Source organism: Nilaparvata lugens, chromosome 1, assembly GCF_014356525.2.
Source record: "Nilaparvata lugens isolate BPH chromosome 1, ASM1435652v1, whole genome shotgun sequence".
In the NCBI taxonomy this organism is placed as follows: domain Eukaryota; kingdom Metazoa; phylum Arthropoda; class Insecta; order Hemiptera; family Delphacidae; genus Nilaparvata; species Nilaparvata lugens.
The window spans coordinates 66285897-66357985 of NC_052504.1; the positions used below are offsets into that span (position 1 = coordinate 66285897).

Consider the following 72089-nt stretch of genomic DNA (forward strand, 5'->3'; position numbering starts at 1 on the left):
TGTCAGATGGCGGAATTGGAAATATCTGGAACTCAAAATAACGGTGTCAAAGTGGGAGTACTAGTAATGTGTTTGTGATTGAGAAATGGTTAAAGTCTGACTTATTTTCTGGAATGATATGGACTAATTAGCTGACTTAGCATAATATTCATAGCTCATTATATATTGCTTTTGGACGGAAATATTGGACTTGAACTTTAAACAGTAAAAACAACTTGGTTGTATATTGGTTTATAAAATAATTATCATGTACATATTATGCAAGTTTTCAAAACTCTGTTATCTGTTTCAAACAAGACTGATGACTGTTGATGAATTTATTTTAGGTTAACTATATAGAATCTTCATATTTGTTTTGCGATAAATTTGTTTCATCACACATTTACACAGTCTCGCTAATAACGATCGATATTGTGAGTTCGATATATTTTCAATTCCACATACTTCCAATTCCACCAGCTGACAAGATATTTTGAGTTCCGCCGGCCTGCACGATATTCGGAGTTCCGCCTGTCAACATATTCGAAGTTCCATATATTTTCAATTCCGGCTAGCTGCAAGATATTTTGAGTTCCAGATACTCCCAATTCATGCGACCCGTCTCAGATACAGAGTAACGGCCAGCAACGGTCACAGTTATCACATAGTTATTCAAAAGTATTCTTTGAGTATTCATAGTGAGGTCCACGTTATAATGGCGGTGCCATTGCAATGGTGTTGCTATCCTTGTGTATTATTCAACAAAGCAGATGGCGCTATCTCTTTCACGCATTGCAAGGTTGCCACAATCAGAAATGTAGAAATTCAACTAATTGACAAAATAGGGTTAAGGGTTAGGTTTTATTCAGATTATATTTAATAATGTTTCATAAGGATAGGTTAGGTTTTTGCTTTGAAATTGCAATATGCTAGAAGGGGCTAGGGTCCAGGTAGAGTTATGTTTTTGTTGTTTCAAGGGTGAAAGGTTAGGTTAGGGGGTTAGGATTTTGCTTTGAAATCCAAAGTATTGAATGTGAAAGGGTTGGGGGTTAGGTTATTCATGCGACCCGTACACACTGGGTATGGTATTGGAGCTTAGTGTATACTGGAGGAACAAACTAGTTTCACAAAGTAGAAGGAATTCTTCTCTGTGCTAGTTTCTTTTCTGGGAGTGTATTCGAGCTTATAACCTCAAAGGATGATCACAATAACTCTGACTGGCGGGAGCATTTAAACACTGTGTGGTAATCAAGTATATTGAAAATTAGTTTAATCTTTTATAAAATAAGAAATATGTTGGAAATAATATAGTATGCTCATTCATTTTCAAAATACTGATTAGTAAATAACACTGAATAATACTGATCAAGTAGTTTCTATTATAATAAGGAATAATTTTCACTTATAATTTATCAAGTTATACTAACACTAATATTGTGAGGTATAATCTTCCTAACTTTCCCAGCATAGAATTTCTTAACACACTACAGTTTAAAAAATGTAGACATACAGAGTTATTGGGAATCATGGAAAGAGCTTAACATTGGTTCTTTTACAAGGGTAATTTGAAATAAATGAGCACATTGAAAATCTGAATAAAATATCAAATTCTACCATTTAAAGTATTAACAAACACTAAACTTATAGTGACATCTACTTATATATTTAAAACTATTAAAAGAGAAGTCTGATCTGTGAAATTTCTAATGTACCCTACCTACTCATTTATTTTATTTTTGTATAATTGATCTTCCTTCTATTTCTATTTTCCATCTTTCCATGGATTAATAAATTTATAGGTATTCATTATTGCTTGCAGACCCAGAGTATTGAACTCTCGGCAAGTATTATTCATTAATCCTAATTCATGGATTAGTCCTGATAATAGATAGCAATATATTCCAAGTTTTTGTCAAAAATTATTGTTCAGTAATTAATTATTAGCCTACTCAAAAATTGTTAATTTATTATTTTCATCTTGTTGAGCAGTGTGAAGTTGTTATCTTCTTGCTTATAATTTGTAAATATTGTGAATTGTATTGAAACTGAATTTGAATTTTGTTGCCTTTACGCTACACTACGCTACGCTACGCTTTCTTTTTGTTTTCGAATATGCTACGCTACTATACGTTAATAAAAAAATAAATATCTAATGGGTGATTCTCATAGAACATTATCTCATGAACTCATGAAAATCATAAAAATATGTATGTGATCAAAGCAGCTGCTACTATTGTTTTTGCAGATATGAATCCAAACTGATAAGAAAGCTATTAACAGCAGGTCGGAGATGGATAAGAGCCAACAATTTGTACATCCTGATATCGAAATTCAGACAGATTGTGTTTGTAAAGTCAATTGTGATATCTATTCTACTGAATATCGTTATTTATGGGAATACTTAGGCCAAGTTGACATGGAATTCCAACACCACCAAAAAGTGGCACAGACATTAATAATCCAGTGCCTCAGCCATTGCTTGAAGCTGCCAGTTGTCCAAATATTCTAATGCGTCAAAAGTGTTTATGTATATGAAGTACATACAGAGCTGCAGGTGAGTATTTTACAACGAGTTTACTATCATCATAAAGTAGAAGGAACTTACTTACTCTTACTTCTCATCTGTGCTATTATATAATGCCAGTTAAATTATAATGATCGACAATTTGCATAGTGTGTCTTTTTTTTGCTGAGGGTGATGTCCACATGAGCTCCAGGCTTGTACATGGGTAATGAGGTGGATGATGATGAGAGATCAATGGACCTACAGATTCAGGTGGGTTCCAAACCACTAGTAGAACAGTAAACAGTAGACCTAGGCTAAAACACTGTCTCCTATAATAAAATGCTAACGTTAATTAGTAGTAGTCCATCACTATCAACTGGACAGCCTGAGTTGAAAGTTGCTTTGAGTTATTATGTTATTAAGTGCATTAATCCGATCATAGGGTACCTTTCAATTCAGTTTACCTTTCTTTTAGCTAAATGAGCCCAATACTTTTTGTTATATAATGTTTCAAAAGTGAAAGGAAAGGTTGTGAGGTTGGGTTTTTGCTTTTAAATGGTAAAAATAATATTCAAAATGTTCTGATAATTTCAGATGTCTCAAAAAACAAGAACATTGACCAAACAGCTAATTCAAGATGGAATGTTCTTTTATTATCATAAACTTGTTCATAATAAATTCATTCAATTCTGTTTCACTGTTTCCAGCAGCTTGTATAGCCACAAAATAGATACAGAATGGAAACTATCAATCAAACGCCTATCCAGCCAATGCTTTTTACATGGCACAAATACTATAGTGAAGTCCACGTTATAATGACAGTATTTTTTGAACTTTGGTTTTGCTATCCTTGTCTATCATTCGACAAAGCCGGTGATACTATCCTTTTCTAGGTCCTCAACGATGACAATTATGTTTTTGACAGTGTAGAAATATAATTAATTAATGGAGAGAATCGGCATCGCTATTCTCCTATCTTTATCCACTGCCATAATAAAGTGGACCTCACTATAGACACGTTACATGACTGCGCCATCATGTTAGAAAGTTCCAATCCTGGTATTCTGATTGGCTCGCGGTAGAGAACGAGATAAATTGATCCGGATCAGTAAAGTGATCCGAACCTCCCAAAGTGATCGGTACCACGTTCCGGTTAACATTTGCGCATGCGCGGCTACCGTTATTTACATGTGCATTGGTGGTTTTTGGTCACATGTCTATGATTTCAAAGTAATCTTTCGTTTTGATCATGAATTTTGCATCCTTCCAGGATATGAAAAAATATAATAGTGGAAAAATTCAATTTTAATTGTCTTTTTCACGATTCAAAATTATTGGGCGAAATTGTAGATTGGGTGAAAAATTAATTGGGTCTGTTGGTAGGCCCCCGTTTATTTTTTCTACAATCAGCTGTTTACCGGCTCAAATTCCATGGATGTAAAAACCTTAGACCAGTTATAGAATAGACACGTTAGGAAGTCTAGCCTCTGAAGCCAACATTCACTGCCAAATCCACCCATCTTGACGTCACAACAGTGACGTCATGCATCATATGGAATGTTATAATGTGTTTTGAAAATAATAAGTTACAGTAGCCTACAAAACTAATTTATTGTCATGCTGCAATGAGTTCACTTACATCATAACCAAGGATAATATTACAGTTACAACTTACAATATTTATGTGTATAAATTTCAGCTTACGCATGAAAAGATATTCCACTTTTTTCCAGAAAATTTCAGTGCAATTATATGCTGCGCAGGAGATTACCATTTTCATAAATAATAATTACATAAATAAATGACAATCTGCTATGGAAAACAAGCTATGTTTAACAACAATGCATTGTTTAACAACAATGTACGGTAAGTTAAACACCACAAACACTTACACAACAAACTCAAGAAAGTTTTCTATAATTTCTATACGATGCGTTATGTCACTGTTGTGACGTCAATATGGGTGGATTTGGCAGTAGATGTTGGCTTCATCGACTTTCAGTATGAATATACAATGGGCCGTGTCTATTCTATAACTGGTACAAGGAAAAACAGCTAAAATTGAATGACTGGTGTACACATGTACGTTTGCCTCGGGTGAGCAAACGTGTATGGGTGAACGTGTATGGGCTTGCATTCGCACGTCTGGACACTGTTCGCTGAGGCATGTGGGCGAACCGAAACCCTGTCGGTATTTTGGCGTGCTCAAAGGCGCCTCGGGCGAGCATTGAATGTACGTGTGGACGCGATTTTGCCATACGGGTGAGGCAAAACGTAAACATTGAAGGCGTCATAACCTAATTCCAATGAATTAGGTTAATGGATGATAAATCAAATTGTGATCCAATAACTAATTGTAAATTGTAGGATTTTTGTAATTTTGTAGGATATGTGAAATTTTAAATATTTAAATAGGAACATGCATGGAGTATATAATTTGTATCATGATTAACAAATTTAGAACTGCATAGTTTAAGTGAAAAAAGCTTCTCTACAGGGTTCCTACAAGAAAGTATAGCTCAAATATTATTTTACTGTGGCTATCAAATCATCTTGTGTTTGTTTCATGTTATCAATCAGAGTTATTTATTAAAATTGTAATCTTTAATATGATATTATACATTTTAGATAGCTAGGCTATCTATAGAGATTTATTCAAACTTTGAACTAGTATTCCCTTAAAGGTAAATCTTGAAGCTAATCTTTTGAAGAATCTTGTTTTGTCATGTGTATGAGCAGAGTTAGTTTAAAATGGGCAGTAATTTAGTATTTGATTCAATTTATGGCTAATTTCCTTAAAGAAGACTGTCAATTTTGTGAGACAGTGTTAAGTGCTTTGATTAGGTCATCAAAACTTCTGGAATTATTGTAGAAATTCTCTTTCTTTGAGATTCGGAATAGATATTGGAGACCAACAGAGGCATAATGCCAAGAATCTCAAAGTTAGAGCCAATCGTTCTTGTGGAGATATTGCTTCCCTCATGATGATATCATTTGTTTAGATAACTAGTTGAATTAGATTCAGTATATTAACAAGATAATGTTTTGACAACCTAATAAAGTTTGAATTGTCAATCTTATGTCATGTAGCAATTTATTTCCTTACTTCAACCTACAATCGTTCAACCAACCAACATCGTTTGTCAAGTTTTATTTTTGATTTTATTATATAAGTCATTGAAATAAAATGATACTGCTGCAATTTGTGATAACTATCTTCAATGATTGAATGACGCCATTGTTGTCATGTTGTGGAAAATCTACATCTACCATTACTTGTTACTTGTCACTTGTATTTGTCCTCCTGACAGTCTGAAGGCTGGGGAGTCATCATTATTTTTCACGGCAGGTGATTTCCTCCATGAGCATGTCATATATGTTGAAATGTATGCTCTTCAACATACTCTGATACTGCATAGTAGGGTCGGGCCAATAGGTATGACTTCAGGCCTCTGGCAAATGCTGCCTCATCATCCATATCCTTCAGGTCACGCGGCAGTAAATTGAAAAAGTATGATCCTGCATATGTTGGTGAGCAGCTGTATTTCTTCAGTCTATGTTGTGGCAAGTCAAGATTCTTGTTGTTTCGAAGGTCATAGCAGTGTTTTTCCTGTCTTGTGGTAAGGCCTTTCCTCTTAACCAGATTTATTGTTTCGAGCAGGTACAATGAGACTACTGTGAGTATTTTACTCTCCACAAATAATGGTTTACAGTGCTCCATCATGTTTTTCTCCAATATCGTCCTCAAGGCCCACTTTTGTATTCTCAGGACTCTGTCAAGGTGTGTCTGGGATGCCGATCCCCAGGCAACAATACCGTACCTTAAATGTGAGGCAAAGAGTGAGTGTTATGCTATGAATGATGTACTTTTCTCTGATATGTTTCTGATTCTTCGTATAACATACACGGCAGATGCTAACCTCTTGCATAACAGCTCTATATGTTTTCTCCATATTAAGTGACAGTCAATTGTTATCCCCAGGAATCTTGTACAGTCTGTCAGCATTGAGTCATCATTTGTTTGTCTCTCATCCGGGTTGCTTCTGACTGGAGCGAATCTGATGTGGACTGTCTTCTTCCTATTAATGGTCAACTTCAGTCTATTGCATGTATCTGTGGCCTCTTCCAGTGCTGTCTCAACAATTTTTTGTGGGTCTTGAAGCTTCTGCGATGGTATCAAGATAGTGGTATCATCGGCAAACAATATGCAGCTGTTTCTGTTGTCAATTTCCTTGGGAAAGTCATTGATGTAGACAAGGAACAGCAGTGGCCCAAGGATGGATCCCTGGGGCACACCCTGGGACACTGCTCTGAGTGAGGATTTGTAGTTTATAAGAGCAGTTTTCTTGTGCTGCACTATTTCCACATACTGCTTTCTGTTGGTGAGGTAGTCCTCTATCCACTCCAATGCTCTTCCCTCTATTTTCAATTCTCTCAATTTCAGAGTTAGGATGTTCCAGTCTAGTGTGTCGAAGGCCTTTTGAAGATCTATAAACAGTCCCATAACAGTATTTTTCTCCTCCCAAAGTTGGTTTATATTGTCACACGATTCAGATATTGCAGTTGTAGTGCCTAGACGTTTTCTAAATCCATGCTGTTGTGCTTTTATGAGTTTCTTGCTCTCCAGATGCAGGATAAGCTGGTCATATACTGCTCGTTTGATAATTTTTGAGGTTATAGGTAGGTTTGCTATGGGCCTATAGTTCTTGTGATCCATTTTATCTCCTCCTTTGAATTTTGGAAAAATCTTAGAGATCTTAAGAGCCTGTGGGAATACAGCTTGCTTTAGGGAAGAATTTACTATTTCCAGTAGAGGCTTTGTTAGTTCTTCTTTGGAACTTTTGAATATTTTTCCAGTGATGTCATCATGCCCAGCAGAGTTGTTCGATTTTAGTTTGTCTATGAGATGGTGGAGTTGTGCTGTATTTATCATCTGAAATTCACTCAATGCTTTGATGCCTGTCAGCTTGGCCATACGTCTTAGAGGAGGGTCAAATCCTGTTGTTGTTGCTGGCTGTGTAAAGGCTTCATTTAGGATGTTGCTAGTGAGAAAAGGATCAGTGATCTTCTGGCCCTCTATTTCCAAACAGAGGTTTTCCTGCCTGTTAAGATTACTTCTGTTCCGTTCATCATTGATCATTTTCCATAGGGTCTTGGTTCTGTTGTCTGATTCCATGATCCTACTCTTGACATGTATCTTTTTTTGTGTTTCACATCATGGTCATATAGATTTTTTAGTTCTTTGTATTGCTGCCTATGGTCCTCTGATGCAATTGAGATGGATTTCTCTCTAGCTAGTTGCATTCTGTGTTTCAGAAGAGTAGTTTTTTCCTCCCAGAACTTGTACCCCTTTGCTGTAGTGATCTTCCTTGGTCCTCTTGGCATTGTTTCATCCATTTTCTGTCGCATTTTTGTGGCAAAAATATTGTATTTTTCATCGACAGCGTGCGTCTCAATCACTGGTGACCAGTTGGAATCCTGTAATTTTGATTTTAACTCTTGAATGTTTCCTTTTGAATAGCTTCTTGCATACCTGTATGTCGGCAGTTCTGGGTTGTATTTGTATTTTATATTGCACAAAACAGCATGGTGGTCTGAGAAATGGCTCGGGTAGACTGTGGCTTCGACATCGACATCTGAAAGTGACAGGTTATGATAACATCCATCAAGGATTGTGGCTGAGTTTGGAGTCACTCTGATAGGAGGCATATAATGGATTTGGCAGCCATTTCGAGTCAACATATTTTTTAGGTCTTTGAAGTTCTGCTCAGATGTCTTGTGAGTGTCAATGTTTGTGTCACCCAGGATCACTATTTTGTGATGCTTTGCTGAGAAATTATGCAACAGGCCTCCAAGTTTAGTGAGGAATTCCTTTATATTACCTGGGTCAGGTGATCTATAGGTTCCAATCAAAATCAGGGTTTGTCTTCTTTGTTTGAATATTTAAGCCCACTGTTTCAAATTCTTTTTCAGTTGGTTCGTATGGCTCTTCCAGCTTTATTTCTGTTGTGTTGGATACCATGTCTTCGTGTCGTCTGCAAATCAGATAGCTTTTTGAATGCCGAGGCATATGTGGATCGCGTCCACAAGGACGTACAGTGAATGTTGAGGCATGTGTACATACGATTGTTCGCGCGAATCTGTACGGATGTGTGTACAAGGCTTTAACTTAATGAACATCTTTCTCACTTGAATTTTCTGATTCTTTCCCATAATTTATTAAAGAATTTGATTTCCCAATAAATAGAGAATTCAGAGTAAATTTGATATTTTAGACCTATATTTAAATCAAAATTTAAAATGAAAAATCATATGAAAAATCGGTATGGAATAATCGATGCTACGATTAATCGAACCTATCCGACATCGATTAAAATATAATCGATTACACTACAAAAACATTGATTGGTTCGATTAATCGATACCCATCCTTCCCTAGCATGCTTTGCTTTTTGTGTTTTTAAAGATTAGAGTGGAGTCTCTGTTCATGATTAATTTATTAATTATTTATCAAATGTTACTCTTAGTAAGTAAGTGGAATCTGATCTGTAATAAATAATGTACAATATTTCAAGATTACGAAGTTTTAGATACTACTGTCATAACTTTGTTCCAAAGACTTATAGTACCTCATTTTTGAGGTCATGCACACTCTGCAAATGTATAACCTCAAAAGTGTTTTCCACTGTCTTAGGTAAGTTTAAAGCTTTGTTTATTTTTATATGCTTTAGAGACGTGTTTTTCTATTTCATTATTCACTTTCCTACTCTATAATAAAACTGAGTGCTATTCATTGAACTTTTCTAAATATTAACCTTAAAAAGCATCCAATTATATACTTTTCAACTTTTTTATGTAAGGCATAGTGTGTTATTCATCCCATGTGCAAGTATTTCAACTTATCTTTATTAAATAAAGATACGTATCATGATAAACACAAATTTTGTGTTCAATATCTGAAGAAAGTGAGCCTCTGGCTGGCTAAAAATGAGGCAAAAGTCTAGCCGGTGAGCTACCCCTTTTATCTCCGCTATTATTGATGATATATCCACTCATTTTTTTATGAAAGAGGAAGAAGAATAAAGCGCGCTAGCCTATTTTGATTCAATTTTAATATTATAAATAGCTGTTTCAAAACTAACCTTTAGTAACGGCGGCTTTCAATAATTTCAATTCCAATTCTTTCACTCGAAAAACTTTTGAATAGTATTAATACATCAATACTGTATAATTCATGCGATATTGAATGCTATGATTCCATGAAGAAATTAATTTCCTTTATTATAATAATGATTTAGAAGATTGAAGTTACAATCATTGCAACAATCTGATAAAACCATCTTGACATTATAGGCCTGCAGCATCGTATTGCGAAGGTGCTTCATTGAAAATAAAGTTCTTTGTTATCACGGATACTAATCACAGTGGTTGGTCATTTTGATTAATATTAACATAATGCCATTTAATAGCAAAAACCTAACCTAACATTTCCTTTTACCTTGTAAGTGATAAATGATAAATGATTTTATTGCCTTTAAGCCATCAAATACAGCAATTCGTCAAAGTTTACAAGGTACTAAAATTGGTTTTTAATAAATATAGAGTTCAGTCTATCAAAATACAGAAATATCACAGTAAGATTCAGGTACTTTTGTAAAACACATTGATAGTCCTTTCAGGAACACTGAAAAACTCATTCATTTCATACATAGGAGTTTGTATCAGAAAATTATAAGTGCCCCGGAGAAACTCCTTGGTTGGTAGAGACCTAGCTGCTGCCGGAAGCCTGTTGAAAAGTCTGGCATTTAGGTTGCTAGGGCTATTCCTCACTCTGCTCAGCCTTGTGAATGGAATGTCGACCTGGTACCTGCCCCTGGTGTCAAAGTTGTGGATTTCACTACGCAGTCGCATACTCTCCACAGAAATCTTGAATTTTTTCAGTGATACGAAAATGTAGAGGCATATCACTGTCATGATGGATTCGGCACAGAAGAGAGGACGACAGTGGTCAATAATTCCTGAGCCAGTAATAATTCGTATGGCCTTCTTTTGAAGCAGAAGAATTCTATTACTTCACTAGCTGCACCCCAATGTTCAAGGCCATACAACATGATTCCTTGGAAGAATGAGAATTAGGCTGTCTTGACATAGTCCTTTGGCACACTGAGCATAAGCTGCCTTAATAAGAAAATCACCCGTGATAGTTTCTTGCAGATGACTTTAATGTGGGGTTCCAGGTTAATTTTGGATCAAGGTGAAAACCAAGAAGTTGTACACTTCTCTCCTGATCCACAATATTCCTCAAACTGAAAATTATTCTTTGGGTTTTCTCCTCATTTAGCTTGAGGAAGTTTGACTTGAACCACACCGATGCAGCATCAAAGGACTCACTCATCCTCTCCGACTCACTCATCAGATCTGTTGAAGAGCTGCTAACATCAAAAATGGTGTTATCATCTGCATAGGCTGCCAACCTATTACCTAGTGCACAAGGTAGATCATTTGTCATTATTATGAAGAGCAGGGGGCTGAGTATGGACCCTTGTGGGACCCCATGTGGAATAACCTTCATTGCAGAAACCCTACCATTCACCTGGACCACCTGGCGACGACCTGATAGGTAAGATTTCAGGAGTCCTAATGAGACATCAGTGACCCCATAAAACTCCAACTTGGACAGCAGAATCTGGTGGTCCACTGTGTCAAAAGCACGGCTCAAATCACACAATGTCAAACCTGTGAAACCCCTGCTCTCAAAGCTCTCAAGCACGACCTTCAAAAGACTTTCCACTGCCTGGGTTGTTGTTCTTCCAGCCCTAAACCCGTACTGAGCATCCACCAACAGTCCAGCACTCTCAAAATACAAGCATAACTGTTTCTTCTCAAAGATTTTGGAGAACACAGGTAAGATTGCAATAGGCCTGAAGTTACCCGGTAGATCAGTTGAACCCTTCTTGTAAATGGGTACAGTCTTAGCAATCTTTAGTAGAGCAGGAAAAACACCCTCCACAATGCATGAGTTCAAGCAGAAAGTTAGAGGTACATGGATAGGAATGATGACTCTTTTTATGAGATTCACTGACAAATCACAGAAGTCCTTACTTTCAGAATTTTTCAGCTTACTCACAACATCCAACACTTCTTCACAAGATACTGGGCAGAGCACAAATTTGGTTTCTGGCCTGGGCATAGCATTTAGGAACTACATGGCCGAAATATAAGGGGTGTCAATAGAAGCACGAACTGTAGCAACTGAATCCACAAAGAAGGAATTGAAGATATCAGGCTCTATACGTGTGGTCCTCTGCTGAGAACTCATTTCTCTCTTGATCACCTTCCATGCTGCAGAGCACTTATTTTGCGAGGAGTTTATCTGCTGGGCATTCATTTCTTTTTCGGCTCTCAAGAGTTTCTCCTTTTCCAGTGACATATATAACTGTTTAGAATCAGCTGTCCTTAGATTCTTGTGGTGCTCATAAGCAAGAATGACCCAATTCTTGAGGACAGTTAATTCTTGACTCATCCAATGCGGCCTTGTCCTGTTCTTGGTCCACTTTTTTGCAGTCTGTAGCCTTTCTGGAAAGACACTGTCAAACAGGTACTTGAAGTGGCTGAAGAATTTATTAAAGCTATCTTCTGGAAGACCCGGTGTCATAATTTCGTTCCAATCCACCAGATACAGCAGATGTTTGAAATAGTTTATCTGACTTTCAGTAACTGGACGCACAAGTACCCTCTTAGGGGAACTACTGGAGATGTCAGAATAGGTGTCAGACATATAGCTTCATGGTCACTCAAAGCATAATTTTTTATAGAAACACTGTACAAACTCTCTGGTAAGTTGGTCACCACATTGTCCAGACATGCATCCATCCTAGTAGGCTCACTCACAGTGCAGTACAGGTTCAATGACCTCATTAGATTGACAAAGCTGATTGTATTAGTAGCTGAAGCATCAAGGAAATTGAAATTGAAATCCCCGCCCAAAACAATGTTGTGGTTGGACATTCTATTGAAGATGTAGAGAATGACAAATTCCAGATGTTCCAGGAAGTAATTTGGGTCACCATTGGGTGAACGGTATACACTTATAATTGTTAGCTTGGGCTCCAGCAAAGTGACACAAGCCAATTCAAAATGAAGCTCCTTACAGTGGTGATAAATATCCAGGTTAAAGTGTTTTGCTTTGTTATGGTCCAGTAAATCCTTTGACACAAAGATTGCAACTCCTCCATGTTTATGTGTGGTTCGACTAAAAGAGCTAACTAGTAGATAATCTTCGAAGAATACCATCTTCAGCTGGTCCTCACATAGCCAGTGCTCAACAAGGCATAATACTTTATAACTCTCCTTACAAATTGCCAATTCAATATCTAGTCTTTTAGCTAAATTAAGACACTGAACATTGCTAAACAGGACATTGAAACCCGGGTCAGAAACTTTAACACCGTTAGGCCCAGATTCAGAACTATACTGAGTCTCAAGAAAATTATTGGATCCAGAAGCTAAGTATTTTCCCCTTTTTGTAAAGCCTTCAAGTTTAAATTGCTGTTATTGCTACTTTGCTTTCTTGTAAAGTATTTTGCTACATAAGTATTTTTTGGCCAGAAATCTGCCTTATACACAATATCAAACTCACTATCCAGAACACCCACCTTGAATGAAGCATAAGAATCTGGGTGATTCGAGACAAGTTTCTCAACAGTAGAATTACTAATTCTTTGATTCTTAAGAAATTCTGAAAGAATTTGTTGTGGTCCCTAATCGATAGATTCTCTACACCAATCAAACTACCAGTAATAAAGTTCTTGTTTTTCCTGGTATTAGCATTACCAGTTGATTTCGGAGTAACAGAAATTTTAGTGTTCAATGCAGTTTCTTTCGGCAGTTGCAGATTTTCTTTTCTAAGTTTGCGTCCTTTCTTCCTAACCACTGTAGACCAGTTGTTGTCAATGGGATCTCCAGCATTATTTTTTACTGGATTGTCAGACGAATCTAAGGGCGGGGTGGATAAGGAATAACTTTTATCAAGGTTCTCAGAAACACTCGTCGATTGTTTTGTATAGCTGCGTACACATATACGCACTTCCAACCCGCACCGAGCACACTCCGCCTTCGTACCGCCCTCGTTCCTCCATCATACCACAGTCGCTCCGCCCGCGCACCCATCATGAACGTTACGGAAGATGTTAGATCTTCTCGCGTTCCCCGGTCGAACCACTGTTGCTCCCCGGTCGATCATCAATCGCTCTGCTGGAATGACATTCGGTTGCAGAGCAGAGCGAAAGTCTGTACGCACCTTTAGATGAGAGTTTAGATTCAAAACACTCCCGCCAACGTCAGAGTTCGATTGTTTGTGTAAATCGATGACAAGTCTACTAGCACCCGTCATCGATAATTCATTGTCAACAATATCGATCTTGACCATTGATCTTCTACGATTTGATGTTGATGACATAACCTGCAATAATTTAGGTTGTTGTTGACTTGTTGTTGCTGATGGTGCTGGCTGTTTTGCTGTTCGACAGGCCCGTTCATGCATCTTTCAACACGTTGCGAATGCACAGGCATATTATTAAGTTTTTTGTCCAATAAATTTTCTACTTTCGTAAGGAGAGAATCCTTCAACGAATCAATTTTTACATTCAATTGACATACCTCAATTGATAGCGCCAGAATATGGTCGGCACCAATTCTACGAAGCTCGCCTAACCTTGCTTCGCAGGTTTTACAATGCCACTGTACAATTTTGCAATAGAGTTTCCAAAAGATATCCCTCTATAGTTCTCTACATCCGATAAATCACATTTTTTGAATATAGGGAAAATTACTGATTCACTAAAACAACTAGGTATGTCTGCGCTCTTAATTATGTGATTAAATAGCAACAGAACAGTATTCAATAATTCATCGGGGGCTTTCTTAAAAAATTCTATCGGTATTCCATCTGTGCCCGGTGCTTTCCCATCCTTACATCTGCGGAGCGCTTCTTTTAACTCATCCTTTCCTATAGTCGTATCCAGAATTTCACTCCTATTGACAGGGCCCACCAGTACATCAATAACTCCCAGAGCCTCTGCTGTAAACTGTCGCTCAAAAAATCTATTCCACTGTTCCGATGTTATAGCATTACTTGTTAATCTTCTTGATGATTTAAATAACCTCACCGTCTCCCAAAAGTTTTTAGAATCTCTTACGTTAGCCAATTTTACTGCCGCATCGTGATAATATTTTTTCTTTTTATTCTTGCACAATATTTTATAGTTATATTTCAAATCTGTATAAGTAAGCCTAGTGACCTCAGAATTGCTTCTCCTGAATAAATTCAACATTTTGAAGCACCTCAGTTCTCTCTCTTTCACACTCCCAGTCAAACCACACCTGTTCAAATTTTCCATTTACCGGTACTCTATTATTCACTCGCTGTCTATTCATACTCTCCTTGATTATTGCAAGAATGCTATTCGTGGCGCGTTCAACATCAGTAACATCATCCAAATCTGATTCGTTTAATTGATTTCTTACACGCTCCTGATACTGTCGCTCTACATTTCCTTTCCAACCATACCTCGGCAGCGGCAACAGATAATCTTCATTTACTCGCAATTCACTTACTTTTACTGCTACTTCAACGGGGAAATGATCAGAAAATATTTCTTGCTTCACCTTAAAATCATTTATATCCTTGAGCAAACCTCTAGACACACAACACAAATCTATCCTCTAGAACGCTAGAAGCACCTTAACCTCTAATGAACGTAAATTCTCCCAATTCATCACTCGTTGTTCTCCCATTTAATATTACTAGATCATATCTCTCACAGAGGTCCAAAATTATTTTACCTCTACGATTCAATACCATGTCTTTCGATCTTCGATCCCATTTAACTCTAAATTCTGGATCTAATAATTCCTCCGGTATGACCTGGCTATTTCCTACTCTACAATTAAAATATCCCAATAAAATAATATTTCTACTGTTATAATTATTTTCTAAAATCTCTAATCTTTGCCACAAATTTAATAAGTCCCCATCCCACCTATCCTCAGCACAATTCAGACTGGTATTATAACGGCACTTGTGTTAGGGAAATCAATTTCTAAACCTTCGAAATCATTAAATACTTTAAACCCAGCTTTTCCCTTCAACTTTCTTTTATTATACCCATAAATCAAACCCCCACTTGCCCTTCCAAATAAACTACTTCTTACTGCAGCAACAAAACGCAAATCAAACTCCTGAAAATCTCTTTCAAATAAAATATTATCGGCCTGTTCTAAAAACGTTTCACATACACAGAATACTTCATACGATTTGATGAAATTAATGAAATTTAGATCCTTCATGTTACCTTTTATTCCAGCTACGTTATACCCAAGAACTTTTATATCCTGACAATTGGTATTTACAGAAGAACTATTTACACTAATTATACTCGACTCGTGACAGACATCAATCACTTCCTTATCCAGCCACATGTTCGTCCTCATTCTCGTCGGCTACTTCATCCGCGTTTGCCTTGTTCCGATCTCATGCTATGATGTTCTGGAAACTGTCTTTTAAATCCACGCGAAACATTTCCCTCAGCTTTCCTATACCATCTAGACTTCCCGCTTTCAGTCCATCTTTTCCTGAATACGTGAAAACTTGTTTTTCCACATACAATCGATCCACGTTCAGATGAATGTTCGTATCAGCACCAACCGCCCGAATGATTTCTCTTCTCAAAGCTAGTAACACCGCACGTTTCTTTCTCGTTTCATGGCTGAAGTCTCGATGCACTATAAACGGTGTGTTTTTGAGTCTTTTAGTATTTTTTAGAATGCCCTCGAGGTCACCATCAGCTGGAAGGTGAGCGATAATCGGCGCCCCTACTCCTCTTGATCCTAAAGGATGCGCTCGATTTATATTAATTTGCTTTCCACATTTCAAGACGTCGGCACAAAAACTCTTTATAACTTCTCTACAGTCATCTTCCCTACCATACTTCAACCCTTTGAAAATCAGATTATTTCTTCTAGATCTGTCTTCCTAATTTATGAGCCTACTCTTAAGTTGAAAGTTCTCGTCCCTTATAACTTGAAGCTCATGATTTAGTTTTTCATTTTCCACGCACATATTTCCTATACTCATCTTCAGATCATCGATATCACTCTTGGAAGCTACCATCTTCAGTTTTTGATCTAATAACCTACTCAAAATTTTCTCGATATTCTGAGAATCTGCTCCCGTAGACGAATCACCAGTCATTGCAGTTGTAGTTTTTTAGGTTGCTGCTTTCTACTTTCGTCTGGTGAACTCAACGGTCTCTTACCTTCTCGCCTTCCACTCGTAGATTCGAAATACTTGTCAACTGTATTGCTCATTTAATCAAGCGAAAATAAATTAGACACTTCACAAGTTCGAACACAGTCGACACAATTTCGAGGTTAAACGAGATAAGAGAGTTCGACAACAATCCAACCGTTTACTTCGGCAGCTGATAGCCGACTCTATTTTGCATTATTTCATTAAAATAATAATTAAATTAACGTAAATTGCAATGATAATAAGATTTGAAGAAATCAATATAATTTAGAAGCGTCGTTTCTTCAAAATAATGTTACTTTCGAACAGCTATTTCTAATATTAAAATTGAATTAAATTATATCAAAATAGGATAGCGTGCTTTATTTTTTCCTCCTTTTTTATTTATAAAAAAAATTAGTTGATATCTTCAATAATAACTGAGATAACAGTGGTAGCTCGCCGGCAATTTGATTCCAAATTGTAGATAAATTCATCCTCTATGAGTTCAGTTGCCTAAAATCCATATTGATTCATTTTTCCCTATCATATAACTGCCAAAACCGTCAATATGAGAAAAATATTGACAATTTCCGGATTTTTTTCAACAATCAAATCTCACTTTATAAACTTATTTTTTCATGAATCGTTTACAGCACATGAAAGAGAAAATTCTATTGTACAATTCAAGATCAAATAATGATTTTTATAATAAGGGGTTACAGAGATACATTGCTTTGAATATAGAAATTGGCCATTTTTGTGTATTGGAATATGGGCTTGAGTACACTCAATAAATTTTCCATTTTTCGACCGAATTTGATTTATGATGCATGATTTTGGATCGCCTTGACGAGCCGAGAAGAATGAAGTGTAGTACGATTAAATCTGAGCATTGTTTCAAAAGTTATAAGTGCTTGAAATTTTGATCCTTGAGGTGTCCTTAAGCGCGCCTCTCCACTAGGAAATACTGAAATGAAGTGCATCTAACGGGTGATTCTCATAGAACATAATCTCATGAACTTATTTCATTGTGCGAAATATCAATGTGAGGAGAATGTAGTTGGTGATGATGGTTGAAGCTGAAAATTAGGTGTTTTTCACAATACAAGGAGCATTGTTGTCAGGTGTACCTGGAAATCTATATGAGATAGAGCGCTCTACCTGATCTCAGAATGTAGAGCACAAAAATACGCCCAGAGGGATATTGAATTATACATCCAAATGGTAACAATCGGAAGATATTGTTGATCAAAAACTAAAATTAATCAAAATTGATTTTTTTCTTCAAATTTCACTCATTTTTGAAAAATCATAACTCAGTTCTCATTGAAGATAGAGAGTTCCCAATGATCTCATTCTATTCAAAATTTTATAATCTAGAAAAAGGCGAGAGCAAATTTTTCTGTCCGATTACGATATTTGGCAGAAATAGCTGAAAACTGGAAAATGAGCCGAAAATACGAGGTTTTTGGGCCACTCTGTATCTAGCACAAGGAAATTTTGCATGAAGAAATTGGTTCTGGACTTTTCTTATGTACCCAAATAATATATTAAAAAATCAGAACTACAATATAAATTGCTTGCACCAATGTATACAGGGTGATTCATAATTATGGTAAAATAATTTTTAATACGTGATAGTAGAGGTAAAAATAAGAAAAAAGGTTCTAATAAACATACATACATAAACGCTTCATTAGCGAGCTATGCATGATGAAAGATTTCGCCCGGAATTCAGTTCCTCTGGTGAAATACACCGATGCTGAATTGTTTGGGGACTAATACAAATTGTAGAGAATTTAATTCTGAAAAGAATTATGTAAGCAGTGTAAACTAAATTTTAATAAAAGTTGGATAAAATGTATTCTTATGTAGTACATTACACCACAAAAATTTGCTGTTTTATGATGAGAGAACTAATAACTCATAGGTTGTAACTGATTGCAAATAAAACATGGATTTCAATAACAGCTGTTCCAAAACAGCTGATTTATTTTGTTTTGAATAAGAAAATATTTAAAAGAAATTATCAGCTGAAAATTATTTTCAGAAATATTTTAGCTCACTGTTGAACAAAACAACAAACTGTAAGTTAGGCGTACTGTAACCGCACTGTGTTTTTAATCTATTAACCAGTTATTTGTTACCATTTCACTTTGCTTCTGTGTTAAGTGTTAACTTTTTAAAAAATGGCAGGTAATTCTAGACATTATTTATACTCCGAATTAGCTGACATGCATTTAATGTATGGAATGGGACACTACTGTAATAGTACTGAAGCAAGACGTTTGTATCAAGAGAACTTTCCTAACCGAGTATGACCAAGTTCAAGGTTTTTTGCCACTATTCATTAACGTCTGTCTGAAACAGGTTCTTTGATATCCAAAGAGCACATTTATGCAGGCAGACCCCGATCTACTATGACTGTTGAGTTAGAAGAACAAGCTCTTAATGAAATTTATGAACATCCAGAAAAGAACACGAGAGAATATTGTCAGTGCAGTTTAATGTCAATCAATCTATTATTTGGAGTATACTAAAAGAGCAACAATTACATCCATACCACCTCCAGAAAGTTCATACTCTATTGCCACGAGACTGTATTCCCCGTGCTGGTATTTGCCGATGGTTTTTAGTAAAACTTGTTAAACCAAACTTTTTAACAACCGTTTTATTTACCGACGAGGCACACTTCACAAGAACAGCTATCGTTAACGTCCACAACCAACATATTTGGGCAGATGAATCCAGCATAAGTTTTTCAACAACTAGTCCCCAAACAATTCAGCATCGGTGTATTTCACCAGAGGAACTGAATTCCGGGCGAAAACTTTCACCCTGTATAGCTCGCTAATGAAGCTTTTATGGATATATGTTTATAAGATTTATTTTCTTATTTTTACCTCTACTATCACGTATTAAATTATTTTACCATAATTAAGAATCACCCTGTATAGTGACTGGACTAATGCATGATCATGAACAAACAAGATCATCTGAAAAACATTGTAAAATCAGCTGCAGGGCCATATGGAGCTATACCGAGTTTTAAAGCTTTATCTCAAATACAATTGGAATAAAAAATGTAATACTGATGTTTAAATTGTGAAAAGTGGTCATGCATGCAATACAAAAATAATTAATTTCTCTTGTCATTCTCTGACCAATCTTCACGGTTTTCGTGAAATTTACAATCAAAAATTTAAAATGGCCGCCATTTTGAAAATTCACATCGAAAAGTTTTTTTTTATTTTTTAAAGTTGAGTCTGCATAGCATAAATATTCATGCCAAATTTCAGATCAATACATCACTTCGTTCTTGAGATGAAAATTCCTAAGTGAAAAAAAAGACAGCTATAAGGATAACCGCTGAGTTTTGGACATTTGTAGTCTCCTATCATCCAGGAACAATACCCTGAAATATTCGACACTACTTCTGAAACACTCTGTATATCTAATTATTTCCGCTATTAAATTTATTCGTTATTGACTAGAAAATACCTAACTTAATCCTCTATAAAAGAAATTTCAGAAAACCTAGTCTAGCCAGTAGAAATTTAGGATATTGATATTCCAAAATATAGTCTATTGAATTTGTACTAACTTTCAGGGCTAGAAGTTATACTGAAAAAATTTTGTTCGAATCTGAAATCGGAATTTTTACATTCATGTAGAATTCTATTTCTATACCTAACTTACTCTCAATACTATATGCTGCAAAAGTTTATTTGTTCAATATTCTCATTATACTTTCAGATTCTATAAATATTCAGGTACAAAGTGTAAGACACCATTCCACAAGCTACAACTTGGCATCGATCACTAGTGAATTGAATAAACGTAGACGATTCAGACAACAAAAGAAGAAGTATGCAGAACTGCTTGAAGGTAAGTAACCTAGCATCTAGATTCATAGCCAACAGATTGTGTTGTTTATAGCAAATTTATAGTTTTATTATTTTTGGGGCTCTTTCATTTTTATTGTAAATAAATAATATGTTCATATTTATATTTAACTTAGTTGGTAAGAAATTATTCAATAATTGCAAAACTAGTTTGAACTGAGAAAGTTTGATGTTCCAAGGAATGAATCCTGAAGGTATTTTGCGATTTCCTTGTTTGTCCCAGACAAGTTCAATTTCAGTGTAGATTAAGCACATTTCTAAGTTATGAACAGATTAATCAAGGCAGTTGTTTACGATTGGTACAACCCAGCAAATCGCGTCTAGTGACTTCGGTTGAGATCCAACCTATCTGTTTTGCAAAAATATTATATTGCAATAACCTACGATTACAAACATAGTAGAGTTCTGACACAACTGTGAGTAGTCGTTCGCTGTCGAGTTGTCAGTAATCGTTCTTCGCCGTTTTTTCTGATTGTTCAAATTGATAATTTTGTGGACCTGGCAGCCAATTTGGATTACTTAATATAGAATACATTTCTATTAACACACGGAATATGTGTGAGACGAGGATTATGAAGTATTCCAAATTACGAGTAATTTATTTTACTAGAATGTATACTCTGGTAATAAAATCTATAACAATTTCATTGAAATAATGAAGCTCATGTATGTACGTTATTCATTCAAAGCAAGCATTTAAAAGTTTTCATTTAAAAACAGTTGGCCAGATCATACATTATAGTAGTCAACATGAAAAATCAATGATTATTGGTAAATAATGAATATCACTAGTAAGTTACCAGTATTGATATAACCTAAATCCATTGGTATAGATCCTATCTATGGAACATTCTATGCCAAAAGGTCTTATCAACTGGTTTGGACCTACTTTGAGCAACACTAAAATTCTAATATCAACTTATTCTCAAATAAATGAAACTAAATGAAAAGTTGGAGAAGGCGTACCGGTACTCTTTAACGTATCTTACAAACGATAATAATTTTGTTAATTAAGCCTTCCTATTATCCAGATCTTAAATATCATTGTAATTTACGTAGAACGTTTGTATTACCTACTATGAAACATTTTTGAAAGATTGCATTATCAGCTTATAGAAACCAATAACTGTTTTGAACTTCCTGGGAATTTAAAAATTAGTTAATTATGCTTGTTTAAAAATGTTCATTATCTATCATTGTTGCTCAATTGAGAGTTAACGAACTTTTCAATGATAAGAAAAAGCTGTCTAATAAAAGCATTAATTACTATTCTTTGCATAATATAAATTATCTTTAGTATTTATCTTTCCAATAAATACAGTATGACAATTTAAATCAATGTAATCCTATCTCCAAGTTCCTTGGTTATCTTTTCTATTTGTTTTTATATCTTATCATCTTGGTATAAATATAGGGTAAAAATTGGAATTATATCATTTGAAAATTATATAAAAGTATTATTGATATTGTCGATATCTGTTTTCGGTATTTTATTTGCTGCTACGATTTTCTTCTATTATTGGGTCACTGTATTTTTAAAATGGAAATACAACGCTTAAATTGGAACAATTAAGTACCAATTAACATTTTTTTGTTAAACTCTCTTTAGTTTGAATTGACGTAATAAAATTTATCAATTTTTGAATGCAAGCTAATTTGCATTTATTTACAGTACCTGCACATTGCATTTGCGTGTTTTGTACTTTTTGCTTGTTTAGTTGAAACTATTGAAAGTAATTAATAGCCCACTCAAAAACGTTTGCGGCATCCTAATGCAAAGGAAAAGAGTACACTCTTTCTATCTTTGTGGGAACTTGTCCATCTGAAAATGTTATCTTTGAACTGCATTAAATTTTCCTTCCTAAAACCTCACGATTAAAACTTTAATTTTAAATTTTAAAATCAATTTTATGACAATGAGATATATTTTGAAAAAGGTAATATTTTTTTAATTTTCAGTCTTGAGTAGTGGAAGTCATAGCGAGACAAAAGCGAGAGTGAAAAATCTGAAAGCCAAAGATGTTTCACTGCTAGCTGAAAATCCAAATATAACATTGGAGCAGTTGCACGAGCTGAAGAAGGGTAGCGGTGCAGGCAAAGATGCGCACTTGGCAGAAGAGCGTTTCCCAGCGATCATCGAGAATGACATTGTTGCCGAGGAGCATGAGTTTGGAGAGACCGTCGCCGAAAACGAAATGGAAAAGACTCTGCTGTCAGCCGACGATCCCGAGCCTGAACCCATTCTGCCACAAGTCGATACTTGTGCCAACAAAGAGAAGAAACGATCGAAAAAGAAACAGAAGTGAGTAGATGGCTGGAGTTATTCTTGAATAGCACACTTGCACTTTCAGATATTGGAGTAAAATGACCAAAAAATTATTAAGTAGCAACTTGGCTGTGATTAAAATCAACAGAAAACTGTCGTTTCAATAGCTCTATTAATTCTGGAAAGAATTCACTTAAAATATAGTTAAATCATTTATTAAATATAAGACGTTACATTCTTTCGCAAAATGAGTTCCTCCATAGGGTAGCCTATTTATAGGGATCAAAACTGAAAAATAGTTTGGTTGTTTTCATTTATTTCATAAATGTGTAATTTATTCCAATAATATTCCACAGTTCAAAGTATTTAAGCATGAAACTTCGTTTAGTGGCGTCCTGTCATGTCGATTGATCAACTGTAAATTCGGCACATGAAAGTGTTAGTTGGTATAGTTCATGTTAATATTTTCAAAAACAGTAGTTATTACAAAACAAACTATTTAGGGAAATTTAATGACGACCTGTCTTTGATAAATTAGAGATAATAATATCATCGAGTGACCTAGCTGGCTCAGGTCTGGTGTCAGAGTTTTCAGGTCGCACCTGATCAATTTCAGTTCCTCTGACATGACATAACGACTGTTTTTAGGCAGGAACCGACTGCTTAACGTGCTCATTCGAAACAGTTTTCCACAAAAAATATCTTACCCGGGGCGGGATTAGAACCCGGGCTTCTAAATTATAATGTCAACATCTAATCCTCTCCTCTAAACCTGACTGACAGATACTTTAGGGTCAGGCATGAAAGTTCATATTCTGATTTGAAAGAAATTAAAGCAGGAGTTCCTCAAGGCAGCAGTATTCTAGGACCAGTTCTTTATCTACTCTACACCAGCGATATTCCCAGCCTTGATGAGAATACTACAGCAACATTTGCGGACGATACAGCCATATTATCGGTAGACAGTAATATTCATATTGCAACAGAGAAACTACAGAGATCCATCAACAAAATCCAAGATTGGACTAGAAAGTGGAGAATGAAATTAAATGAAGCAAAGTCGATTCACATCAATTTCACCAATAAGAAGGACCATGCCCATAACTATCAACAACCAAGTTGTACCATATGCCAGTTGCAACCAGTTGCTAATGATGCCAAGTATCTAGGTATGACCTTGGACGCAAAGATTCGCCACTGGAAGGCCCATGTCAAGGAGAAGAGAGAAGAGCTTGGACTCAAATATAAGAAGCTGTATTGGCTGATCGGAAGAAACTACATCCTTTCAATCTGAAACAAAGTACTTCTGTACAAACAGTTATTAAAGCCAGTATGGACGTATAGTATACAACTTTGGGAGTGTACCAAAGAGAGCAACATCAATGTCATACAACGTTTCCAAAACAAGGTGCTGAGGAACATTGTGGATGCTCCTTGGTATGTCAGGAACAGTGATCTTCATAGAGACCTGGTGTCCACGTTGACCTGGTGTCCACCGATATTCAGAGGCATGCGGAGAGGCACGGGGCGACTCCACCAACATGACAACGTCGAGGCGGTCCAGCTGCTAGACAGTGGAGGGGGTAGTGAGGTGGCTCAAAAGGAGGAAACCGTTTGAACTAGTGTAGTGCTTGTTCAAGTAGTGTCCAGTGAAAGAGCTGAGCAGTGATTGATTGAATGTAGCTTCTATAGTGCAGTAGATAGGTGAACATATTAATTAATCAATAGCAAAAGAGTTTCTTATGAGAAATTCACTGTTAAATTTTTCATGTAGTATTTTAGGATAGAAAAAATTAGCTCATTAGTCTTTTAGACTAGATGGCTATAGTATTGCCCAATAGAAATAAAATCTGGTGTGGTACACTCACACAACTTTCCTTGCTCATTGAACTATTTAAAATTTTACATCTATTTTCGCTTAAAAACCTTTCCCCTTATTTTGATCAAATATTTCTCTTGTAAAAAAAACATCCACGGAACAAAGTGCCCTTTTTATAACCCTACCTTAAAATTTCCAATATAGTTCGCTAAATAAACTTAAGCCTCAATATCAAACGAGAATAATTTGGGAGAAAAACATAATGACGATTGACGGCAACATATTTGCAACTACGATCAGACTACTGTATATGTGTATATACAATTGTTTTCAGAGTACTTTTTCCTTTATGTAAATATTGTGAAATTCGATGTTTTTTTTTTGAAATTCGTCAAAACAGCTGTTCTACAGATGAAATATCTTAACTATGACTGTGTTCTTTTTATAAACTGCTCTACCTACCCACGGTATATGGAAGAAGAAAAAGTAAAAACCGTGTTCCTACCTACCTCATGCACGAGAAGGAGGTTACAAAGTCCATTTCTCAAGGATTGGGTGGACCCCCCCATTAGTACCCCAGGAAAAAGACTCATGTCAGTTGATAAAGCTAATAAATAACTATACAGGGTATGGATTTGAAAAAAATCGTTAGAGCCGTTTTTGAGAAAATCGTGAAAAACATGGTTTTTTAGTAACTGTCATTTTTCTCAAGAATATTACGGAGCTCCTGCAATTTTCACAGAAATGAGACTCATGTCAGTTGATAGGGCTTATAAATAGCTATCCATGGTATAAATTTGAAGAAAATCGTTAGAGCCGTTTTCGAGAAAACCGTGAAAGACATGGCTTTTTAGTCATTATCCGTCATTTTTCTCAAGAATATTACGGAGCTCCTGAAATTTTCCCAGAAATGAGACTCATGCCAGTTGATAGGGCTTATAAATAGCTATCCATGGTATAAATTTGAAGAAAATCGTTGGAGCCGTTTTCGAGAAAACCGTGAAAAACATGGTTTTTTAGTCATTATCCGCCATTTTTCTCAATAATATTACGGAGCTCCTGAAATTTTTCCTGAAATGAGACTTATTTCAGTTGATAGGGCTTATAAATAGCTATCCATGGTATAAATTTGAAGAAAATCGTTAGAGCCATTTTCGAGAAAAACGTGAAAAACATGGTTTTTTAGTAATTATCCGCCATTTTTTCCACCATCTTGAATTGAATTTTATTGAATTTCTTATTGTCGGGTCCTCATGGTATAAGGACCTTAAGTTTAAAATTTCAAGTCAATCGGTTAATTAGGAATGGAGTTATCGTGTTCACAGACATACACACACACACACACACACACACACACACACACACACCACACACACACACACACACACACACCACACACACACACACACACACACACACAATACCCAAAAATCATCTTTTTGGACTCAGGGGACCTTGAAACGTATAGAAAACTTGAAATTGGGGTACCTTAATTTTTTTTGGAAAGCAATACTTTCCTTACCTATGGTAGTAGGGCAAGGAAAGTAAAAAATTTAATCCTCTAGACTAACTGGAGATCATTAATGTCAATATTTCCAAAAGAATGTACCTAAAAACTTAATCAACCTTTCTTTTCTATCTAGAAAATGTTTTACCTTCGCATGAGAAAAGTAAACTAAAATGTGCCGTATTGATAACTTTAAGAGTATTGATTCTGAAGATTATAAAGGATTTCTTCAGGTTTTTGATTAGAATTATTCATATTTATGTCGCTGTGCTGAAGACTTGATAAGATCAGGTCATCTATTTGCCATTTAGCTTGAGTTAAATAAATAGAGTTTTTAAAAAAAACTTCTACTCTAGATTATAGAGATATAAAGCAATGTACTAAGTGCATAATGTAGTATTTATTGTGATTTTGTCGTGGCTCAGTTTTGTCTTGATTAATGTCACCTTTTCTCAATTATGTTACAGAGAAACTGTAAGAGAGGATCTTGCAAAGATAAAGCTAAATGAGCTCAAAAAATCTGGCAAACTCGAAAGCTTGAATTCAGTGCTCTTGGCCTACATAGATGCTTGTGTAAGATACTTTTTGCTCTTTAAAGTAATTTTATTTTAACAAAAAGAAAAACATAAACCTAATATATATCTGAAACTGGAGGCATTTTCTCCTAATGAAAACATGCTGGAACTCTTCATTTCCTTTATATCTCATAGTGCACACTTATTATTTCTTTATTTCCAAATATTTTTCAGTGAGAAGTAGGTTATCTTTTATGCATAATTTCAAAAATCTGTAGACACTGTAGAAATTTTTAATTGATTGATGCTATTTTGCAAAATTCTGTTGGTTTGGAGAGTCAAAATCTTGACATTGATATTGAACAACTACTCCACTCTTTGCATGTCCTTAATGTTTGAGCAAACATCGTTGAAATTCAGAAAACAATATTAAATTTAAATAATAGATTTGGAAATACAAATCTCAGTACCCTTTTGAATGTCCGAAACATGTTGTGATAAAATAATTGGAAAACGGTACTGAGTTGTATTTCCATTTATATTACAAGTAGCCCTAAACAGAAAAGATACAATATTATTATATGTCTATTAGTTGTTGAATTATGTATGCTCTGTTTTCAGGTAAGTTGCGGCTTTTTGAATCGTGCGTTGGCCACTTTGAATTTCTATGTCAAGCGCGGAGGACTTCATTCTGTGAAACCAACTGACGTCAGAATAACTGACACCCTTCTCGCCGGCTTCGCATCAAAGGTGAACTCAATTCATGAAAAACAGATAAATTATAAAGTGTCGAACCATGCACTAACATTTAAAAAACAGTATTCTTGTGGAAAGAAAACCTCCAGTAATGTACTGTGTTAATATGTTTACATTTTGAACAAGAAAACATCTTGTTCTCTTATATTTGTTTAAAAACGTTTGGGCTTAGACCACTACTCAATAATATATTGGCGATAACTTTCTGTGGCTAGATTGTTACATGAACTATCATTCTTGATCGACAGATATGATATGGTTTCTCGATCCATTCCGAACTAGGATGTATTAAAACATAATTTTGTCACTTCAACACCAAAATGCAGCCATTTTTATAGTACTTGAAATACTGCATGTCGATGTTGAAGTTACAAAATTATGATTTATAATATATTATTCCAAGTAAAGAATTGGTCCAAATTATCCTCTTACTTGAGACTTACGGTATCATTTTGTGTTGCGAATTCCTTTGGAACAATTTCAAAACCCCACGATAGTTCTTAGAAAGTAAACCAACCTTATTTGGACTTCATATATCTTTTTAACGAGATTCAGATGATCTAATTCTGTTGATTTGTCCAACCATTGTATTGGGGTTATGTACGTACAATAAATTAAATTAAATATTGCTTATGTAATTGCTGATAGTACACAATCTTATTCTTATAGTAACGTATCTTATTCGTTTAGAGTTTTGTTTCAAGGAATTGAATGACTTAGGTACTCACTCACTATTTTACGCCCACACTATTTAATGGTTGCATTAATTTAACTTTAATTTCTTTGTTGTCTCACATATTCTATTAATTTTCCAGGGCAAAATAGAGAAATTTGAAGAGGTGTGGGGAATAGCCAGAGGACTCAATATCACTCCATCGTACAACTCTTTCACTGCGAGATTGGAGTGTCTGATTCGGTCCAAACCAAGAAATCTAGAGATGGATATTAATAATACAATTTATGATATGGAAAATCTTGTGAGTTTACCAGGCAAATATCTATGCATTCAAAGTGGATCAATATCGTTATTGGTCAATCTTCAAAGTTTATAGAGTAGCTAAGTATAAAAATCTTAGACTGTTTTTGGTAACCTACATTGATTTACTTTTTGTGTAGTTGAGAAGTTGATATTGTGGTAATTATTCATATTGAATTAAAAAAACCACAGATTTATTAATACTTAGAAAGACCGGTTTCGGTTATTACACCATTGTCAATCTCTGATAAACTAAAACTAAATACAAGAGCAGCAGAATTTATACTAGTAGGCGAGTACTGCTATTGGTCAAGGGCATGAACGCCTGCCATTGGCCCAGCTAGACAGTCTCCTCCTGCATGCAGAAACTCAAGATTCTCCTCAACTGTGAACTTGTGATTATTTGTTATCAAATGTTCTGCAAAGTTAGATTCCCCATTTTGTTTATTCCTAAAAACTGGGTCAAACTGGTAGAAGTTTCAAAAGTAGAATTAAAGAACACATCAGAGATTGAAATAAACAAAATGGGGAATCTAACTTTGCAGAACATTTGATAACAAATAATCACAAGTTCACAGTTGAGGAGGATGTTGAGTTTCTGCATGTTAATAACAAAGGCAGATCTTTGAATATTCTTGAAGCTTTAGAAATAAAAAGAGTAATAAAGGAAAATTCCCAGTATAGTTTAAATGACCAGATTCATTTCAACCAATACAACACTACGAATTTAGTTTTATCATAAAATATTGTAAGCATACATTAGTCAATAGTTACATATTTGTCCATTTACATATTTGTTTATTATCTTTCACCCTTGTTTTCTTGGTTCTTATTCTGTACTGAAAGTAAATTTTGTTATCATGGCGATTCTGTTGCTTAAGCCGCCATGTTGTCACACCGTTGAGTGGGAGAAGACTGTCTAGCTGGGCCAATGGCAGGCGTTCATGCCCTTGACCAATAGCAGTACTCGCCTACTAGTATAAATTCTGCTGCTCTTGTATTTAGTTTTAGTTTATCAGAGATTGACAATGGTGTAATAACCGAAACCGGTCTTTCTAAGTATCAATAAATCTGTGGTTTTTTGTCAATTTCTTAGTCTTTCTCATTCAATACATTGATTTAATTTTTTATGGATTTCTGATGTGTGTGCAGGAATCTTCAGTCTAGATGCTTATGCATTTAATTCCTCCATGCCTTTTAATTTTTATGCTAGTGCTTTTCATAAAGAAACTTTTAACAGGTGAATTATGTGTAGCGAATTTAATTATCCTGAGAAAAAAAATTGCTGTAGAGAGGAACTCGTTACATAGAAGTGAAATCCAGTGAATATTTACAAGTATGTGACAATTCCAGTGAACATTTAAAAGTATGTGTCACGACAGTATTCACATAGATGATTTCAATATTAAGATGAGACTTTAAGGTTTAGTGGTAGAGAGGACTACAAGTCCAAACTCCACCAAATAAAGAGTGAAAGTTCAACTGTAATATTAGATTAATAATTATATTGGTAATTTTTAACTTGTCTTATGTATTTTCTCTTGGTGATAATGCATTGATTCAATTGAATAATGAATTTGAACTTATGTTACAGAATTATAGTTTGGATGGCCTATTTGAAAACAGTACATTCCTTGGTGATCAACGAAATCTAGTCTTAGAAGCGATTAATCTTGTGGACCCAAACTACAAGCCAACAGTATTACCAACAGACATATGTTACACTTGTGAATTATTGAAGCATTTGAATGAGGTATTCTGAAATACTATCTTATTGATTTATCACGAACTTGAAAGATTTACCTTAAATTCAATATCTGTATTTTTATTATCAACCTTATTGTAGTTATATTCATCCGTTTTATCACGTACTCTAGGTACTGAAACTCCAGTCCATAACAAATCTTGTAGCTTTTGAGCTATGAACAAATTACTAGGATTTGTATAATATGATACCGTCTTTCGGAGGAGACGATAAGCCGTCGTTCCCGACTACCTAAAAAGTAGTCATCTCTCATCATCATCCCTCCCTCTCATTACCCACTCACAAGCCTAAGAGTTTATGTGGGCATCACCCTCAGTATCATTATGATAATGGAATCGTGAGGGTCTAAGTTCGTCAAGTTGGCAAGTCATCAAGTACCCATTTTGACCATTTATTGAGATACTGGAACAAATGGAAGTTGAGCCATCTACTTCGTCAAGTTTCTCGGCATCAAGTTTTCGTTGCTGGCTGATACACAGTCAGTTTAAGCTGTGCACAATAGTCAAGGATTAGCGAGAATGGGTTAGGTTAGGGTTCTCCCTTCTGTTAGTTTAAGGCTATGTTAGGGTGATAGTTTAGCTTTTAAATGACAATATGCTGGGATAATTCAGAATATTTTGATAATTTTATAATGAAAATATATGATACTGTATTCATTGGACTATCTGAAAGCAACATCAACTTGACAGTCTTGACGTATGATACTCTAGTTGTCTACCGGGACTGATTCTTGATAAACTGAGATGTTGATAAAGTGAATGTTATCCATGGAATCTTTGATTCAGTTGGAAATGACCTTCTAATAGTAATCTGATGCAATGATAAATTACGTAAATTAACATTTACGTATTCTTTAAAAGGAATATGGTAAAACTTATATTTTGCTATTCTATTATTTTTTATTATTATCATCTCATCTTTTCTCGTTATTGGTCGTAAAACATTCTTGAAGAAAAGACTTGATCAGCTCGAAGTACTATCAACTGCAGTGAGATGCACGTTATAATGTCAGTGAAAATTATAGGGTGGTAGAGTTGCCAACTTTTCTGGTACTACCGCCTTCTTCAGTAGTTGGTTATTCCTCTTTTGAGAGTATCTTTCGCTTGATATTCATCTAAACTTGAAAATCACAAACTTAGTTTCAAAAAACTATATTTATTCCAGTCAGCTGCCCAATATCATAACCACTACTGCTGAAGATTTTTTTATCGGTTAATGAAATGTGTAATTTCAGAAAAATTCATCGAATCTTGTGTCTGCGACTGAAGGAATAATGAATGCTGAAATAATAAAAGAACTTGTCGATGAGCAACTTGAAAATGAAATGAAAGGCACAGTTGTGGTGAAGTCAGTGGAGAAACGCGCTCAGCCGACAACTCTTGTCTTAGCCTATGTAAGTAACTTATATTTGTGCTATATTCTGATTGACTAATATTAGTCTATTTTGTCGCAAATGAATCTATTTGAATCAAACATCAAAAAATGTAAAAGAAAATTTATAAAATCGTTAGGAAAAATAAATGTTAGCATGTTGGCTCCCAACATTTATGTTTGGCGTCTCATCTTTGTTTGAATGTTTACTAATCTTCACGACCCATTATAAGAGATACGCCAATTTTGGGTGAATTATTGGGATTTGGATTCTTTCAGCTAAACGTTCCCAAAAAATTGACATATATTTGTTTTGTCTTAGAATTGAGTTTGTAGAAGTCTACTTGAACTGCTTTCGTTGACAAAAATAAGCTATTTATGTACTTATTTAGGGCCGGTTTCCGAGCTCGGGATTTAGCTAAGTTATAGACTTTAAACTTGAACTAGTCAGAAAATTAACTTTCCGAAACGGGGCGTAGTCGCAGTCTACGTTTGAATTAAATTTCGGAAAACTTGAAAATTGAACACAAATAAAATAAAGAAAAAATAGTGTAATGTTTCAGCTATCTTGAATTGTTTCATTTTGTCAAGGAAAAACGTTTCCAATTATAGAAATGATAAAATAAAGATCATCATAAGAACTGCGACTATGCCCCGTTTCGGAAAGCCTATTTTCTGACTCCACCTGTTTAAAGTCTAGAACTTGGCCAGATCCCGAGCTCGGAAACCGGCCCTTATACATAATAAAAAACTGTCGATTTTCAATTCCTTGAAAAAACATGAAAATGATTATATTCTCACCTTTTACTAATCTATACAATGAAAATTACCTTGCATATATTTATAAGAGATACAATAAAAATGAAGAAAGAAAAACTGACATGTACCATCAAAATGAAATGATGTACGTTATTAAATAATGTTCCAATTCCCAGAGATATGGAAACAACCAAAGTAGTCTGATTTGGAATGATTTAATTTCATTAAATTAGTAGGCAATAAAGCATAACTTACAAATTGTACTATGAAAAATAAAAAAATACGAGGATCATTTAATAAGCAATGATATAAATATTACTACTCTCCAAAAACTGCTGAATTGATCCACATGAAACTCTTAGGACATGAAGTTGGCAACCTTACGATGACACCTGAGTAGTTGTTCAATTATATTTTGTGTGGATAACTGGTTTGTAAATTTATTCGGTTTATGATAATGTGTCCGCTTGGGAATCGCACCGCGGAACAGATGTTCAGTCGTGGAAGGTGAGAAAATTCATAAAAGGATGTAAAAAATGTAGAGACAGTTGTTTGAATCGTTTGATTGTTTAAAAATGAGTAGAACAGTTGCAAAGTAACCGTTGTAAGTTTCTAATGAAACGCTACGGGCTCTTGACTGAAATCATGATCCATATTTTTGCACTCCTTAAGGACGGTCTAAAACTGAAACATTTTCAATCCAATGAAGAAGATATAAATCATGAGCAAAAGTGGCTTTGAGATTTCTCCAAAAATACTCTGAGGCCAAAGTTATTACAAATTAGCAAAAAGTGTTGTCTAGGACTGTTTTTCGAAGTAACTGAAGTTGTTGTTTCATAGTGCAGTTCTTGAGCGGACTTGCCATCGTTAACTGAGTTAATTTGTGGCTATCCTTACAAAATATGATTGAACAGCTATTCTGATGTTATCTTAAGGCTGCTGAAAACGTCCTGTCCTGGAAGTTTCATGTGGATCAATTCAGCCGTTTTTAGTAGTATTTTTTTTTATTGCTCATTGAAAGTCCATCGTGAATGAATAGCTACTGATCCAGGTAAAAAACTAAGCTTCTTTCAAGAGTCTTACAGGAAGATCTAATTTAAAACCTTCCAGATTTTTTTTGTCAATTCTTGTGTCATTTTATTAAACAATTTGGGTTCGGAAAATATAATCTTTCAATACTAATTCTCCTTGATTACTTCATCGTCAATTTATTTCATTGAAGTTATTAATTTTTTTCAAGTATTAATGTTCAAGTCTTCTCATCGTTCTTACCTGTCAAGTTGTTGATGTCCTCGAACTTGAATCGATAACATGAAAAATACTTTTTTAGTGTGCATCTATATTGTTTTCACAGTTCTAGCTGGCAACCGACCAGCTTGTAAATGTGCAACTTGACTTATTGTTTGCTTTCTGTTTCAGCGAAAAAAACTAGACACTATGAAAAAATTGTGGGAAAGGTCTATATTACAGGGTATGGAAAGAGATATCAGTGCCTTGAACTCTGCTCAAACTAATATGAAAACCAATAAATATGCTACTTTATTTCCGTACTTGAAATTATTAGACCCAGAGGAGTATAAAGATATAATCATGCAAGTAAGTTTCTTTCTGTTTTTCTATATTTTAATTCGTGTCTAAGCCTGTCAATATGCCTTAGGCTATATCTACAGTACATATTACCAATTTTCTATTTGAATATTACTGAATCAGATGTTTTTTCAGTGAATAAAAATATATATAAAATATACAGCATTACAACAAAGCAAATGGCAAGATAGCATACGATAAATTTGTAAGATAATCTTGAGTTAATTCAATAAAATTGTTGTCAGTATAGAGTATTGATGAAAGCAAAAATTTGTGAGCTATACATTCAAGTCATTACAACATTGAAGTGATAGTAAATTTTGATCTTTTCCATTTTTAATTTGTGTATCTACTTTTATTCAAATTTCAGTGTTGATTAATGAGGCTCTAAATTGATTACAGTAAATTTATTTACGATTGGTTTGAATTTTTATTCCCAACTAGCTGGCCCGGCGAACTTCGTACCGCCAAATAGTTAATGCATATCATGACAAACTTTAGCTGGATGCACACCTGAGCAGGCGCGATGCGGCATTTTGCATCCAGTTGCTTCTTGCTTATTGGTTTGAATGGAAGCACTCACACACACTTCGTCAATGGTAGGGACATTGAAAGGTTTTGGGTGTTGTCCGGCAGGTGTCTTATCAGCTCTTATGACAATTGTGTGGCTATCAGATGGCATGCAGTCTAATGCAGGCTTGAATAATGCAATCAATGCATTGTGTTGGAAAAATATTTGCACTGCTGGTTGGTTACACACCCAGTCATTTTGTTTTTAGTCAGGGCGTTTAGAATAAAATACATGGGCGGTTATGGAGCAGCACACAAACTTGTCTACTATCTACCGACAGCTGTTGGATGACGCAATGATTATAACAGCTGATTTTTATTGCTGTGTGTGGCTAGCTCACAAATCTTCTCCCATAAGGATTGCATGTAAATTTTGTAGGACCGTAGGAAAGAGTCCTGAAGTCGGATTATAAATTTGATAGGCCATATACCTGGTCCTGAACATAACGAACACAACTAAAGAAAAATCATCAAATTCGGTGCACACATAAAAAAGTTATTGAACGTCAAAATTTGAGGCTCGATTTTTATTTATATAGATATAGATAATAAAATAATAAATAACATAAAATAAAAATACAATATTATTTAACGCATACTTCAATGTCGAACATAAACGTATGTAATGTAGAATAATTCAAATGAATTCACATTGTCAATAAAAACACCACATTTATATCAAGCATGGGCTGAAGAACGTGTTTGCCATCAATTGAAAAAATTGTCATCTATAACAATAGTTCATTAGCTCTGATTGAATTGTATATGTAATTCATACTAAATTTGAGATTTCTTTGTGTTTTTTGTAACAGGAAATTATCAAGCTTGCTGAAGGATCAGAGTCGTTCAGTCCAACAACGGTACAGCTTTATCGAGATTTAGGCAAAAAAGTAAGATCAAGGTAAGAGCAAACACAATCCAACCTTTTTCTCATTATTAATCATTATTAATTTGAATACTCAATATTCCAATGTACTATCATCGAAAGATTCAAATTATACTCCTATCATTTCGGGGAATGGAACGAAATATTGTTCGCTCGAATGCTTTTGGCCTTCTGTTGGATTTCCTTCAAGAATCATCATAATGTATCATCCTAATCATAACTTTTCAATATTGATATTGTCATACATGACATCAGAACCTATTCAATTTTTGAAATATTATTTTGTGAATTGGAAATCTGGTCGCGGATTTAATTATTAAATATAATTAAAGCGAGAGGATCTCCAATGTACAAAGATGAAACGTGTGTTTTATCACGTTTCGTGAAGGCAATATTATGGGTTTTAGCTCCATGCTATGCAAACAAGAGTGAGTTGACTTTTGGTCTGTGAATCAAGGCTGCATGTGTTTTTCACATAAAATAGATTTGGAATTTTTTTTCGAGGCCCGTATATTTGAACCGTTTGTGAAGTGAGTTGTTGAGTTAAGGCATTGGTTACCTGAAGGATTCTGTCTTGAGAATTCAATTATAGGCTGTCGCAGTAGGTGCAGTTTAAACCTACATAATTGTATTTTTCAGGATTTGAATCTTGTAGGGAAAGCTGGTGTTTTTGATTCATCAACTGGCAGAGTTTTTTTTATATTTTTTTATTTCAATTTCGGGAGTGTTTTAACTGGACCTTTGAAGAACAGGCCAAAGGATTTTGTTAAGGTAAAGTAAGATCCATAATTCTAAATAGTAATTTTAGTTTTTTATTGTTATTATTATCATAAACTGAACGACCACAGATCAGCACAGCGAGTAGCCCCTGAAATATTCATCTGATTATTATTATTTCATAATTTCTAATTATAATTATAATTTTTGTCAATAAATAATTTATTGATTTGTTTAAAATATCAAAAACCTGTACGATCCTTTCTTGTTTCTCTTTTTCCCACCCTTACATATTTGGTGAAGAAAAATCGTTGCTTACAATATTATTTCGCTGAATCATTAATTAACCGAGCTTGGTGAAGTCTAAGTTCTAACTTGACTGGATTTGCCTTTGTGTGTAGATATGTTTGTATGTGACGCATTCTCGGCCGAACGCATCAATAGATTCTCATGAGATTTGGCAGGAATGTTCCTTTTTGAATTGCTCGTCGACGTATGTGTAAGTTTTTTTTTGAAATGTTGTGTTTTAAGGATAGTATAAAAGAAAAGGAATTTCTTCTTTCCTCCAATAAAATAGATTTGGTTGAAGTTACGCTGAAACATATCTTCATCTTTGCTAAATTTCATCTTTTTTCTTCTCAGGTATCTGGTCAAATTTAAGCAACAGCAAGGTTTATTGGAAAAATCGCAGTTGATATACCGCAACTACTGTGATTGGTATGCGAATCCAAATTGCAGAGAATATTTGAGTAACAATTCAAGACAAGAGTGGCAGCAGCAAGTTCATATGAATCAGGAAGGTGCATCTGTGGTAAGTTTCTTCATCCTCCTTTTTTCTTTTTCCTCTAACTTCTTTCTTTATTCAATTGGTGTGTTTTCAACAATTTTACCAGTGACATTTTCTTTCATTTACATACTATAATCCAACTTCAATTAAAACTTTGCATACTCAAGCTTACTAAATAATTATTGTTGAAAAATATCTGCATCATTCCGAGTCAACAACCAATCATTGCTGTCAAATAAAAAACAGATTTAATTATTTCAATAATACATTCATATTATATTTTTCAAATGCTTATTCTGCTCACTATGTTACCCTGTAATCTTACAATTGGTATAATACAAGCTCGAATACCATGCAACTAGTAATGTTACTACTTATATCTTGTTTGCAGTATGTGGAAGAGAAAAAATGGCCGAATGCTGTTCTCATTGGAATTGGAAAATTCTTGTACAACATAATTCTACATGATATCAAGATAGATGTTAACTGTTTCAGACTGCTAGAAAACAAGACGAATGAGTAAGTTGAAAAGATTGATAACGACTGTTGATTCTTTATTACAAAAGACAAAGGGCATGCAAGGTCCATTGCATACAAACATTACATTTTTATAAGAACAAATGAAAAAATTAGCTTATTCAGAACAGAGAATAAATATGTAGATGAGTAGAAAACTTTTAGAAACAATGAGTAGAACTTATTTTTTTGTTATACAGTGTAGAAATAAGAATACACATAAAATTCTAAGTAAACAGATATCATCAATACTAAGTAAATAAGAATGTCTTAACTTTTCTAACCAGATTCACATACACACACATGCGCTCAACGACTATGAATGTAACGTGTACACTCTATACCTATAACAAGTATTGTGTTGAAAACTATTTATCTATCTTATTATATCTGCGACAGTATTGTTGACTGTTAATCACTCTTGTTTTAGTACTTCTTTAGAATCTCATGCAAAGTTTTCAAATTTTATTGCAGACACTATTTACCAGCGTTCTACCTGATATTCAGAAGGCAGAGCAACCGGTCCGTAGAAGAAGTCAAACCTCATCCACTCCTCTCAAAGTATGTAAACTAATTTTTTTCAAGCTGTTTCAAGAGATTCAATAGTATATGATTATATTGGATATTGCTCTAGCCAAGACCTTCAGAAGCCTAATTCATTAATTATTCATTAATATCCACAAATAACTCCAATGCTTGATAGAGACACAAATAACTCTCAAAACTTTAATATCCTGTATATTGGTCGAAAAAAATAATATTATGTTTTTTGAACGTATTACCACTGAACTAATTTTTGTTTGAATATTGTCAATTATTACACATTTTGAGAAATTCACTTTTTTATCATTTTTCGATTCAATTTCATCTTTAGTTAATTGTCAGACATTGCAGGAGGTTGTATTTTTATACAGCTTGTTATTTCAATGCAAAAATAATATTTATTGGATTTTGTAGGTTGCTACGTGCCACTCAACAGGAGGAACTGAAGTTTGACGTGAATCTGGTTCCAATGCTTTGTCCCCCCATGCCTTGGACGTCTGTCGACAGTGGAGGCTATCTTGTTGTCAAGTCTGACCTGATTAGGTAATGATACAGAAAAATGCTTATAAATTACATTCTTATGCGATTAATATTATTGTTTATTCTAATTTGCTATTTGAGCATATAAATGAGGAATTTATCAGAAAAAGAAAGTTTCCAGAAGTTTAATTCTTATACCTATGTTATTATGCTCTGCCTTAAAACTATATCATGCTCTAGCAAGGGTAATACCGTTATTTTTGTAAAGCCAAGTATCACGTTGGAAAGTGACATTCGCTTGTTACTTGCGTCAAACGGGTGACCGTTCGAAGCTAGCTCAGCTATTTATCAGTGTTATCAACTCCTAATCTTTCCTCAGTGTTTGTAACGACTTTTACTTATTTGCATGTCAGTTTTCGGTGAAGTTTTTATATTATTATTCATGTAGCGAAAATGAATGTACCTTTCTAAGCTGTGCTTGAATGTTTGTTAAGAAATTTGCATAATATACTTGCAAGCCTCACATGAGAACTACCATCATTGTACCGTAAACTTATACTTCCCAGCCTCTGAACATAATATACTACATCCTTGAAGAGACTGACCCGATACGCCGAAAGGCTGAGAAGAAGAAGAAGAAGAACATATCCTATTCATTTTATCCAACTAAATTATGAAACGTTCTTGTCAACGGTACTGAAATGATTGGAACTAGTTTCCATATAAGTTTTATAATGTAATGGTTTATGTTGCAGGCTACCATATCAAGCAGTGCAGCAAAACGACAGAATGCGGGAAGCACCACCCAACCAGCTCTACCCGTCTCTGGATGCCCTAAATCAGCTGGGAAACACTCCTTGGAAAGTCAATTCACCTGTTAGTACTAATTACAAAAATAATATTAATTTGAAATATCATCTACTTTTAAACATCATACAAAATGAAAGTGACTAGATATAAACTTGAAGATGAATGACTGTAGAATCTATTGCTACATTCATTTAGTATTCAATATTAATAATAATGATGATAATAATTTTTTCTATGGGGATTAAAACGCATTTACGCACGCTGTGGCTGACTCTCGTGATGACGAACTACTGGCTAAAACCACCCCCAGCGTCAGAACATTGGAACTGTCAATAATTATGATGAATAATTTAATATTTCTTCAAGTGCAATCGTCTACTCTACTAAATCACTTCAGAACTCAGCCATGCCTACAAACTCAAATTAAGTTCAGCAGCCATTCCATCCACGGCAATACCGCGGAGATATTGTTTTACGAATTTATCTATTGATTCATTGATAACAAATTATCAATAAAAATAATTGGGGGAGGACCAACAGGCACATCCCAAAACTTGATAATAATAATAGCGAGTAACCTGGCTTGCCTCAGGTATGGTGTCAGAGTTTCAGGGCCTCTGACATGACGTAATGACTGTTTTAGGCAGCAGGGACCGACGTGTTCTTGACGTGACGAGGGGCCGACGTTTAGATAACTCGACGTGTTCAAAGAAAACAGGATATCAGTAGGAATTAATATCAATAGTCTGCATACATTAAATTCGTATTGCTTGTTTTATGTAGCATTGATTACTTGAGTGTTTGTAACTGTTACAGATGCTGGATGTGATAATTGAAATTTTCAATAGCGGAGGCTCGGCCAAGCTGGACATTCCGGAGCCACCATCGTCGCTGCCTCCGTCGGAGCCAATTACCAAGGACATGTCCGGCTTGGAGCGGTTCAAAGCTTACCGGCACAGAATTGCTCTCAAAAGGAAAAAAGCTGAAATGTATAGTTTATGGTGTGATGCGTTGTATCGCTTATCTCTTGCTAATCACGTAAGTTTCTCCTATGTTATCATGAATATCGTCTGCTGTGGGAGTGACGAGACTATGTAAACATGAGAGTGGATCTTGGAGCAGCAAGACCGCTTCACACTAGCCACTATCCAACATTCTTGTCATAAAATGAACTTGATAATAACAGCACTCGATTCAGTGTGAATGAAATCATCGAGTCTTTACAATTTCTGGTTTTTACTGGTATTTCTAGCTGTAAGCAGCTGACATTTCATCACTTAAATTCTAAAGATTTTTTAGTTATTTTTTCATTTACTATCTGAAAGAATTTCCTTTCTACTTTCCCTGCCCTACCTCTCATGAAGGAAGTAAAGGTTGGAGCAATATTTAAAACTACAGGGCTAGGATTATTATTTAACGTAATTTCTTCGAAAACCTGATGTTTATAAAAATTGTTATATGAAATAAACCTGCTATCTGCTGTCCATCAATAATGATGTTGTATGTACCTATGCACGTCGTATGAGAAGAATCAGAAATATTGACTTTGTAGATCAGTGATTCTACTCGTGTGTATCATACATTGATGTATAATGCATTATATTTCTGGTCAACCATTAGATTTATATTCGATTAAATTTCAGTTTCGGAATAGAATCTTCTGGCTGCCACATAATATGGACTTCCGAGGAAGAGTCTATCCTTGTCCACCACACTTGAATCACCTCGGCTCTGACATGGCTCGATCTCTCTTGTGCTTTGCAAAAGGAAAACCTCTTGGTCCCAATGGTCTCGATTGGTTGAAGGTAATCAATTGCACTTGACAATACTTTTGCTTTTATGTCCTTTAATATATTGGAAATATCAAATGGTTTATTACTACAACGTTCATTACGATTATAAATCATTCAGGGCCAAACTCCCAATAGTGGTATTAATTTTTTTAAACTTCAAAAAAAGTTCTTTTAGAAATTTACTGCTAACGGGTACAAATATATTCATCAATAATAATAAAAGAACTTCAATGTACAATCAATAATTATTAATAAATAGTCAACTATAAATGGTTCAGTCACGAGAAAAAGATCTTCTAGCCTCACGCGCCATTGCAATTTCAACCTGTCACATCACTGATCCATTGTTTCCAGATAAGTTAATCGTGGTATAGTTTTGTTCTATGTATACGGTACTCATTTACGTAATCAACTTTACTATTTAATCAGCTACTACATTATTACTATTACATTATCATGTATGTTAGTTGATAATACAATAGGTATAGTTTCCTACGCCCTAAATTAATAATTTATTGTATTAATATAGTATGCTGGTACAGAATATTACTCTAAATAGTTCTTACGGTATTTGAAAAATTCTCATTTATTTTTATCTACATTTTCTACCTGATACTATTGTTATTTAAATTACTGCAAAGCTTCAATTCTTGTTATCCTACATTGTTGTCTCAAGTTTCTGAAAGTCTTTTTAATTGTTGCAGACTCATCTTGTCAACCTTACTGGTCTGAAGAAAAAAGAATCTGTAGATACCAGATTAGCCTACGCCAATGAGATTCTAGAAGATATAATCGACTCTGCCAACTATCCTCTTACTGTAAGTGAACAGTGGATTTTATAGATTACTAGAAGCCGACATTTTCAATTCAATCACTCTTGTTAAAATGGAAATGTATTTTTATTTTGTAGTAGTGTAGTCTGAAGCGGTTTGGAATTTGAGCTATAGCTATTTGGCTGTAGCAAAGCCTTATCCACGCTAACCGAATAGGCAGGTGTGATTCCTGAACTATTTAAAAAATATATATGCTAGATAATTACTATCACTTTACTATAATTCTTATAATATCTTCTATGAGACATATTGCTCCTATTGTTGTATCAAACATACTAAAGTTTAAAATTACAATTTGTTGCATGGAATGTGTTTACAGTATTTTCTATACTCATACTGTATCTTATTGGACATGAAAGCACGGGAACCGGTTTGCTGAGCGGTTGCGTTGCTACGTGGATGAGTGGCCTGCGTCTAGTAGGCCTACTTATGCTGTTCGAATGTTCGCCGCCAGTTAACATTAGGCCTACCTTTCAGTGATTTAGTTCTACTTCTAAATTCACTTCTCAGCGGTTGCGAATTAATTTCTCGCCTTCACTTTTCTCACCGAAAAACACTTTAATTCACCTTCACACAAATCTAGAATGTGTGTGGTCTTTAGGTCATCATCCTTAGCAGAATAAACCATTTTAAATTGAAATTAATTTTCTCCTTATGAGAAATTAGTGGAATTCCAGTACTACGTGGGTTTCGAAATACCGGTCAAATGATTGGGAACAATAGGCTTAAAGCCCAAAACTGTTCCTTTCCCAAATTTAGATAAAAATTGTCCAAAAATAGGTTATATTTACACTTCACGATAACTTATGCTAAGCTTATTATATTGTGTATCTAACTTTTTCTGTACAAGTACAGATATAATCAGCTGGTGAAAAGCAGAATACGCGTGTTTGTGGCGTGAAAATCTGTACTCGTAACAATTGAGAAACAACTATTTGTTTAAAGATGTAAATAAAAACATGTTATAATACAGTATATTATATTGAGTGCGTGTGCATGTAATAAAGCATTGGACTTGTTGGTTAGGGTGGTAGATGGTGGGCGGAGTCAGAGGTGCCATGGCAGACACTGGCCTGCTGCATGGAGATCCGCAACGCACTAGCTCACCCCGATGGCCCCGCTGCCTACGTCTGCCACTTCCCCGTGCACCAAGATGGCTCCTGCAACGGCCTGCAGCACTACGCGGCTCTTGGCCGCGACCAAGCCGGCGCACAAAGTGTCAACCTCTCCTCTTCTCAGGTGCCACAAGATGTCTACAGCTGTGTTGCAGCCATTGTAAGTTTATTTCGACTTTCGGCTATTGCAAAAGTAGTGAAGCATAAGAAGGACTTGAACCCGGTTTCACTTGAACCTGGTTTGATTGGTTCTTTCACTTTTTTCAAGTGTAGAAAAGTTTTCAACTCAAAAACGTGTTATCACTGTATCTGAATCTGAACATCAGTACTTGGTGCCAGTCACTTCGGACGCAGGTGTGCAGTTGTTCCTGTGTGCTTGCTTGTCAGCTTTTACAGAAGATTGTTTAAGTATCGTTCGGTGAAACGTCTTTTTAGTATCCGGCCTTGATAATTTTTCATCTATCAAATTAATTTATTAAAATTATATTTTAAATATAGAGATGCTCACGAGGAAGGTTTATCTTATTGTTTTCACTCAAACTAAGGCCCGCTAAAGTACACCCACGCAATCCACGACCCACGCTTATCCACGTTCAAGGTCAAGCGAACCCACACGCTGGGCTGGGTCTGTCAACGCAAAGTGAACCCACGGTAGCGTGGAACATGGGCTACCTCGACAAAAGCCGAGTATAGCCGAAAAACCGACAAAAGCCTGACATATTGTGACATATCTATGACATATTGTGAAACAATATAAGAATGTTTTCTTACTATTGGTGTCTAAATCATTTTTATCCGACCCATAGCTATTTTTTAATTAATGATTATGTTCATCAATGTCGAAACAATTTTAGCAGAAAACATGAAATTTTCGATATGCTAGAAACATGTAGTGTAGCCTATCGGTATACATGTGATTTATTAGAAATGTAGTTGACGGCGTATGCGCTAGTTGTAGGCAGTACATCGAACGAATGACCTACGTTCCACGAAACCTGTGAACGAATCACAAACCGATACACGCGTGGATATTAATTTAGTGGAATGTTCTCGGCTGGGTGCAGTTTGCGGCGCGCCATTGCTAGCAATGCTTTTACAAAACTTTCCATGGCGTGGGTTGGAGTGGCGTGTATTAGCGTGGGTCTACTCTGCGGCGGTCCTTAATTGCAGATATTTTTTCCATAGAGTAATAAAATTAGTATCGGAACAACTCTCATAGAATGTACTTTTTTTTAATTTGCTAAGATGTGGGATTAAAAATCAAACCATTTGTCGGAGTGATCGTTCTATGAGTTTGAAGTTATAGCAAGCGGGAGAGAGCGGTTGGATGCTGCCTGGATCCTGATGCACTACTAAGATGTTCAGATCTATAAACATGTCTTTTGCTAGCGATATGTGATCGGAGGTTGAAAAAATGACCCTCGAATCTTGTAAGTTTATTGTGTTCTATTTAGAGCCAAAGAGAATTTCAGATTGCTAACACTTGAACGTTAAACTGTAGCCTACTTTGTACGTATTGGAGAAATCTGCTTTCAATTTTGACAATTGAAAGTTGCTTCTTTTGATGCACAGGTAGAACGAGAACGAGCTAATGATGCAGCAAAGGGCGTTGAAGTGGCCAAGGTGCTAGAAGGATTCATCCAACGAAAAGTTATAAAGCAAACTGTGATGACAACTGTATATGGCGTAACTAGGTATGGAGCTAAACTGCAAATCGGCAAACAACTAAAAGGTGAGAAGTGATCAAATTGCATAAATAAACTTTTTCGTTCAATCTCTGAAGAAATCATTATAATACCCAATCCTACTTTATGCTTGAAATCATTCATACATTAATAATAAACTATAAGATTAAATAATTCAACTATCAGATTAAACTCCTAGAAATGACTGGAGTAGAAACAAAACGCTCAACCTAGATTATTGATATTTTGTAAAAAAGAAAATAATTGATTTCTTGTGAAATCAATAATGTATTGATATCTTGTGAAATAATAGTCCAGTGACCACGTACTGTGAAAAAGAGCCGTTTTGGGAATTAATCCCAAACTGAATTGCTCGTGCAATTATTCTGGAGTATTTGGAGTGTTCGTCAAATTTAATACATAAAGATGACCTTCTAGCCCTAGAGTTTTTTTAGCTGGGTGCCTTAATAACCTCAAGTTTTGTTTCCTTTTCCAGTTTTCTGCGACTTCCGCCAAATACAGCCATTGAACTGAGAAAGTCATTCTACAGAATTCGAATGATTCATTAATATTCATTCGAATATTGAATAAATAATATGCATATGAATTCATCAAATCTATTATAAATACTGTATATCAATATTAAATATGAGTTTATTAATCATGAATTTATTTATTATGAATAAATTCATATCTATGATTTTATTCATTCTGATAAAATTTCAAATAATTTAGGAAAAATTTAAATTTTAATGAACTTTATTTTCAATCGACTAAATCTTCCGATTGTCACTATTCAAATGTATAATTATTACTTGTAAAAATCTCTCTGGACATAATTTTGTCCTTTACAATCTGATACTAGTTGGACCTTTCTATCCGAAATAGATTGTCAGATACACTCGAACCTTGTCAATACTGTGAAACCTCCTTGTTTCATTTTCAGATATCGATTCATTCCCTAAGGATTATATTTGGATTGCCTCATTGTATCTGGCCTCAAAAACGTTTGAAAGTTTGAGGGAAATGTTCACATCCACCAGAGAAATTCAGGTAGCATTTTCATAAATACAACTTGAACTTCTTATCTCCAATAATAAAAATACAAAGAACCTTACTTTACAAAACTACTCATTTTAATAGTTCTGAATCTTAAACTTAAATCTGCTTATTGAACATAATTTTTCTGCTTGTTGAAAGATATAACAGAAACTATTGGAAATCAATATATTTCTTATCTCTTTTTTCTCATTTATTACCTATTATGTTTCCATCCATTGTTTTGGATCCAATTATAAAGCTACTTTTCTTTTTCCAATATTCTTATAAATCGGACTTGATAGTGTACGGAATTTACAAATGCAATTGCCATCCATATTATGTAATGAAATTATTGTTCACAGGATTGGTTTACTGAGTGTGCTCGACTGATTTCTCAAATTCGTGGAGAGAACGTGGAGTACGTGACACCCCTGGGCCTCCCAGTTGTGCAGCCCTACACCAGGCACAAGAAAGTTGGAAATGTCAACCTACTTAAAAGACTGGATACTGCCAATGAATATTTTACAGTTGATAAATTCGAGTAAGTAGCTTTTTAAATTTATATTCTTTTTTGTGTCATATCAGTCATTATAAATCCAACATAATATGCAGCTGAGAATCAGAATTGGAATTCCTGTTCGATCTCATTCAAATTATCTATACTTCAGCTTTTGACTTCTTCATCCATCACTCTTGCAACTAACTTTTCTCAAGTTTATCTATCCAGAGTCAAGTATAACTATTTTGTTATTTGACCTATATTTATTTTGGTTAATACTTTCATCTTCGAAGTTTATTAGGAGTTATTTTTTTCATTTTCAAGGAATATATCATAATAATTAGTATTATACTGGAGTTTCTAACACATTGAATGTTTCATGGCTCCAATACTCTCACGTATTGAACGAGCGTAGCAAGTTCCTTCTTTTTAGTAGATGCTCGAGACGTCCGTTTGTAGATTTATTTGTGTGTTCGACGATAGCTTTCTATTGCTTTCATCATACAACTTGAAATGTTCAGCACATATATTTTGAACCATTATACAGATCAAGTTTGTTGGCCAACGAAATTGACGCACTCTAGTACTTTTTGAGGATAATATTGAAAGTGCATTAGAAACAAAATTGTATATTAGTTTATAATCACAAATCAGCTGTAAGCTGGATTATTAATAGCATGCAATGATGCAATATTATTAACTCAAAGCAACTTGAATGTCTTTTGACTTTTCACTGCTTTCAATACAACAACTGACAGAATATCAGCTGCATTTTGAGCGAGTTCTTTAAACCGCGAGGCTCATTGTTATTGATCAAACTATAGCAAAATATAAATGCTTCTAAGCACCTTGTCATGAAGTCACAGTTACGAATTTACACAGTTGAAGCAGCTACGAATTTTAAAAGCCGAAAATTCTACAATAAATTTATTTCTCTTGTAAAAAGTACAAAACAATTCTACTTTTTCACTTGAAGTATTACGCCAACATTAAATAGGACTATTACTATTCATCTCTACATGATTCTAATTTACTATACTACTATGAATTGAGTTTTTCCATTAATTTTATAATCTTGACAAATCAATTCATTGTCTCTAACAACTTGTACAATAAATATTAAACAGTATTTCTTTGTTTTTCCCATTTGATGTTTTTTTACTTTGTTGTTGTCAGGATTTGTTCATCATTATTATTTTAATTTATTGAGAATCTAAATGAAGAATTGTGAATTTAAATTCAACCAAGACATTGGTGTTTATTTCGTTCTTTTATAAATTTAATACAGTAATAATTGTGAATGAATTATCTATCAAAATCTTCAATTAATCAACAACCTTCACCTTTCCAGTATCTTCAACTTTATCTTTCACTTTCAACTTCATTTTTCTAATTGGTATGTTGATGTTGGGAATATTTGCTTAGAAATGACCTACCTGGTTGTGCCTTATTCACAGGAGACCAAATGTAATGAAACAGAAGAACGCATTTCCTCCGAACTTCATTCATTCGCTGGACTCGAGTCACATGATGCTCACCTCACTGCATTGTGAGCAGAGTGGCATCACTTATGTTTCAGTCCACGATTGTTTCTGGACACATCCATGTACCGTTCATATCATGAATAAGGTCATTATCTCTCTTTCTACAAGGTGCGCCAGAAAAACTTACTTATTTGAAAAAATTCAAATAAGTTGAATTGGTCGTGTAGATTGGCAGGAGGGCAGAACGCGCATCTGGAGCGGGAAGTTCTAAAATTTATCCTCCTTCAAGTAAATACTCCGGTCATGCTCCGGTCTAGAGAGCAGCGGGCCTTCGCAGTTGAGAGCCTCTTTTCTAATGGTCGATCACCTTCCGCGCTCGATTTGAAATTCCTCCCCACAGACTCGTTTCTGGCCAAAATTCGATTCTGTCGTGGGTTAACTCATTTCAGGAGTGTGGAAGTGTCGCTAAACCCAGAAATGGACTTCAACAAACCATCAGAACTCCAGAAAATATCGAAAGAGTGAAGCAGTCAGTTGTGCGTTCGGCTCGCAAACACGCAGCTGCTATGGCAATTTCTGACTCCACTGTTCGATGAATTTTCCATGAAGACCTTCAACTTCATCCCTATAAATTGACTGTTCTCCAAGAATTGACTGAACGCGATTTTGTTGCCCGTCAAAATGCATGTGATATGCTGATTGACAACCTGCCTGAAGACGCGGTCATTTGACAAGGCTCATTTCCACATGCATTTCCTCAATTTTCTATTGGTATTTTAAATCCCTGGTTTAAGTCGATCGACCACGGACCATAGCACACCTCAAGAACAACATTCGCGACGCCGTTGCCAACATACCAATTGATATACTACAACGAAATTTCAAAAATAGACTTTATCAGTTTATGTGCAATGGGGGTCGCCATTGGTCTGATGTAATTTTCAAGACTGCATGGAAAAAATTGAGATATTGTGTTCTTATTAAAAAAAAAACAGATTGAAGCAATATCTAAAGAACTTTTGTTTTTATTGACCTTTCAAAAAAGTAAGTTTCTCTGGCGCACCTTGTACAATCAAATAGAATAGAGCAAACTAGTTAAGATTCATCCTTATATGCAATATAAATTGATAAGTAATAAAAAATATCAAATACCATATCTCAAAACTAGAAGGAAAACAAAAACCGAACTACTGAAATATAGACAATAAGGAAGAATATCTCATACTTACGAAGAGGCAAATATTCAAACTCAGCATTATTGTAGAATCATACTTAAAATGTGATTATCCTTTAATATTTTAGTTTCCTGTTATGTGTAATGTATAACTCATTTTTCATGCCTCTTCTTGTTAATACTTGATAGCAGTTGTGGGTTTCTGTTACTTATCAAATTGATTAACTTTGAGTTCGATTAATATTTTATTAAGGAATATTTTACCAAAAATCTAAACACTAGTTTTCCAAACTTTGAAAAACATTTATCCGATATTTTATTTATTAGGAAACATATTTCACAGCCTAAATAGACGCTTTTTTATTGGTAAAAATTCATGGGCGGTTCTCATTCCAATAGCTTAGTGTTCACGATACTATTCTTTCAAAGTATGTATGTTATTCCAATTTTATCTTGATTAGTGAAATATACTTTACTAGAAGTAACTCTTAGTCTGTGTAAAATAAGTTGAGACTTGGCCCTCCATCCAAATAAATTACAAGGTTGCCAATTCGTGTAAAATTGCAACTTTCTCAAATTTCCAATTCAACATCAGAATACCCGATATCCTAGTAGAGCTAAAAAAGTTTCAGGGTTGAAGGATTAAAAGGAATTGAAACTTATATGATAAAATTGGAAACATCGCGAAGATTTGTTTTTCTTTTTAATATCACTTCTTTCAGAATCATTGGGCGTCGTAATGACTAATAATTTTATATCAAATTAACGGGGAGAATGTTTCCTTTCTATTGTTGTCTGGATCATTTTTATCCGATCTAAAATTATTTTTTTATTAATGATTCTGTTCGTCAATGTCGAGTCATTTTGAGCAGAAAACATCAAATTTTCGACATGCTGGAATTATTTTTTATTAATGATTGTGTTCGTCAATGTCGAGTCATTTTGAGCAGAAAACATTAAATTTTCGACATGCTGAAAACTCTTTTGTTTTGAAAGACAACTGGTGGTGAAAGCGAGAAAGTTTCTCAGAAATAATTGGAATTATTTTTTCAATTGTCAAACGTACTCGGAAGAACGTATTTTGGCCTCTAGGGAATTTCAAAGTCAAGGATAGCGAAGAATCGTGTGCCACCATATGCTATCAATAGTTGTGATCAACAAAAACAAAATACAGAATGCTTGAAAAATTCAGAGATTGCAAGCCACATGATTATAAATATAATAGTGAAAATGACAACCTCGCCTCGAATAATCCGAGCAGTGTTTATTACAACCTTTCTAGAGACAATCAGCTGCTTGCGTTTGAAATAATTCAGTCAAATATCTTGTAAATTGCCAGCTTTGAGCATACAATTTTGTACACAATGCATACCATTCAGCCGCTCTCCTAACTTTAAAATACCTTGGAGACCAGAATACGACCTTCCGACTACTTTTGATAATTAAAAAAATAATTTCAATTATTTCTGAGAAACTTTCTCCCTTTCACCACCCACTTATCTTTCGAAACAAAATAGTTTCCAGCATGTCGAAAATTTCATGTTTTCTGCTCGAAATGTCTCGGCATTGACGAACATAATCTTTAATTAAAAATAACTATAGGTCGGATAAAAATGATCCAGACACTAATAGAAAGGAGACATTCTCTTCGTTTATTTGATATAAAATTATTAGTTATTACAACGCCCAATGATTCTGAGAGAAGTGATATTAAAAAGAAAAACAAGTCTTCGCGATGTTTCAATTTTATCATAAAAGTTTAAGTTTATTTCAATCCTTCAACCCTGAAACTTTTTTAGCTCTACTAGGATATCTGGTATGGTATTCTACATCCAATTCTGACGTTGAATTGGAAATTTGAGAAAGTTGCAATTTTGCACGAATTGGCAACCTTGTAATTTCTTTGTATGGAGGGCCAAGTCTCAACTTATTTTACACAGACTATAATTGCTTATTTGCGTCATCATTTCTAATTAATTTGATAAGGCTTTCGAGTTAGAGTGGTACAGAGGACTAAAAAGTCTTCCCAATAAATAATATTTTCATTTTTCAATAGAATACTTCATGAATTTCAGTTTTAATATAATTTTATATGTTCAACAGATTTGTAGAGAGCAATTCGTGGCCTTACACTCAGAACCGATTCTTGAAGATCTTTCAAATTTTCTGATGGATAAATTTGGATATTCAGACGAGTGAGTACTTGATTATTTGTACATAAATTGATCTTTAAATTTGATCATAATCCAAAAGGCTGCTAATAATGTTTGAAGTGACTTTAATAATCATGACATGTAATCTCCTCGTAGATTATCCACGAAAACTCTGTACTTCGATTTTACCAGTTCTGCTAATTATCAGTTATATGAGTTTTCAAATGTATTTCCTATAGTTCGAAACCCTTCTGAAACTGTAGGTCCATTCATCTCTCACAAATGATCTTAAACTTGATTAATCTTTTTGGCTTAGTACATCTATCCACGGTCAAGTGGAGCTTCAAACGTTACGGAAAAACATTATATTCTTTTGTTGCGAGATAGGCTTTTACTGAAGTATGAATGAGCAACTAGCCTACCAGTTGAAATAAATGCATGTTTTAGAATTTACATTTAGAAATTATGTGACATGACGATTCAAATGTCGAATCATTAATCATTTTCCATATCTTTTCTCTATTAATCTCCAAAAACTTATCTCTTTCATTGAATTAAGAAAGTATATCTACATTACTACATTTATCTGCAGCATAGATATGTGTTTCTGAAGAAGCTTCTAGAGACATGGAGAGTCCTTTATAGCTATGAAACCTTTATTCCACTTTTATTTATTTTCAGTGAGTTATCGGATGCAAGAAGCAAGGTGAAATCAACAAAAGAGAGAGTCAACTCGGTCCTGCAGCAACTTCCACACACCGGTGATTTCAACTTAGAAAATGTTCTAAACTCTACTTACTTTTTCAGCTAGTATTATAGTAGTTTAGTTCATAAAATTTAATCAAACCTTAGTGTGATATTAGAGTTTATTATTCGCTTACTCTTATTCATGTCTTTTAAAATTAATGATCACAAAAATAAACATTTTTTATGGATCAAACTTTCATTGTGTATTAGCAATCCATTCCAGTTTTTTGTATTGATATTTTGCTCTGGAACTAGTTTTCTCATCAGTATACCTGATGATATTTGACATTATCAAGTACTGATAGAAAGTTTGTTCAATTCTTATTTAGATAGGACGTAAATAACGATTAAAATCTGTCCTTCCTGAGGACATGCAGGAGGACAAATCGCTTCTGCAATCAACAATAATTCATCGCTCTGTTGTTCATTCTTTATTACTTTACAAAAACTGTGACAATGTTTAGGGTATTTGTGTAATTGTTTGTGCTCTATTTAGTGACAAATTAACTTATCTCAAAGCCCTGTTCGTTTACAAGTTGAGTTAGTTGAGTTATAATAAATTATCCTAGGTCTACCTACATTCTGGAAAAAAACTAATGTGGTACTCTCACACAATTTTCCTTGCTCGTTGAACTGCAAGCCTCGTTCTCGAACAAGAATAATCTAGGTGAATAATGACAATTGGCGGCTTCATATTTAAAACTACGATCATACTATTGTTCTCAGAATACATTTTTGTTTGTATAAATATTGTGAAATTTTATTTTTTTTAAATCGTCAAAATAGCTGTTCTACAGATAAAATATCTTGACTATGATTGTGTTCTTCTAAATAAACTGCTCTACCTACCTACCTCATGCACGAGACGGAGGTAACATAGTCCATTTCTCAAGAATGGGGTGGACCCCCTGTTAGTTTCCCAGGAAGGAGACTCATGCCAGTTGATAGAGCTGATGAATTACAGGGATTACTGAGATTCATACAGGGTATGAATTTGAAAAAATTCGGTCAAGTCATTTTTGAGAAAATTTTGATAGAAATTTTAAAAAATCCATTTTTCTCAAGAATATTAGGAAGCTCCTGCAATTTTCCTAGGAATGAGACTCAGGTGAGTTGATAGGGCTTATAAATAGCTAGCAGAGTATAAATTTGAAAAAAAAATCGTTAGAGCCGTTTTTGAGAAAATCATGAAAAACATTGTTTTTTAGTCATTATCCGCCATTTTGAATTGAATTTATTATTGTCGAATCCTCATGGTATAAGGACCTTATGTTGAAAATTTCAAGTCAATCGGTTAATTGGGAATGGAGTTAACGTGTTCAGATGTTTTTGGACTCAGGGGACCTTGAAACATATAGAAAACTTGAAATTAGTGTACCTCAATTTTTACTTTCCTTGCCCTACTACCATAGGTAAGGAAAGTATTGCTTTCCAAAAAAAAATAAGGTACCTCAATTTCAAGTTTTCTATACGTTTCAAGGTCCCCTGAGTCCAAAAACATGATTTTTGGGTGTTGGTCTGTGTGTGTGTATGTCTGTGAACACGATAACTCTATTCCTAACTAACCGATTGACTTGAAATTTTAAACTTGAGGTCCTTATACCATGAGGACCCGTCAATAAGAAATTCAATAAAATTCAATTCAAGATGGCGGATGATTACTAAAAAACCATGTTTTTTACGGTTTTCTCGAAAACGGCTCTAACGATTTTCTTCAAATTTATACCATGGATAGCTATTTATAAGCCCTATCAACTGACATGAGTCTCATTTCTGGGAAAATTGCAGGAGCTCCGTGATATTCTTGAGAAAAATGGCGGATAATTTCTAAAAAAAACCATGTTTTTCACGATCTTCTCAAAAATGACGACCGATTTATTCAAATTCATACCCTATATACTTATTTATCAGCTCTATCAACTGGCATGAGTCTTTTTCCTGGGAAACTAATGGGGTCCACCCCATCGTTGAGAAATGGACTTTGTAAACTCCCTCTCGTGCATGAGGTAGGTAGTTAGAGCAGTTTATTAAAAGAACACATAGTCGAGATATTTCATCTGTAGAACAGCTGTTTTGACGACTTTTAAAAAATCATCGAATTTCACAACTTACACTAAGAAAAAAGTACTCTGAAAACAATTATATATAGTAGTCTGATCATAGTTTCAAATATGTTGCCGCCAATCGTCATTATGTTATTCCCCTAAATTATTGTCGTTTAAGAATGAGGCTTACAGTTCAATGAGCAAGGAAAGTTGTGTGAGTGTACCACACCAGATTTTTTGGAAAGCAATACTTTCCTTACCTATGGTAATTGGACACGGAAAGTAAAAATTAGGGTACCTTAATTTTTTTTAGAAAGCAATACTTTCCTTACCTATGTTAATAGGGCAAGGAAGGTAAAATGGGTTAGAATCACAGAAGCGTAAGATGAGATATCTCACTGTGATTCCAATGTAGTTATGCTGAAACTTCTAAGGTAATAAGTAGTGTAGCTTTCGTGAATCTATTCGGATACAGCTGAATGCCATCCTTTATCTTATCTCTCCAGTTATTCTTCTCCACTTCCACCTCCTCCTCCTTCTGTTTACTGCTCGAAATGTCTCGGCATTGACGAACATAATCATTAATTAAAATCTAACTATAGGTTGGATAAAAATTATCGAGAAACCAATTCTCCCCGGTATTTTGATATAGAATTCTGACTTATTACGACACCCTGAGAGAAGTTATATTCAAAAGAAAAACATATTTTTGCAATGTTTTCAACTACATAAAAAAAATTGAATTTTTCTTCTTATCCATCAATCATGAAACTTTTTCAGTACTACTGGAATATCAGGGATGATATTCTACATACAATTCTGTGGTTAAATTAGAAATTTGAGAAAGTAGCAATAGTATTCTGCAAAGCTATAATTTGTTCGAATGAAGGGCCAAGTCTCAACTATTTTTATACAAACTATAGGAGATACGTACGTCGGTTACGTCTTCCGAAGACGTATTTCTAGCTACACTACGCATCACACACGATGAGTGATGACCATAAGTAGTATTCAACTACATGATTTTTAATTTGAGCGCCGCGCCTCATATTTGCTTTGAATTTCACATCGGTCTTTTTGAAGAAGGCCTACTTCTCATTTCAATAGTAGTCCAGTCAAGGAAAGGTTATAGAGAGAAAAGTTGGGAAGACAATTTTTGACCCCGCAGTTCTGTTTAGGGTAGTAAAGAGGTAAACATATCAAAAGTCCCCACCACTGCCCACTGTGCTAAGGGGGTGGGGGTGGTTTAAAGGTACCATTTCTTGGTTCCTCGCAAAAAACTATGTATCCTATGATAAAGCTTACATAAATTCCTACAATATTCATCCCACAACTTTTTTCATATCTCCACTAGTTTTTGAGATATCTGCTTTTGAAGATGTGACATTTTAAAAATAAACACGTTTGCCACCAACTTTTTTCTATTTTTGCTCTTATAACTTTTTAAAAATCGACGAAAAAATCCATGCTAATTATGAGGTTATAGAGCATTAAATTCTCTTCAATTTGATGTATAATTTCACACATTTACGAATTTCCCTACACCTTTTGCACAGCTTTAGTGTTGAGTGTGAAATCTCCATTCTTGTAACAATAGACCAATTGACAAAGGAATTTGGAGGAAATGTTTTAAACAACATTTTTGACTTAGCAGCTTTGTTGAGACTAGTTAGGAGGAGAACATATCTAAAGACCCCATTCCCAACTCATGTGTAACTCATTTCCCTCTATACCCTTCTTTGAGCATTCATTGCCTGGACTATAGCCTGTTCTTAATATACAGAGAGTTTTAAAAAGGTCTTCGCAACTTTGAGTATTAATTAAAAAATATTCAATAAAGATTATAATGCTGAATTTTGTGTTGTTTCATAGGATGTGCCGTGCTATGAAAATTTAGAAAGTTAATTTGGAATTTAGAAGCACACACAATATAACTTAATAAAAGGGATGCTTGATAAACATACCTAGTGCTAGAGAACGGGAAACCAGAAATGACAAGAGAGACAACGAAATAGAGAGAAGATATCAACTATATTGTCACCTCTTACAGTTAAATTCAACAATTAATAAAACAAAATGAAGTTACATCAAGAAAACCGAAAATAAAATTACTAAATTTAGAAAGTTATCTCTGATATAGATAATTCGGTAATAACCTACTCTGTCTGCTTTACATTGAAAACGTTTTAGATTGAATCATTAGAAGCTTAAAGGACTCTAAATTCAGAAAGAAGAATAGAAAGTTATCATATATATTGCTCAGAAGTTAATCATAAATAACAATAAATATTTTAAGAAAAGATCCACATAAAATTCAGAAAACCCTTAGCACATTTAGAACACACTTGGAAACTTTTAAAACACTATCAAAATACTATCAAATGTTAATAATATCCATTCTGTATCTTTATAATTATTATGAAAGCAGCAAAGACAAAATATTCCTAAAAAATCACATCACGGAATTCTACCTTGGAATACTATTCAAAAAATGTGTGATTTCAAAACAAATTTAGAAAAGGTTAGGGTCCTTGAAACTTCATTTGATCCTTTAAAACTTTAAGATGAAAATTATTTTAAAACATTAATTTATCAATAAGGGACCTTTAAACATTTCATATTCTAATTAAACTTTAGTAGTTTAGTAGATTATAAAATATACATTTAAAGAAAACTGAAATTCCCAGCTGGATACTTACAGAGAAAATATGGCCTCACATTTCAATGTAAAGATACAACCGAAAATCTATTACTCAAACCAAATTAATAAAATTTGTAATCTATCCATTCCCAATTTCCCAAGTTACGATTTAGCAAAAGGTCTAATTCCGCACGTTTTAATTGATTGGATGGTTCACACCCCTCCCTTTTTGAAAGTCTATAGTCACTATAACCCATTCTGTCACATCCGGAGTTCCTGGGACGTTTGTTTAATTTGGAAAAAAGTTGTTACCTCAAAGCTGTTTCTTCAATTTGAATCTAGGCTCGGTGATCGAGCTCTACACGTCCAGATGGACAGGAGACAGCATATCCCATATGTTACATATTAGCTTCCAGGACTGCCATCGATTCAGAGGCGTCTCAGCGGCTTAAAGACACACATTCATGAACCCGTAAATTGATGGACTCATACATTGATGGACCCATACTTTGATAGACTCGTACTTTGATGGACCCGTACTTTAACCGCTTTAGTAGCGGTTATAGGAGGAAAATCTCCATTGTGAGGTGACAATTTGATAGGCTATCCTCTCTTCTCAATTAAAGCAATTACTGAGGTGGAAAAAAAACTAAAAATGCTACTGGAACAGAAGGTTCCAGAGCCAAATACTAAAAAGCCTAAAGCTGGCATGGAAGCCATGATTGACACAAAGTTCTGTGACTACATTTTGTACTGCTTATGACAGAGGACAGACACTGAGTGAAGCCCACAGTACACTTGCCTGGTCTAGGAGCTGTGTGATCGTCCATACTAGATAGACCTAACCAACATTAACTGTGATTGGCAATTACCATTTTATTGAAAATATTCATCACAATTTCTGCCAATAGAAAGGAACTGTACAACTACAATTCAAGATACATTCTCCCACCAAGTGACAGCTATGGTCATGAATAATAAGGTCATGAACCAGACTGATGCTCCAGGAAAATCGTTGATTTTCTTAGTACCATAACTTTTACGCACACACTTACAGAGTCGACACTACTCAATGCAGAAAAGCAAAGGTCATGAACTAAGCTGATGCTCCAGGAAAATCTTTGATTTTCTTAGTACTATAACTTCTACATACACACTTGCAGAGTCGACACAACACAATGCAGAAAACCAAAACAGTGAAATCCATTTTCATAACAGGCTGACTTCTCACAATAATTTGCAAAATTCTCATCGTTCACAATTGGAACCATGAATACTGCTACAAGGAAAACAATCTAAGTTTTTATTAGAATAGAGGCTCGTATGAAATTGCGCCATAACAAGCACTAGCGGTAGTCAAGTTGAAAAATGGCTTCCTCCATTGAACCCACATGTGATTGGACATCAGTTAGATAGTGTTGTGATGTTCCATCTTGCATTGAGTAAAACTTTCGTTGTTAGCCATTCTTATCGATATTTGCTATCTGAGATTATGTACCATATCAAGATAATCTATTCCTGTGATTTATAATCTTGGATAAGGATGGCTTTTATATAGGGTTATAGCATTCTCGAGTCCAGTGGAAGCAGCTATTTTTACCGGAAAAACAGCAAATGCTAGGTATGAATTTTGCACTATTAGATTATTCCGATGAAAACTTGCTTTTGTTAATCAAACTATGAATAAACAATCTACATATAAATTATAATATTATTACATTAAATAAAAAATCCAAATTAATGATTAAATATAATGAAATAGTCTTATAAATGTCGTTTGAGACATCGGAATAGTGTGGTTAATGCATCACAGTTCGGAATGTAGCACTGTCAATGAAGACAAAAAAAAAGGATTTCGTGCAACTAATTAAGGGAAAGCTGAATTTTTGTAAGATATTAGTATTCATAGTATGCCTGGAATCACAAAATTCTCATCTTCCCTCACTTACTTTTTAATCAAACAGAGTGGATTAAGACAACAGGGTTGAGAGACATCTCATTTGAGACTACAGGGCTTATAGAGGATAAAATTCTACACAATTAAAATTTGTCTTCAACCTTGTACTTGCTGGTTCAACCATTAGTGACCAGCCACAACTAATTTCAAGCACTCATGCCATTTTCATGTCATGACTTGAAAATTCAATAAATAAACAAACAGCTCCATATACGTTTTAAATAATCTCTTACAAATTATTATCAAATTTGTAAATATGTATGTAACATTTTACAGTAAGTTATTGCCTGGATAATATTTTTACCAACATTAAGAAAGAATCTATTTATTCCTTTCTTACTGAAGAAGCTATAATTTCTGATCATGCTGCTGTCTGGGCTGTCTTTTCAGTCATAAGAGCTGACGTAAAACCTGAGCAGAATAATAATTACAAAGATAAAAATGAAACGCTTAAATCTCTACAAATAGTCTTGGTAATTTGATGAATTGCCTGAGTAAGGTGAATTGGTCTGATGTGTTAACAATGGATGTTAAAATTTGCATTTAGTACATTTTTGAACATTTTAACATTTCACTACAATTCTCCCTGTCCAATGATAAATGTAAAAGATGAAAATAAAAGTACAGAAGATCAAATAACTGGTTCACTCCTCAGATTAATCAAATGAAGGCAGTCTTGTTGGTATTCTATGCCAAATGGAAAAATAATCCAAGCGGATAAAATAATTAACATAAACTATACAAAATTGTATCTCCAAGCTATATATAGTTCTAAAAGAAATGCTAATGATGTGATGGTTTTATCAATTCTCATTAGTTATTTGTGCAACTAGTGCACAAAGTGACAGTTTGCTGCACCGAAAGAAACGTTTACGCCCGAGCCGTAGGCAAGGGCGGAATGGTTTCTTGAGTGCAGCAGAGGAACTTTGTGCACATATTTCACATTTAATTTTTCCTACAGTTACCATTGAATATGAAAAGTGGGTAATTATGGATAAAATGATGGCTGAAATCCATCAAATGTTTGTGTGTGTGATGCTGTTATTAATAACAACCTTAATTCATTTAAAAATTAATAATCCAATTGAAGTTGAAAATTCTCAGCCAAAGTTCTCATCTTTATTCATTCAAGAATCAGAAAAAATACAGATAAAACAAAAAATTGCATTCAAAATACATGCAAACAGCCGGTTGGGATGACTGCAGAATGGCTGAACCGACAAGTGTGCAACCTAGCGGGAAGAATCGTACCTAACTTTGTTTCATCCAACTAAAAACAGTATTCAGATATTTAGACATGGTTAACTTACTAAATTACCGAAAAATAATATAAGTAAACTAAAAAATATTTATAAAATAACATAGACAACAGAAAATATTTTATTGTAGTATATTCTAATGTTATTTTATTAATTTTATTGACATGGATTTCAAACGGTAATTATTTAACCTGAAAATTCGAATTTCATAATGTGTGTTTGCTACATTTCTCATTGCTTATAGTTGAAATAATTATTACTGTCAATAGAAAATAAACATTATTTATTATTAAATGATGATAAGTTATTATTTAATTATGATTTAGATAAACATTATTCCTGTTTTGGATTTCTAGATTGGGATCTTATCATAAATGTGGGGTAGCCATTGAAATGATTCTTATCTAAATCTAACCACAGTATTGTTACCAACATAATTTTTGTTTTCGTGCACTAATCCTCCATATAACCCACCAACTAATTTGTGTTGCCATGTTGCAAATGTGGAGTGCAGGAAAAATTTTTCCCGCACTAGCGCAGAAAAGTGATTCTTTGCATTCTGTAATAAGTGCAGGAATGGCCACTTTTCAAGGTTAGGTACTGTAGGAAAAATAAATTAATGTCAGGCATCATGAAAAATAATTAAAAATAAATCTGGTTCTGCTCAAACAAAAATAGCTAATAGTCCAGTCAAATGGTCGTTTTTCAGGAAACAGGAAAAAAGAATTTTTCTCGACGGTTCTATATGTATTTTGGGGCGCTGAATTCGAATCCGAAATATGCTGACACGCCAGAGTGCGGCTTCACCCCTAAATCCCCCAAAATTTCGGACTTTTTTCGAATTTCTCATTCAATCTCGAAAACCTTGAGTTTCTCAAGAAAAATCATTCTCAACAAAATTGAAGAAAATAGAATATCCAATAAATTGAGTGGTGGCGCAGGACTCATCATACCGTTTCTGTTTCCGGAGCTACAAATTTTCAAAAAAGGGGTATTTTTTAAGGGTTTTTCAAAATTATGCAAACTCACCACTTTCACCCTATAAAACTTCGATTTTTCACTAGTAATGATGAAAAACCACACATCACGTAAAAGAGCAATTAATTCTGAACAGAATTACTTGAGAATTTTCAAATTTAGTAGAGGGGGAGGGGGGACACCCAAAAATAGAAAACAAATCATTCAGTAAAAATACAAATTTTTCATTATAATACCTTTTCAAGGCCTTCCTAACAAAAAACACCTTATTTCGGCTGAAATCATCAGAAGAGGGTTACCTATTTTCTATGAGAATCACCCATTAGATACACTTAATTCCATTATTTCCGGGTGGGGGGCACCTATAATGATACCTCAAGGATCAAAACTTTAAGCACTTATAACTTTTGACAGAATGGTCAGATTTCCTTGTTCTACAGCTCATTCTTCTCAGCTCGTCAAGGCGGTTTAAAATCTTGTATCATAACTCAAATTTAATAAAAAATAAAAAATTCTCTTCTAGTGTATTTTAGCACATATTTAAATACACAGAGAAATGCCCAATTTCTATATTCAAAACTGTGTATTTCGGTAACCCAAAATGATAAAAATGTTACTTGGTCTTGATTTGAAGAACAGAATCTCCTCTTTCATGTGAGGTGAATGAATTTTGTAAAAATATAATTGTGAAGTAAGATATGTTTGTTTCAAAAAATCAAGAAATTTGCGATATTTCCCTCATTTTCACAGTCTTGACAGTTTTTTGATAATAAACAGTCATGCAAGATGGAGTTGAAGCAATGTAGCTTATAGAGCATGTAATTCTCTTTCATTTGAGACTAATCGCAAGTTTCTATCTGTTAACCTAGCTCCGCAGTGCAGGCTGTTGCTTGGCTGAATCGGACTAGGCGCTGAGACAGCAAATAATAGCAGCGTTGGTGGGAATGCGAGCGGCCGCAGTAACACCTCCCACCCAGCAATGGTCGGCGTAGTTACGCCTAGCGGACAGACGAAAGAACAAACCAGTCGGTTATTTGATCCCTCCAGCCGGGGCGATGTCAGGATATACCACCGTCAAAGTCAGACACATCCATCCTAGCACTGAAAATCAGTCTTGTTTTGGCGGTGGCCACTTTTGTCGTTCTTGTGCTGAAAAAGAAGTGTCTTGTTTTGGCGGGGCGAGTCCGTGACTAATTTCTCTACCTGGAAAACAGTCTCTGGTTGTCGCTATCAGCTTTTGACGCTAGTGTCTGTTAAGCTGGCAGAATAGCTTGGAAGTGAACTGGTTTCAATTTTGGCACAGACTGTACTTTCTTTGAAATATTCTTTTTAGAACTTAGTGTGACTGTAGAAGTGTGTGTGTGACCACCATTGGACAATACTCCTGCGAGACATTGTCTCTTATCTCAACCTTATTTAGTTCTATTGCTTCCTCTCTCATTCTCTCTCTCCCCCTCCATCACCCTCTCTCTATCACTCCTGCGCCTTTCTCTCACGCTCTCTCTCTGTCTAACACACACACACTCCCTCTCTCTCTCTCTCTTACCCGGTTGTGTGCTAATGCTCTCGTTTCTTCAAAACCCCTCGAGGTTTTGTTATTATTTCATACAATGCTTCAGACATAATTATCTACAACCTATCTTGAATTTGACTTTCCCATGCCTAGATTTGTAAATTTCTTTGTGTCAATAATATTCATTACTATCAACTCTTGCTTGTAATATTGTGAATTCCCCCATTCCACCGAGTAGGATTGTATAGTTGATGTAGCATCGTACTGGAGGGTTGATGGTTGAATGTGGGAGAGGGCCGGCCGTGCAAAAATAACTAAAACTGCAATTCAATTAAATCCTCACTTCTTCACTTTCTCACTATAGGCCTATATCCCTCAGAACCACACTCTCTTGTGAAATACACAATCCCCTACACTGAAATAATTTGACTCCTTCAAGTTATGTGCTCCCAACTTGATAATACCGCCCGTTGTTCTCTCAATAATATTTGTTAAACGAGCGTTAGCAAGTTCTTACTTTTTACTCAAGTTCAAAGTTGTTGCCAGTCTGTGGGTATGCTTGTTTGTTTGAATGCACTACAATAACTTTAGAAAGAGTTGATCGATCAGCTTCAAATTTTGAACATGCACTCTTCGAACCTTTTCACAGGTCAAGTTCGTTGAAAAACAAAATATTTTACTCACTTCTTCGTCTTTTTTCAGGATATAAAAGTAACATTGAAAGTACTGCATGAGACAGAATAACTTACTCATGAGTCTGCCTGACTATTATCCTTCAGTAGCATACGCGTAATATTAATGATACAAATTGTGATGGCAGTTGCTATGTCGTTGGTATTATTGATTTAACAAAATTTGAATTCTGATTCTAAATCATTTACCCAGACGGAGAAACCTATGAAGTCCTATGGATTCACTTAGGCCTACAGCGTTATATTAATAGGAAAACAGCTTAATGTTCCTTTTCCAAAGATAATATAACAGTGGGCTCCACTGGGATTCTTATTCAAATTGGAAAAAATTCTGTAGGTAGCTTCAAAATGATTTTGGTGTGCCATCTTCGTTCCGCCACATTGAATCAAGAATTTTCTATGGGAAGGTTTTAATACAAGATTCAAATAATAAAGAATTTCAAGAGACAATGAATGGTGGAAATCGCTCATAAATATATCAAACCGTTTCAAAGATATTCACATTTTAGTGTTGAAGTTTTTGGATATCTGTGATACAGAAATATTGCTCGCCTAGAACAGGATAGATTATTCATCACATATTCTTATCATTATCGTTCTCTAGCAACCTATTTTAAGCGTTTATATAGTAGCTGCTGAGAGAGATTTATGTGATAGATATACCTGAATAATACTATATTCGACTAAACAACGAGTGAACAATTGAAGCGATTCAAATATAAAAAAAAAGAAAAATGGTAATGCGAAAAATATTATAATATTTGGAACTCCATAACTTATCATTTAATTGAGAGACATTTATGGGATTAATAATTTATTGAAAAACACTAATAATTCAGCAATCATATTGCACTAATAGTTTTAATTTTAGATGACTCTCTCCTGGATTATTGAGTTATGTGTTGGATATTCCTCAGTGATTGCTGCATCATCTGAGAAAACTCCGTAAAAGTGATCTCTGTTCGAAATTGACAGAATGCTCAAGTATAGACATTTAGAAGAAAACAAACATTTCATTTAATGTTCATTGGAATCGACCACATCAGTATTATTTACACGTGAATTACCGGTAGTGTATTGTTAATGTATTAAGATTTGAGAAGATAATATGAGCATCTTATTGGTTTTTCTCTCAATGATTGAAATGAATGGCTTAATTGCTCTTATATAATCATGAAAATATCACAGTCTATTACATTCCAGTACAATTATCTTGTTTCACAATCCATTTCTAAGTAGAGCTCATAAGTAATCTTGCCATACAATTACCATACAATAATTGAAGTTGATTTCATTCAACTTCAGTGGTGCCATTTCACCAAACTGCTAAAGGGGGGGCAAAAACCAATATGTATTGGGGGGGGGGAGGAATACCCCCAAAGGATAGAGGGACCTGGGTTTTTCCCCATAAATGTTACATTAGAAGATGTTATTATATGCTTCATTTTTTCCAATTTTATACAAATGTAGTTGAATAATTGATAAATTCAATCATGGAATATTTATTAGAAATATGGGTCTACAGAGAGGCCCTAGAGTAGGAATACACTGAAACAGATTTCTTGAAAATCATGGAAAAAGATAAATTTTTCTTTTACAATGACAATTTCATTGGGGATCATATTCTAATAGGAAAATAACTTCCAGTTAGAAAGCTAAAGATACATCAAGCTGTTCCCATAATTATCAAAAACCCTTTACATACATTTTTGATTGTCTGATTGTGCCCTTCCTTTTGCTTTCACTGTGACATCTTGCAACTTGTTAATTCTCACATTGACATTCATTCAATAACTCACTTATTGTGCTCTGATCAATAAGTGTACCCATTCTGTATTCAAACTATACCACAGAGAAAAATATATTATTTATTACTCTGTACCCGTATCCATACTTTCAAGGCAATTTTGCAACATTGTTGATACTGTAGAAGGAATTATACTACTGCTGATAAAGAAAAGTATTAAATCATTATGAGACTCCAAGGATTCGTGTAGATAGACCCGCATTTTCATTATTTATCTGATCCTTGAGGGGGGCCTAGGCCCCCTAGGCAGCTGATTATAAGTAAGAATTAATATTGATATTTTCATAATACAGTACACATGAAGAATTGGCAAAGTTTATGGTAAGGGGTGAGGAGGTACTCAGCTCTTCCAACTAACATCGGATTAGTTTTGTGCAGTCTACTATAACAGACGTTCCCATATGGATGTTACTATAGACGTATTTATCATCGTATTCAATTTCTGTTTGTTAGTTTGTTTGTATGTCTGATGGAAATCGAAAACGGCTCTAACGATTTTGATTAAGTTTGAAATATAGTATATAGTTTGAAATATAGAGTTTGTGATACGAAAATCATCATTGGATTAGGACTCATGTTTAGGATAACTCACTGAGGGAACTTAAAAATGATTAGGTACGGTAATAATATTCATCAACCGAGTAGCAGCTGACTGAGAGAGTTTTCTGTCGTCAGTTGAAAACAGTTGATCAAGAGAGTTTTTCATCGTCAGTTGAAAATAGCTGATCGAGAGAGTTTGCCATTATCAGTTCAAAACGAGACAGATGTGTTGAGTCACCAAGTTTGTTGACGTCATTTTTTTGAAGTTATTGCATGAATCGAGAAAATAGGTGCAGAGAGCAGCCGAGTGACAGCAACGAAACGCAAATTTGAATTTGAAACATAATGATTGCGGTAATATTAATCAGGTAAATGCTAAAGTAGTCAGTTTTAATATACCTGAGTAATTGAATTATAACAATTCATTCACTTTTAAATTTCCATCTCCATGTCTTCGTACTTTCAACTCTGTTTCTTTGATATTGTTATCTTCATAGACGTGAAGTAGATAGATAAGGGTGGGTGTCTTCCATGAGTAAAATGAAATGTCTATTTCCGACTTCTGCAGTTGAATACTTGTAGCTAGTAGTTCTGTGAACAGTAGATCTCGTACAGCATTTATAAACCGATCTCATTGTCAATATGTCACCACAATTAGCCCTTCGGACATCGGAAAAAAGAAACCGGTACCGTGACGAGAATCGTAAGTGTTGAAACGGCCAATGACTGATTGGCGTGTATTAACGATGACAATATTACCTGTTATAAATAAAACCGAGAGCATTGCCAAGCTGTAATCATCAAAAGCTAATTTACAAACATGCCAACATACATATACAGACAAAAGCAAATCCCGTCGTTGAAACGTAGAAAAATCAATCATCAAAATATTATCATGAAAAAATAACATTTTCCCGCTATTTTGGGAAATGATAACTGTATATCTTCCAGTATTGAAAATGACATTCAAAATGAAAAACAATACTGAATAATTTTATTATATTCAAAATTCTCAATGTTCGAGTAATTAACCCTCCAGTAGGCCTAGACTACATTCAACACAGTAGAACCTATATAATTTGAGGCTTACGGGACCAAGCATTTAATACGAATTTTGGAGGGTGACGAATTATATATCAAGCTCTGCAATATCGAGGCTGATAAAACAAAATACGAGAAAATTATATCATTGATACTGATCCCATCATTGCCCATAATTAATTCATAATATAGCCTCTATGAATGAATATAAGAAAATATTGTTAAATATTATTTGACATACTTGTAAAAGATTTCAGAGATCAATACAACTGTTCATGAGCGAGTTCTTCAACTAAGGGTGTCTCTAGTTATATTATTATATGTGAATCCATAGAACTTTAAAGTTCACTCCGTATGGGTAAATAATTCACAATCAGAATTCAAAATCCCTAAACTAATAATACCAATTACTATAAAGTTGAAGGTATTGCTATCACAAGTTGTATTATCTAATACATATAGCTATGTTGGAAACAAACAATACCTAGACAGGCAGACAGACATTAACAAAAGCGAGTTGATGTAAAATTTGTATATTAATCAGCTGAATTTTGGGCATTAAGGACAGTATATGTGATTATTCTTAAATAGCATTAGCTGTTATGAATAAATGGGTAAATTGTGGTAATTGCATGCAATTAATATTCCAGCTTACTAATGATAAATCACAACACCCTTTTTTCCAATTCAATTCATCAGTTGATGTGATTTTCGGTCTCTTCATCACTGGAGTTATTAGTTACTGTAGCATAATTTTCAATGAACTCATTACTGGAGTTACTATGGTATATTAGTGTATTTATCTTTATGGGAATACTAATTACAGTGTTTTTGATGACAAAACTACGAATTATTGAGAATTTTCAGTGTACTCACTAATCTTGACAATTGACCTATTAAGTGAAGTTATTTTTGTTTTGTATCAAGAAATTTACTAATAGTTCTATTATTCAAGCTCCAAATAACTGCAGAAAAGAGAGACAACTGCACAAAATAGGAATGATATATAGGACTTATAAATAGATATAAAGGACTGATAAATAGGAATTATACAGTTACAAGATAAGTCATCGCCTGATATTACTACGAAGAGGGATAGAAAAGAGTGATAGGTTTCAGAAATAAATTGTCAATGGTTTTGTTAAGAATAGCCTACATGTGGGGATTCATCAGAACAATACCATTGTTTGAAAACCAGACAGCTCTGCGTAGTACAGTCCGTCCAAGAAGTATAACCTGAACGTCTTGTTTTTGAAGTGTCAGAGATTCGATGTGTCTGACTTTGTCGTTTCTGTACGGATGTAAAAGTGTCCGGTTTTGGCGCCTAACGCACACGCCAATTCGAGACTCTTTCAAAACAGTCTTTCCCTGTCGCTGGCGTACGGTGTCGATGGATGAGATAGTCGCTGTCCACTCCTGTCAGGTTCTGGGTGTGTCGGAGGAATAAGGTGGCGCGTACCCCCTCCAGCCAAGCTCAGCCAAGCAGCCGAGACAATAGAACAATGGAGTGACGGTCTTATTCGCGTTCATCAGCAGTTTTCTTTCTCACGACTATTTTTATTTTTGTGTGTCATTAATAACTCCAGTCACCAGTAAAAAGTTTCCAGAAACGTGGTGTACTACCATATTAATGACTTTTCATGATGATTTTTAATTATTTAAAAACATTGTTGACATTCTGCGCCTTTAGGCTAAACTTGGGGTCGCTGAGAACGAATCTGCAATCAGAATTTCTCTATCACCAAAAATAACGAAAAAAATCCAGCTGTTGATCTTCCGGCAACCGTTAACAGTCATCCTGCAATGCGGCCGAAACACTTCCAAGCCAGACACCCATCTCGAATGACAACAACGCCAAGCTGTAAGAAACCATCCTGCACTGCGGCGCTAGGTTTACGGCTACCGAGGTGGGCGCAATAACAAATTACTTAGTAGCTTCTACTGGTGGAGCCAGGTTGGACTAGGTGAACACCAATTGAAACGAATACACTTTTATTAATAATTGGAGGACCAGACCAACAATAAGTTGATCAAATCAATTACTCAAACCAATAAATCAAGTTCAATACAACAAAGCGGTGTAAAACAAAGTCTTTCATACAAAGGCGGGAATCTCACTACACGAGGCGGAAGCACAACTTGCTTAGTTCTATACGGTACTGTCTTTATGAATTATACTCAACAATAATAAGTCTCAGATTGATATTGAAGCGGTATCTCACAATCTCAGTAATAAAACACTTGGAGCGGATTAATCTTGTAGAGAATCAACATGAATGTAACTTGAAGCGGGAAAACGACACGAGACGTAGCAGGAAATGGGATCGACTTTTTACAGTGTACCGAGTGAATGATGACTCGAGAGCGACTCCTTCAAAGAAGAACGGTTCCTCGGCAAACGATAGTTCAAATAGCTCTGTAGGAACTAGAGGCAGCGCTCGTAGCGGTTACTTACCGCAACTGGTTGGCGGTAACACTATCATGTATCTCGTTTTAGAGACTATTGAATGATAGTGAAATCGTAGAAAAAATGAGAAAATGAAAATAATTATTTTTTCAATCGGTTGTACCTTTTGAACGGTATTAGAATCCGAAAAACGATTTATGATAGCGTAAAGAGGAGAAAAGTTCATATAGAACCGTCGAGATAAATTCTTTCGGGGCTGTTTCCTGAAAAACGATCATTTGACTTGACTATAAGGATATTTATTCCACTCTCACCAAACACTGGTAGTAAAAGTGAAAAGATAATGTTCAAACTGAAACCTGCAGTGGAAAATTTAGTTTATTTTAGTTGATTCCTGAGTTGCTTTGTTCGCTGCAATATAATTGATCTATATTCATACTTCATAATAATTAGGCTTCTTAGGTTATGTTGAAATAATTTGCTTATGCTTAATAATCCGAATGGAGTTTCCTTTTCCTTCATTTTAAACTTGAGCGCTTTTGTTATTTTAGCAGCAGTAGCGCTCTAGGTGAGTCTCTATGGAAGCCACAAGCACATCAGCTGATCAGCTGGAGTTGCTGGACAGCCTTCAGAATAGACAGACAGCTTTCTGCAGCCATAATGTCCGATTTCACCAGGATTTAGTGAATAAGGATGTGATTTTAATAACTTGTTTATTGTTTAGTAGTGGTTTAAAATAAATGACAATGTAGTAAAGATATGGAGGATATTTCCTCAAGATATGGATGAATTGAAACACAGTTATAATGTCGTACATGTTGAACGAAGAAAAGCTTCAAAAGTGTTTGAAAATTTAGACAAAATATGCGAGCTATTTTCTGTTAGTCTTCATGAGATATCGGGTAAAAATGAACAATTTGTAGCGTTTAATGTGGAGTTAAAATCAAAAAATGATGCAGTTACCCTAGATCCAGTTTTTGTGAACAAAATCCAGGTACAGTAAATATTATTAAGGCAAAACACTACTTAGCATCCTAAACAGTTGATTTGTTTATAAAATGTATTCTGATATTAACCTTTAAGCTTTTTTAATTGATTGCAATGATTAATCCCTAATTCAAAATCATTTTGGACTCAACTCTCTACAAAATAATAAGCTTGGTTCTGAGTATAGCTTACATTATCAGTGTGCTATTTTGTGAATACTTTTTAGGTTAACTTAACCTAACTCAACCTTTGTTTTGAATACTTTCTAGCATAATACTACTTTCATTGATGATTAAATTAAATTTTCTACTCTGAAGATTCACGATTTTATATATGCCAGTTTAATGCTCTGAACAATGTTACAAAGTTAGGTTGTGGTTTGGTAGAGAAAGGAAAAGTCGCTTGAAAACTGCATAGACTTTGAAGTAAATTTATTTAGCTGCCCTGCTTTTAAAATTTTGTATGTATTAATATTGTCATAATCAATTGGCTAGTCAAGGGCAAGCTTAGGAGGCCTAGCGCATACATTGATAGTTTTTAAAACTAGCCTATCCGTGATTACGGCAAATCCTACCCTTGTAAGCGATCATAATCTAATTTTTTTACATTGGTAGAGTTATAATAACAAGACAACTTGTTAATTTTGTAGGACAACTTGTCTAGGCCTCAACTAGGTTATACTGGTTTCTTAGACGCGCTGTTTTTTTTTTTTTTTTTTGCTCTTAAAGTCTTTAGCCCACGCATTGGTTCTTAAAAACGAGCGTTATATACGCTCCCCATAAGAGGTTATGCATTTTAAAGACAAGCAAAATAAAATGGCTTCTAAGGGTACAAACACACTGAAAGCAGAGCGTGGCTTGGCGTTCTAGAGCGGAGCGTGGCGTTGTCAGAGCGTTTATGATACACACAGAAGCTTCTGTACGTCAAGCGTTAAGGGCCTAGAAAATGGCGTTGTCTAATTTGCACGGACATTACTTTGTGAGAATAATTACTTAAAGTCTTGGATATTAGCTAAGCCTGCTAGGACAGAGTGGGTGAATGAAATTAACTTAATCGTCGACTATTTGTTGAATATCACTATCTGTTTAATGTTCTAAGAAAGCATGAGATCTGATTTTTTGAGTAACATGCAAATGTCAACTTCAACCTTTGATTATATTTGGACAAGAGTGAAGCCTGATTTGGAAATACAAGTCACTAAATGGAGTAATCCAATATCTGCTGAAGAAAAACTTGTAATAACACTAAGGTAATCATATTTTATAGAAATATGAATGAAATGAATTAGAATAGCCTTACTTTTGATTTCAAAGTGCAATAGATGAATGTTTTCTTTTGAATAATCAAATAATACACATTACAGGGGAATTTGGGCTAATATTAAATTAATATACTAGTGTACTAGATGGTGGGAAAATGTAGAAGACAAGTGCATTATTATGTACAAGAGTAGACCACTAGTATGTACATTAGTAGGGCACTCGCACGTTGACGCTTTGACGCTCCGCTTGTAGACGCTCCAAAAAACAAACTAGCTTGTTCCAAAGCTTGACGCCACGCCACGCTCCGCTTTCAGTGTGGTTGTACCCTAAGACGCCTTTATAATTGGGGTCTAAAATCATATAGTGCCGGTTGCACAAAAGCCGGTTGATTTTTAACCGTGATTAATTTCACGAGAACAATCAGATAAGAGTAAAGTTAATCATGGTTAAAATTTAACCGGCTTCTGTGCAACCGGGCCATATTGTATCAGTGTAAGATTGGATAGAATGTGAAGGAGTGAGGACCTCAACCTTATCTGTACAAATGAGAAGTCATCATAGCTCATAGTCCAAAATCTTATTTAGGCTATATCAAGTAAGATCAAATTTTACCGAGTCCATTAATTTTTGCTAAATTTGTACCGTAATGTTTATGAAATACTACAACAAGCACTTGGGTTTGCAAGACACCTAGACCTTTTTATGACTTACCGTCAGTTTCCATGTTGTAGGCTATTAACCTATGCTATTCATTACCAGTAGATCTCCTGGAACATTCCTCGATTACGAAAAACCTTTATATTAAAGTATTATTCTCGATTAGAAATGTTGTTGGAAGATATTCCACTTGGTCTTATATTTATTTATACTTTCAAGAATCCTATTAGCTTACAGAATGTTTAATGACTGGTTTTTCTTATTTAGATTTCTTATAAGATTTGCTTTTTTCCAGAAGCAAACAATTATTGTGAATCTCTTGTCAACATAATTCGTACAATAAATTGAGTCTTATTTTTATTAATATTTGAGAGTTTTTCAGTCAAGCAGTAAGATGTTCCTCCTAATTTTGTAGTTTTTCTAAAGGTTTAGCCTTAAGAATAGCTGTTGATAAAATATTTATTATTTT

At 34.6% G+C, this 72089-nt stretch overlaps 2 protein-coding genes across 2 annotated transcripts in view; both read left to right on the forward strand.

Annotated features, from left to right (window-relative positions):
- Window positions 1-8885: 8885 nt before the first annotated feature.
- Window positions 8886-52027, forward strand: LOC111056127 (DNA-directed RNA polymerase, mitochondrial). The gene is made up of 25 exons (XM_039440116.1): window positions 8886-9179; window positions 20532-20663; window positions 22640-22982; window positions 26740-26845; window positions 27409-27537; window positions 28359-28520; window positions 30114-30272; window positions 31519-31677; window positions 33834-34010; window positions 35384-35472; window positions 36817-36985; window positions 37353-37480; window positions 37952-38038; window positions 38435-38563; window positions 39256-39376; window positions 40127-40348; window positions 40954-41115; window positions 41808-41921; window positions 42963-43211; window positions 44624-44783; window positions 45683-45789; window positions 46140-46318; window positions 47734-47905; window positions 51038-51129; window positions 51769-52027. The coding sequence occupies exons 1-25, from the start codon at window positions 9044-9046 to the stop codon at window positions 51896-51898; spliced, it is 3813 nt and encodes a 1270-aa protein (XP_039296050.1). The 5' UTR covers window positions 8886-9043; the 3' UTR covers window positions 51899-52027.
- A 17302-nt stretch (window positions 52028-69329) lies between these two features.
- LOC111063192 (endoribonuclease ZC3H12A) overlaps window positions 69330-72089 on the forward strand; it is a 44032-nt gene continuing 41272 nt past the window's right edge. The window contains exon 1 of the mRNA XM_039440144.1: window positions 69330-69708. Coding sequence (XP_039296078.1) covers window positions 69496-69708 — 213 coding nt within the window. The 5' untranslated portion in view covers window positions 69330-69495. The remainder of the gene's footprint in view (window positions 69709-72089) is intronic.

Coding starts and splice junctions, on each gene's coding strand:
- LOC111056127 (XM_039440116.1), top strand. CDS start 9,044: ATGTACAATATTTCAAGATTACGAAGTTTTAGATACTACTGTCATAAC. Junction 41,922..42,962: donor CTGCCAACTATCCTCTTACT/GTAAGTGAACAG, acceptor CTTGTTGGTTAG/GGTGGTAGATGGTGGGCGGA. Junction 47,906..51,037: donor CCGTTCATATCATGAATAAG/GTCATTATCTCT, acceptor TATGTTCAACAG/ATTTGTAGAGAGCAATTCGT.